This window comes from Rhyacophila brunnea, unplaced genomic scaffold, assembly GCF_057557595.1.
Source record: "Rhyacophila brunnea isolate RB1 unplaced genomic scaffold, BYU_Rbru_1.0 scaffold_135, whole genome shotgun sequence".
NCBI lineage: Eukaryota > Metazoa > Arthropoda > Insecta > Trichoptera > Rhyacophilidae > Rhyacophila > Rhyacophila brunnea.
In genome coordinates, this window is record NW_028232791.1 from 869,589 (window position 1) to 941,677 (window position 72,089).

The following is a 72,089-nucleotide window of genomic DNA, read 5'->3' on the forward strand; positions in this document are numbered from 1 at the left end:
ATTATATAATCTATATACATGAATAATTTTTTTCTGTGGTATCTTTTAATAAATTAAAATCGTTTATAAATGGCAAACTTTTTTTCCAATATTTTATTGACTATATTTGCTGATTTTATTATAAATTTATATAAAAATTATGTCACCTTCAGTATTGTTATTCTAGATATTAAAATTGTGTGTTTTTGTTTTGTTTAAAATATTATACGGACGCGATTCATTTATTGGCACAAAAAAATTTATTTGAGCTTATTATGTTATATTTTCCGCCTGTATAGATTAGTTTATAGAATTTTCTATTTTAAATAATTGACTTCTTCCATTTAATCTATAAAAATTTATGTGTTTTTGTACTATAATCGCCTGATGCCCGACTAAAATTTTATGTTTTTATAATAAGATTAAAAATATCAGAGATTAAATTTTAGATTGTTTAGACTTAAGTTTTTATAAATTTTTCGTAATATGAAGGTAATATATTTTGATAATACAAGATATTATAGGCAAACTTCTGGAAGCTCAAGGTATATGAGAAGCATAATAAATCGTGCAAAACCTTTTTAATCGACGATCGAAGAGAAAAAGAAAAATTACTTTTTTTGAAAACATTTAAAAAATACATTTACACTGATTTTTGCGCACTTAGCAAAGAAAACTTCAATCAGCTCTCCAGATTCGGAATATATACACAAGAAAGTTCTTATAATTATGTGTATAGAACTCTAGAATTTTTATTCATTATCAATAGTTTACAGGGCAGTTAATATATTTTTTCGTAATAAGAATATGTTTTTATAAACTAGAGATATATTATATAAAATTTTACCATAAAAATACAGTTTATAAATTAATATGAACACATACAAAAGTTTATCTGAAACTTATTCTGCATTTTAATACTTATTATGTGCTTTTTTGTATTTTTTTTTATATGTCTTTTGGTATTGAAGCAAAAAATCATCATTGTATGCTAGTAATTCGACGAACTGAATATTTCACAACTCTCTGAAAATGCATTTTATTAAAATTCAACTCCAATATATTTTTTCTAGTTTTTGGTAATTTTGGTGAATCCTTTATAAATATTAAAAACAAAATATTCGTATTTTATTGTTGCCATCGTATAAAAAAAATACAATGATTATATGTTAGATTAGCTCTGGGTATTCGTATTTAATTATGTCAATTATTGTATCTGTATACACTAAAAGAAAGATATTTATATTTTTCTGGTTTCTATAATTTTGCTGAACTCTTTTTACGTAATTTTAGATCTAAAAATTTTTGCACAAACTGATATTTCTGGCTATATTTAGTATTCATATATTTATCATAATTCTTCATATTTTTTATTTTTTACGATAAAAAAATTAGACACCAGAAAAATTACAATTGGCCTGTATTATATTGTGGAATGCCCTATTTTTTAATTATAAACTTTTACTATTAAATGATCACCAAAATACGTACTTGTAAACATTATATGTTTTTCTACCATTTAATATATTAATAGTCATCAAATATATTTTTTATTACTTAATAATGAATTTAGGGTCTTTCGAATTTTATACCTGGAAATTATATTCTAGAACTATATAGAAATATATAAATGGCCCTAAAACCTTTTTTTTAATTTAAAAGATTTTTTGTATCAGTCGTTTCACATATATATTTTAGAAGATTAATGAAATCCAATTTCTTTCATGCATAAATTTAATAAAAAATAATTCAACAGTGTGTCGTAATTTCTTACAAAACTGTAATTATGTCCGATATATGCACTTATAAAATAGCATAAATATATTTATTCATAGAAATTTATAACTTGTAAATGATTTAAACATCCGCATTTGACGTAGCAAAATATACTTTTTAATATTAATAAGCTATTTCTAAATTTTAATGCACATTAGGAATGTGAAGTGCGAAAAAAGGCAATATTTTGTGTTAATTTGTAAGTTATTCGTTACAAAAAAGGCTACAATAGGTATATATATAACTTTGCTACGCGATTTAAACACACAAAAAAATTTAATTTATTTATGATCTTTATATTGCATAATATAAAAAAACTTATAAATTTTTGTTTTCTAAATCATCGGCAGATAATTTCTTGTTTACATAACCATACAAGGGAATTCTTGCGCATGTAATGATATTATTTATAATTTCTTTTATATACAAATTAACTTTTAAAAATTTTATTTCTACTTTTTTACTCTATTGTACTTGTTTTCTGTAGTTTATGAGTGTATTGAAATACTAATATATTTTATAGCTTCTCATTCTTTCAGATATATAACTGTGTTCTGAATTGACTAAAATCAATTAAATATGTTATAGTCATGAAAAGATATTATTACATAATTTCCTCATCGTAAAAAAAGAACTATTTTGGGTCAGTGTATAATTTATAAACAAGGCTTTGCATTGATTATTTTAATTTTTTTTATACATATTTCCGATAGAATAAAATTCATAAACAAGGCTATCCATTTTTTATGATTTTTTTAAAAATCTTTGAAATTTGAATTGGTAATAGATAGTATAAGATACAGTTTGCTATAAGATTCTAAAAATATAGCCTAAAATACATTTTTTTTGAAAATTTAAGATGTATTTACTTGAGAAAAATATGTAAAAAATCTTTTAATCTAATTCTTGATAAATATAAATAACAGGTTCAATATTTTTAGAAATTTAAAACATTTCCAAAATTTTCACCGTGTAAAATCTCGGTTATAAAGTTATAAAGGATTTTTGTATTCTTACGATCTTATTAGCAAAAAAAAGGAAATTTATTTTTAGATCAAGTACATCGTTGTATTAATATCGTTTTTAGCTTCAAAAATGAGACATATATTACAGTAATGAACTTCATTACATCTAATTCATACTTATAAATTTTTATGTACTAATTTTCCCAGATGAGTATATGCAATTGTATTTCATATAGTAAAATATTGATCTCTTACACCTAATAAGATTAGAGTTTTATAAAAATATGATTTTTTCAGGTCTTTTTTAGTATAAAAAGCGCGTGAGATTTTCATTTTGCTAATGTTATGTTTTTGCTTATATTTTTTAATATCATCAGCAAACTTTTAAAACTTTAAGTAGACACAAAATATAGCCTAAGTTCTTTAAAAAAGATTACTCGATATCATGTTATATTTTGTGATTAAAGGATTAATAAAATATAATAATAATATAAACAAAACCATATGATATTTTTTTATGTATATAAATATAGCTTCTAGATTTTTGTATTTGATGTTTTTTAATATAAATTTGCTACATATTTTATGAATGAACAGATGCATTTCAAAATAAAATGAAAGCAGCGCCTGTTCACAAAAATTTATTCTTCTAATTTGTCATTTTTTTAATATGCCCATTTTATTTAAACTAAGATTTTCCCGATAACTAACTCTTCGAAAAAATATGTGCTCTTTCCAACATTTTTTTCTATATACATAAGTAGTTTTATATAATAAGCATATAATTTATTGTATTTTAGAATTTTTTTTTGTATCATTAATTATGAGTATTCAAGTTTCATAATTAGAAATATTATTTTTATTATCCCGTATATTAAAATTTTATTTATAAAACAAGCAATTATTTTTTTCAAAAACTAAGGTTTGGTTAAATAAAAATATTCGATAATAAAACATGGCCAAAACTAATTATTTATGCCTTTTTTATATAATTTGCCCTATAAGTATTATGATATTTGTAAATTGTTTTAAAATCTCTGTATCATGTTCTCAGATATAAAGAACTTATGAATATAAAAACGAGTTTTAATTATGTTCAAGTATTTCAAAATCTATAAAACCAAACTTTTTTAGGCTATAAGTTTAATATTTCAATATTTTTGTGGCTTTATTTTTTCAACATAAGCATTTTTCGAAAATATTGGTCTATTTTCTTCATTTCTTTTAAATACAAATCAATTTTAAGGAATTTTCATCATTTTTTTCTACGGTTTAGATAAAATTGAGAACAATAGATCTTAGAATTGAATTTTATGCAATTAAATAGTATTCAGGATAAATCGCATGATTTTTTAGGATTCTGCTGTTTTATTATAATAAAAAGCTTTGTTTCACAAAAGATTTACACGATTTATAAATAATTTCATCGCTTAATTTTTAATATGTAGTATGTGCCTACTATATTTTCGATCTTTTCTGACTAGATTTTTATATATTCTTTCATAAAATTTGATAAAATATTTTTGAATTTACAATCTCTTTATAGTCTTTTTCTGTGTATTCGTATAGCGTATACCCTTATTGATACATGGATAAAACTTAAAATTTACATTATGAGTAAAAAGTATAATATATACATTCAATCATAAATTTAAATCCTCTGTTATTTAAAAAATTTAATAATATAAATTTTCTTCGCTTCATATTTTAATTCCCAATATGATGAGTGTATATGCAGCGCTGATTATCAAATTAATACGCACGTTAAATTCTTTTTGCAAAAAAAAAATTCAAGATTAATTTTATTGCAACTCAATAATATTTTGATGGGTTTTAAGAGATGCAATAGATATTGGGTATGTGCTGTATTTGATCATTACTGAATTTGCTTATATTTTTTTGTGATCATTCCTTTTTTACAAAGAATTGAAAAATACAAAAGATTGGGTGACGAAAATCGTAAAAAATTTTACCTCGGATGGATTTCGAGTAAAAAGTTTGGGTGTTAATCTACAAATTTACTAAATTGTATAATAAACACGCAATTTCAGCATTGATTGCGTTTAATATACTAGAAACATTCATAATTCTTAAGTAATTTTTATTCTGGGTTTTTTTTAATGATAAATTTGCTTTCTTATAAGAATATTTATTTTTAATTTGCATGTCAGTCTAACGCCAGTAAAATATTATGTGTAAGAAATCTTATATATATTATATATATTTTTATCTTTAAAAATCGTGTTTTAGTTATATGAATAAATAATTGGAAATTTAGAGTTTTATATATTCTTTTCACCAGATCTTGAAACATCTAAAAAATATATCTTAACGATTTTTAAATGAAAATGCAAAAAAAAATGGATTTTACAGATGTTAAATTTTTGAAATATTCAAAATATTGTGTTGATGATACCAATAAATATGAAAAATTCATATCATGAGGCAATAGACTGGAATATAATCTAACAAAAAAAGCAAGTTTATATTTAATATGGTCTAGCACTATAATTTCATATATGTGAATGAATAAATTGGATCTTTTTCTAATACCACGGATTTATATTCAGTTTTAATTTCCCTTTTTATACTTGTTTCACAGAAAACAATTTTTTTGGTGTGATTTAAGAAATCAGATTTGAAGCAGAATTGTTGGTTAAATCTGTAATTTATTTTAAATTTAATCTTAAAAGTTTCAATTGTCATTTTCGATTGAAATATACGAGCACTATTTTTTTAAAATGTTTTATGCACAATCCATATCTTATATGTTAGTGTATTTTTACATCTAAAATACCAGTACCATAAAATTTACATAGTAAAATGCACGCCTTTTTATTAGGAGCAATCAATCGTATCCCATCAGTTGATGTCATGATATATTATATTGAAATGGATGGTTTATTTTATACTTCTTTTGTATTGATATATACAATTTATTAGATGACATCATGATCAATTTATTTAAAAATATGAATATCGTTTATGTGCAAATTACAACTTTTTTTGTGTATAAATCATGGAAAATTGCAATTCGTAGTATACTTTATTTTATTAATTGAGAAATATTTAACTTTTTATAAAACTAAATCTCAAAATATGCATTTTAAATAATATAATCATAACAAGCGAAGTTAGAAATAATCATATTTTATATATGATCTGCTAGATTAAATAAGAAATATTAAGCAATTTTAAAACTAAATTTGAGGGTTAATTTATGTAATTTTATCCTAATCGTTGTTTTTAATGTTCGTTACATGTCTACCACAATCTAAATTTATTACCGTTATGCCTTTTCTCTATGGGATTGCTAAACGTCCCTGTAAAATCCTTTTATTCGAGTTAGCATCCTAATATATGTATAGAACATGACAAATTGGTATTTCATCCTCATATTTATTTATTTTTCAATTGGTGAAAGAATTAAACATAGATTTTTTTCGACTATCAAATAGGTAAGTATTTGTAAATTTATTTTTTATAAAATTAACCATGGTTTTTGTAAACAATCCAAATGCTCTTCTGCTCATATAAACCACTATTTATATGTAAAATTTAATGTTAATGGCTTATTAAGCGGGAATAAATTACCATGCTTTATTATACATTGAATGTGATAATAAAACCAAAGAATTATTTTTGTAATAAACTTTACTATAGAACTCTTAAATATTGCGTAATGGTCTTGCGGAGGAACTCGAAGACATAAACCAAATCGAGGCATATATTCAAAATATTGGATTGAGTAAAGCCCTTGAACTGATAAGTATTTAACGGAGGGGAGGTATAAAAGAGAATGTAAGAGAAGAGAATGTAAGGGAAGAGAATGTGAGAGAAGAGAATGTAAGAGAAGAGAATGTAAGAGAAGAGAATATGGTCAAAATTATAGGTTTGATGCGCTCACGAGAAAAAAATTAAACTATACTTGAAGATAAAATTAAAAAATACAGTATCGAAATTAACCTGTAAATAAAAGTTATTACCATAAAAATATATTTGGCAGATTTTAAATTTTTATTTTTGATATGATCACGTTTAATAAGAAATATGGGCATGAATAATTTATATTCCAAAATAAAATTCTGGATAATTTTATCTGTAATAAATGTTCAAGTAAAACAATATAAAAGAAAGACAAAGTAAAAAAATAAATAGAAGTCTTCTAAAATAACTTCCATTATTTTTGCCAACATACTCTGAACTTTTTTTAACATGAACTCTTGTTTGTTTCGTATCAATCTGCACAGCATCGATTCTCTCATCGTGGGCCGTTATGTGCATCCCTATAAGATCCTGAATACTTTGAATTTCCAGTACTCTATTTCTAGTATCTTGGATGTTTGTATTGACGAATCTTCTGACTAGTTCCTGATTTTCTTGCTCCATCAATGCATAATTCATGTAATTCTTAGTCTCTTTATTATTTTCGGTATTTGTCTCGGCTGATCCAAGCTCAGGTTCTAATTCAACCTTGTGTGACATCTTCTCCCCTTTAATTAATTTTATTTTTTTATCAATATCATTTAATCGAAGATTAAGAATTGTAATTATACCTTCAAAATGCTTACCTTCATCGTTATTTGATTCTATATCAATGCATTTAAATATGTTTTGCGTTTCTTTTAATATTTTGTTGTATTTTTCTTCTATCACTAAAACATCTACATATTTCTTTTTTTCCGTGAGACTCCGATCAATCTTTGTAAGCTTTCTCATTATTGTGTCAAAAAATTTATCTTGCTGTGGTGGTTCGAATTCTTTTTTCGCTTGATCACTTTTTATTAGTGAATGAAATTCTGTTGTTCGATTCATCTTATCTTGTATAATGGGTATAGAAACTTATGATGAAATCTTCCGTATTTAAAATTAAATCAAATATATTTATTTAAATAACTTAAAAAAAATGCTTGGTCATGACTATACAAGAAGACACAATGAGATCGTAAGATGTCTTCACTTTATGCTGGCAAGAAAATTTGCAGACACTCTGTACAAGAAATAATCGAAAACGAATTCGTGGAGATCAAAGTAGATACAAGAATTAAAAAAGACATCAAGTAATCGAATTACAGACCTAATATTCTTGTATATGACAAAAATACGAGCTGCATCAATCTGATCGAAAATGGAGGGACAAGTATTGACAACATAAACATAGTTGAAAACGAAAAATTGTGAAAATATGATATCCTAACATCTGAAATGTCATTAATATACAAATGCAAGACAAAAATTATCTCATATGTTATAACATGGGACGGTGTGGTGACACGATATCATAGAAGATACCTGAAGGAACTAGATGTCGCGAACCAGGTTGAGGCATATATTCAACCTTGGGATTGAGAAAAACCCTTGAATTAATAAGTCTCGAAAGAAGGAGGGGTATTTAAGAAGACTACGGAGAGGAGAAGATAGCCGAAAGTATAAATACGCTGTGCGTACAGAGAATCAAGCAAGCTGTGCCTGAGAACAAAAACTAAAATTACGAATATAAATATGGCCCATAAATAAAAATAATAATGTCTATTTTAATAACTTATATTTGAAGAAGCTTTTTACAAACTACTTAAAAAATATGTCGAGATGTTGAAAATATCGGACGAGTAGAAGCATATATGCAAGCTCCTACACTCCGCAATATACTTGACTCATCTCATTTGAGAGAAGAAGAACAGTTCATGAAGATAGATCAGGGGAGGTTATCAAAAGATTTATCAAGGCGTTGAGCAATATTCCCAATGGGCTGACTATGCCTAAGCAGATAATATTGATAAAAATAAGCTCAGTTCATAAATAAAAAATAATATTTCAAGAAGTTTTAATTTTCAATTAACCGATTGAAACACTAATTTCTAAAATTCTCATATTATTTTTATAATATTTAGTATAAAGAAAAATAAATGCTGTCAACAATAAATATGGCATAAATATAATTTATAATTCTATAACTTCTTATATTCCATGTGTTTTTATTTGATGCTCATGATAAAAGTAATATCCTAGAATTAAAGTTTTATTAGAATATGTTTGATAAACGTCTTGTATAATATGTATAAAACATAAAAATTTAGTTTGTTACATATGAAATATAAACATATACAAAATAATATTATTGGTTTTTTACACCAGATGTAAAATATAAATAATTTAGTAAATTTTTTAGCCTATATATTTCAAAATGATTTTATCGTTATTTTTTGCCGCTTATTTCATATTTAAATAATATTATTAAAATATTGCATGTTATTCCTTCGGATGTATAGTAACATATTATCATAAAAGTTACTTGAAAGAACTCGAAGTAACTAGCCTGATTGAGGCATATATGTAAAGTTTGGGATTTTGAAAAACCCTTGTGCTAAAAGGTTTTGAATGGGGGAGGTATTTAAGAAGACTTCTGAGAGGAGGAAATAGCCAAAGGTAAAAATACGTTGTGCGCACGAGTGATCAAGCAAGTTTGCTTGAGAATAAAATCTAAAATTATGAAGATAAATTAGCCCTAAAATAAATAAATAAATATTTAAACATTGGAAGCCCCGTTTTTTTAATTGGAAACGAATTCGTGGAGATTATACGGATGCAAAAATAAAAGCAGATATTGAATGACAGGCCTGATACTTTGGTGCCTTTTATGAAGAATAACTGTATTACTCTGATCGAAATTGTCGAGACTCGTATAGACTGAATAAAGATAGTTGAGAGCAAAAAATCGAACAAGTATGATCTAGTAGCATCTGAGCTGTCATTAGTGTTCAAGTGAAAGACAAAAATTATCCCATATGTTATAAAGTGAGACGGGTGATGATACAATATCATAAAAGGCACCTAGAAAACGAGATTACGAACCAAATTGAGGCATATATACAAACCTTGGAATAGGGATAAACTCTTAAATTAATAGGTCTCGAAAGGGTTAAAAGTATTGAAGAAGACTATGAACAAGGGAATATAGCCGAAAGATAAAATACGCTGTGCGCACGAGAAATAAAACAAGTTATGCTCGAGAACAAAAACTAAAATTATAAACATTATTTCGGCCCTAGCGAATAAATCTAATTAAAATTTTGGAATAAAATTACTATGGTAATAATCTAGATAAAAAAAAGTTAAACTAACTTACCCTCTAACTTTATGCACAAATATATTTGTGCTCTATGTATGATTTTCCTCTGTTGTTTATTTCAAGTTTATTTTAATTATGTTTCAAGATAATTTTAAAGTATAAAAAATATTTGTAATTTATATCTTTAATTACTTTTATTTTGGCATAACATTAGATGCCCTAGTATTCTCTTTACCAGAAAATTTTTTCTACTATAAACAGATTGATTTTTTTGTTGATAATCTCTATTTTAATAAACATATAATAATTTTAACCAAAACTTCGTGCCTTCACGTTCTTTAAATTTGAAATTAAGCATTGTGTGGCATTTTATTAAACTTAAAATAAAACTTCGCTTCAAGTAACGATTCATTTTATTGTTATCTATTATTATATTTATGCTATTTTTGCCATCAACTCTTTTAATTTGGGTATTCAAACTAAATCCCTAGGTATTGCTCCTAGTATAATATTATGCTACATGTTCCGTGTGCGATTCTTATCTCTTTGAATTTTAAATATTTTATAATGGACATATTAAGTATTTTTTTTGGGCAGTAAACAATCGAAAATTTTAATTATGTTTGTTGTTTTTTTATAACATATATTTACAAAAAAAAACCATCAAAAATTAAGTTGTTAAATTGATTTTATAATCGAAAACCAGTAAATATTGTTTTTTGCATTAAATATATAGTTTCTTTCTGAAAAATAATGCAATAATATTGTATAATTTTAAATTTGTGAATTCTAAACTATTTTACACATTTTCAAAGTTGATAATGGTATTTTTATAAGATTAAAATTATATTTTTCATAACTTAGTAGGTGATTATTTTTTCCTTTTTATAATTATTAGGATTTCTATGCAAAGATTTTGCTAATTTTCATATAATGTAATATAATATTTTAACAATTAAAAACTATGTAGAAATATTGATCTTAGCTTATTATGATGATTGATTTAATCTCTCATTCATAAAATATAATGAATCGAAAGCATATTCTTGCTGAATTCCTACACATTTTATAAACCCTTCATGTTTATAAACGAATAAATTGTTTTTTAGACCTTTTGTTGTTTAATTATTGTATTAAAATTGAAATCAACTACCCAAATCTTTTTTTCTGAATGAATCATAAGCCAAAATCAATATTGAATCTATCAACTAACATTACATGGTATATTTTGTTTTAAATTTCGTATTGGCTTGCTTATAATTTCTCGCAATATGCATAATTTTTTAGCAATGTCTAAATTAAAACTTAAATTACTTATAACCAGTTTTAATTTATATCATAGGTAGTATAAATGTTTTCGAAACAATATTTATTAAATAAAAAAAATTGCAAAAATTTTTGAAAATTTTCTATATGTAACTTCGGTTTATTTATTCTGTTTTGAATCAGAATGTATATTTCACCTTTTTATCCTAACTTAAAATAGAAAGAAATGAAACTTCGAGGTAAGCTTCTATTCTCTAGATTTTTTTTTGTCTTTTTGTAGATAATTTACATGTAGTTTTGGCTCTAAATTGATTGGAAAACAAAAAAATATACATAAATCTCATATAAAGTAAATGCGGGCAAAATAAGTCTTTCGATTAAGAAATTATCATTGCTAATCAGATAGAAAAGCACACATAAGTACGACATAAATTTACAAATAGATCAGATGAATATTCTTGAAATAAAAATTCACAAAGTTGATTATTTATGTAGTAAGTTTTCTAAGGAGATAAAACATGAAGAAGTATTAACGGTTGAATAAGATCTTTATGTTAAAAGTTCTATAAATTAGATATGTATTATGGTTTTTTAACAAAGAATCATATAAATAAGTATAGTATGTTCATATAATAGAGTTTTCAATTTTTTTCTTCGGTTATATATATTGAATGAAACTAACTTATAAAAAAGTTAATTCATTTTTGGTCATGAATACGATATCAAATTCTATATATTTTCATGGTTTTAATTGCAAAATTTAAAAATAATGAAATGATAATATTTATACTTTTTATAATAATTGAAATCGGTTGTTGATTCAATGGGAAATCGATTTGATTGGATGTTTAATATATCGATTTATTTTTTCCAATCAACATAGGCTGTTTTTTTAGTTTTCAACGTTCAATAAATTAAATAATTCATATATTTTTCTCATATATTTATTTTCAGATTATAAATCATGAGCATTAAAAGAATTCGGCAAAGGGGTTAATCTAAAAAGAATCGCCATCTAATAGATACAAATCTAAAGAAACACGATACAAATATTATCATAATAAAATTTCATAAATTATGTGAATGACACATATTATTTATTTTTGCCCCCAAATAAAAGCGATAAAATGATAAATATATTGCATTCAAATTTTTAGTTATGATATTTCCTATGTATAGGCATTACAAATATTAGATGGTATTACAATTTAAGCTAAATTTTTCATGAAAAAAAAGAAATTGCAAAAACTCAAAATATTTTACCCATAAAAAGCATTATTTTATTTTATGTAGGAGTATTTTTTACTGCTGAATACTTGAAAAGAATGCAGAAAAGCATGCAAAATTCTTAAGATATTCTGTGATAAAAGAAAAAATATACAAAAGACGCATAAAATCAAGGCATCCAACTTTAAGCCAAAGCAGACAGCCTATAAAGGATAGTATTTGTGAAGTTAAAATTATATTTATAAAAAATAAAATATACTATTCAATAAATAATTTATATTTGGTTTATAAACATCATCATTTTGGTATTTTTTGTGCTTACAGAACCAACACTTAGCAAGAAAAAACCGTATCACTAAAATTTTGGTAGAAATCGAATTATGTGATCATCATATATATATTACAATTATTATATCAGATATGTAAAAAAATTTTAAAAAATCAAATTTTAATGATAGTAGAACAATTAATATTTTATAGAATGATTTAGTTTTTAGCATTTAAATTTATTCAAAACTACTTTACATTGTACAATAGAACATTTTTTTAAATACATCTTTCAATCTCTCATCTTTACAATCTTCCTCAATGGATTTCCTATTTTCATCTAACTTGTTCAAATTCTTTCCTCAATCCTATTGTTTTTTATTATGCATCTGCTTCTGTTGGTATTTCTAACACCTTGTATGACTTATTTATGGGTAAATTTTGGTATTTTAATTTTAGATTTTCTCATCAAACATAACTTGATTGATTTCCCATGTGCGCATCTTACATAAAATTGACTATGACCTGTTCTGTTAAACCTTCATCGACACCTCGTCTCAAGATCTATTTGTTCGAGGGTTTTATAATCCCTTAGTTGATATAAAAGTTATAATTATCAATTTTATTTATGGCTAAATTTTGGTTTTAATTTTATATTTTCTCATCAAACGTAACTTGATTGATTTCACATGTGCGTTTCTTATATAAAATTGACTATGTCCTGTTCTCTTAGACCTTCATCGACATCTCGTCTCAAGATCTATTTATTCAAGTGTTTTTCATAATTCATTAGTTGATATAAACGTTATAATAATATTAAACTGATGTCCTAAAATAAATAGGCGTAAAAAATAGCAATATTAAGGAATAGAAACTAAAAATATTTGTTTGATCACAAGTTTATATCAGATAAAGACGGTTCAATCAATTTTTCTTATTCGATTACTTTCTGCACGTATCTATATGTATGTGTTTTCTAATACTAATATTCAGGTCAATATATAATTTAGCTAAAAATTATTGAGTTCTATAATTATGGTTATTTTAGGAACGTTTTGACAATTTATTTTGATTATTAAAAAAAATATGACTTACATTATTTTTGTATTATATATCAATTCGATATAATATATAAAGGTAATTCATTAGCGAATTAAATTCAATAGCTATTAAGGAAACTTTATTTTATACGATTGTTAGACTCTTTAAGTTGATTTTTGATCTATTTATTCGTTTTTTTTCTTTTTGTATATTTAGCTAGTACTTTTCTATTCTTTACAATATATACTGACATTTTATTTTATGATTTTTTGAACTGATTTTATTTGTTTGATTGTCGACTATATCCTTTATTTTTTGGTTTCTTAATATCCTTTTACCTAATGGAATTATTTATAACTCTAAGTAAGTTTTATGCCATAAGATCCAGAAAAAACATGGCTTAAAGGTCTTGTAAAGAGGTGAGGTATCGAAGAAGATGTAAAAAAGTGGATAAATCCAATATCATAGTTATGATGAGCCCGTGATAAATCGATCAAGCCATACTTGAAGAAAGAATCTAAAATTACAATACTGAAATCAACCCATGAATAAAAATATTATAGTTTCATGTCTTTATATTGCATGTGTAACATCGGAATAAGATTATTTATCACAGCAATCGGTTCATTGGTAATAGAAAAAGATCGTCATTTTAAATAGGATATTTTGGCATTATCTGCTTTCACTTGATCGGTACTTTAATAAAGGTGTATTAGCCTATAATCGGTGTATTTATGAGTTTTAACTTTTTTTTACTCTAGTAGCGCTTTTATATTGTGCCAACAACTCGAACGGGATGATATTAATTACTTTTTGGTGATTTTAATTTATTATGTTTAGAATACAATCCAGTATTTTTAAACTCATATCAGATGTTTTAATTTATATATGTTGTAGTTTTATGTTATTTCTTTTTACTAATTTATAACCAAGCAAAATATAAAATGGTTTTGTAAAGAAGGTTGTATTTAAGCTCCTACCATCCTTATACTCTTCGCAATATTTCTCTATAGATCTTCTCTTTCTAACCCTCGATTATTTCACGTCTATTCCTCAACACTATTAAGATTCTACAACATTCTCTTCATAATATTCCTCTATACATCTTCTCTTTCTAACCCTCGATTATTTCACGTCTATTCCTCAACACTATTAAGATTCTACAACATTCTCTTCATAATATTCCTCTATACATCTTCTCTTTCTAACCCTCGATTATTTCACGTCTATTCCTCAACACTATTATGTTTATTTTACAACATTTTCTTCATAATATTCCTCTATACATCTTCTCTTTTTAACCCTCGATTATTTCACGTCTATTCCCCAACCTTATTAAGATTCTACAACATTCTCTTCATAATATTCCTCTATATATCTTCTCTTTTTAACCCTCGATTATTTCACGTCTATTCCTCAACACTATTATGTTTATTTTACGACATTATCTTCATGTTATTTCTCTATAAATCTTCTCTTTTTAACCCTCGATTATTTCACGTCTATTCCCAACCTTATTAAGATTCTAAAACATTATCTTCTTAATATTTCTCTATACATCTTCTCTTTTTAACCCATGATTATTTCACGTCTATTCCCAACCTTATTAAGATTCTAAAACATTATCTTCATAATATTTCTCTATACATCTTCTCTTTCTAACTGTATAATACATCAATTTCTCTTATTCTTTTCACAACTCACTCTATGCATCATCTTTTTCAAGACTTATTGATTCGAGTGTCTTCGCATCCTATTTTTTGTGCTGTATGTATGCCCCCGCATAATTGTATATGTCTATCTCCTTTTTATACGGCTTATTGTATTGTATGACCTCGTCTTGTAACGCTATTATGGACCATATTTATCGAAAATACTATTCATACAAGAATATATATTGAAAAATCACTACCCACAAGTCGTATATTAAGGAATTATGTTGCAAACGGAAGCATATGCTCAAACAATAGTATTGTGAAAAATACTTGAATGTACAAATATTAAACGTAGAAACGATTGAGGATACTGTAAGGATGGTGTATACAGTAAATGTGTAGTATGGAGCAATCTTAATTAGTACGCGATTAAAATGAATAATTTGCTCTCGAATAAATAAAAAATTTTGATATTACATAACATATAAAATTAAAAATTTACAAGTAGATAGATAGTTTAAAAACGATTAAATATTTTTATTAGCTTCATTCTCGTCTTTCATTTCTTACCTCGCCTTTATTCTTAAACTCATTATTATTATTTCTATGATTCGAGTCATTTTTTCTTCCATCATTTCTTCTTTCATTTTTAAAGCCGAATTCTCTTAAATTAAGGTTGAGTTCCTTTAAGTTAACATCAGTTTTCGGCATTGCCTCCAAGATTTTCTTTTCCTCTGTAATCTGGTTCTGAATATTTTTAATTTTCTCAGCAATATCATTTCTTTTTCCACCCATCTGAGATCTAAACTCAATTTTTTTCTTTTCGAGCAAATCGATAGTCTTCTCAATTTCTTCTTTAGAGCTAGGCATTCTAATTTTCAATTCCGCAAGTTTTTGTATAACACTAATATTAATAATTTTAGGGTCTTTAATTTTTTTAAGCACATCAATTATTCCGTCGTATTTATTCGGGTCAAAATCGCTTTTTTCATCTTCAAGCTTAATCAAGTCTTCATTCAATTTTTTGACTTTACTTCTTTGTTCTCTTCTTTTATTTTCAATAGAAATTGCCTCTTCGATTTCCGCCATATGTTTTTCATAAAGCTCTTCCTTTTTTTTAATTTCTTCATGCTCGATTTTCTTCTTTTCCATTAGATCGTCTTTTCTTTTTCTTAATGCTGCTATCTTATTTTCATATTCCAAAACAACCGGACTCTTGATTTTTCCTTCTTGCCTAATTTGATCAAGATGACTTTTTAACTCATCAATTTCATTTTTCCTAAGATCAAGACAATTATTCAAATTACTTATTTCTTCTTTTAAACCTCCCAATTTTCTTTCAAGCTCAATTATCCTTACTTCCTTTTCCTTGAGATCTCCAAAAGACGTGTTCTTTAATTTCATCGTAAGTAAAGCATTGCGATACTCTTTTTCTTTCTGAACAGTCAACTTCTCAGATATCATTTTTTGCTCAATCTCTTTTCGCTTCTTTTCAAACTCTTGTGGATCTGAAATGTTCAAACTCTTTTTTTGTGACCTCAAATCATCTTTTATCACTTTTAACTCATCTTGGATCATGTTCCTTTCTGTTATCTTTGACTCGCGAATTGTCTTTATCTCTTTGATCTCGCTTATTATTGTGTCCTTTTCTGATAATAACGTTGTGTGCTGTGATGCACTTCGTGTGTGGCTGTACTCATCTTGGATTCGCTGTCGGTAATCGTTAACTATTTCTTGGATCTGGTTCATCTCATCTTTTATTGCATTGATGGCTTTGATATGCTCGGATATTCCAGGTGTTCTTCTTTTTTTGGTTTCACTCATTTTCGTGGGGCTTGAAAAAATAATGAATATGCCAAGGAGTGGATAATAGAAATATCAAATTGGAAACTATGCCAATAAAATAGAAAAGAATAAAATAATTCATTAGCATTTAGAAAATTTAAATGGATATAAATTTTAGATGCATATAAATATTAGATTAATAGGGCATTAAAATTTATATGAACTTATTGCATTTGTTTAATTTACTTGGAATGTTTAAGAATACCTTTGCGGGTTAAAGAACGTATTAAGGATTAATATGGCATTTAAAATTCATTAGGAGAAGTTAAATATTTGTACGGCCAATAAATTTCATGGTGGTGTATAGATTTATTACAATGCCAAAAATCATTCTATATTTTGTTCAGCCAATAAATTTCATGGTAGTGTTTAGATTTATTTGAGGCCAAAAATTATTATTTGATTTCGTTGTCATATAAATATATCTAAGGGTTAATGGATCTCTGCTTAGAATAATTGAGTGTATTATAGATTTATTGGGAATATCTGCAATTTATTAAGAATATCTAAAATTTATTAAGGTTTTTTAAATCTTTTGGTGTATCAAAAATTTTGGGGCATCTAAATGCTATACGAATTCGCGTATATTTTATGAAAAGCATTAGATTCTATTTATTATTTATAAAGCATAATAGTAAATAAAAATCATTTATATTTTTTAAATTTTATAATATTGATGAGAAACTTTCATAATAAATTACAACAAAATAATCTTTTAAATAAAATACATCAAAATTTCGAAATTTTAAAGTAAGGCGCTGGAAGTAAACAAATACCTTTTTATGAATCCAAAAACACCTTTGTAGTACATTATTGTCATGAAAATTAACAATTCTTTTATTTTTCATAATTAAATCATGATCGTTTTTGAAAATTTCAAAATATTGTTGATGAACATGATTGACCCCAAAAAAACCATTGATTTATGTATTATATGTATTCTATTTTAGAATAGAATAAATTTATAAAAGAGTAAAATCGATATTAATTTCTAGTAAGGTCTATGATATTTTGAATGGCATTAATTAAAATTGTGATTACGGGTCTTTAATATAGAGGCTGTACTTTAAAAGCTATAAATTTGCTTTTTAATGTTTCAAATTATTAATTTTTTATTTTTTTTGGCATTTCTAAAGTAATTATGTTTTCGTAAATAAAAATGGTGCCAGTTTCACTTTATTTCTTTCCTAGTGTTTTAAATATCTTGGAACCACCATATAAATCTTCATAAATAACGTTGTAGATATTCTACTCAATTTAATGCTCGCCATAAACACTACTAAGTGAATACTTCGTATAAACTGCTATATACTAAACAATAAATGCCTTTCTAAAAATCTTTTAGCATGATTAGAGGCCATAAAATATAGATATTATATTTTTTCGTATTATATATCGTCATTTTATTCATACATAAGAGAAAATTTTATGTTTCTAAGCTTGTAAATGCATACAGTATATGTTTCTCGATCGCTTTTTTTAAAAAAGGTATCTCAATTTACAAAATTAAAAGCTTTATAGTTTTGCTATAGATGTAGCAAAAATATCTTCATAAGTTAAAAAAAACCTTTGTTTTATTTCTCTAATTTGTATCAGATCAATATGTATAATAGAGAGGGTTTTAACACTTATTGATATAGTATCAAAGCATGTTTATAAATTATGGAATATAAAACCATTGTGTTTTTTTATTAAGGTTGTTTCATGATACGGCTTGTTATATTGTATAGGTATCAGAATATGTATCAAACGTATTATCTATGCCAGAAAAAAACAATCGGATTTTTCTCTGACTAATATCATGCCGTAAAATAAATTAAATGAACGATCGAGCCAAAAAAAAGAGCTGAACTGCTAAAAACCAAAAAAAATCTTATTACTTAAAGTAATTCACGAGAAATTATTTTCTAGCATAAAAATAATTTTATTCGAAAAAAAACCAAATAAAATAATTTTAAAGTCAAAAATATTTGTATTGTACTTTTCTACTTATTATTTAGTAAATTAGGGTATATAAACACATTTATAATCGAAAATATTTTTGTAAAATTAAAAAGTAACCCCTTATTAATTTCAATATAAATAACGCAGTATGTATCAAAAGAACGCTTTTCCTTAAGAATTAGTTAAATCTTTCATATATTCTTTACCTCTTATCATTTGCATAGCATAACTAAAAAAAAATTTCGGCTTTATACTTATTTTTTTGTTCCGTATTCCTTAAAATCAAGCTATTTTTAGATGTTTCTAAATTAAAAATCATATATACTAATTACATAAAGTGCTAAACTTTCATTTTTTCGTGGATTTGAAAAATTAATTTTACATTTTCTAATTAGAATGAATAAAATTACATCAAATCTATGCTCATATGTGTAACTTTGTGATTTACTTTTTATGTTTGTAAAACCACTTTTATTGGGTTGATAAACATGCTTATTAGAAAGCATAAAGATGAAACGAAGCATATCTTGTATTTTTTTCTTCCTTAACTAGTTAAACAAACTTTAATTTTCTATATTTGGCCCTGCATTCTTCTCCTACTATGTGTTTTTATTAGCTTTAAGTTGTACAAATAACTTTTTCAGCTATTTTAGACTTTAATAAAATGATATTATTTGTTTATTTTGCTCAATGATACGGACTTTTGATTACTATAAAGATAATCTACAGTAATTTGGTTACTTTATACATTTAATAAAAAAAAAGTTAATTATATTTCATATATTTAATGATTATAAATAGTTCATATATATATTTCAAGTGTAAAATCATGTTATTTCTAATTTTTTGTTACTTTCTATACTAATTTATAAAAAATTTTGTGATGTATCTTCTATACGATTATTTGGATTAAAGTGATAATTCAGATTTTAAGAGCCATGTCTACTAAATAATAATGAGATAAAACTTATTTTATTATCTTATCGATACGGTATATTTTTTTGTGAAAAAACCATGCAACAAGTTTTTATCACATTTCGGAATTTTCTGGTATTATTTAGAAGCTTTCACATCGTAAATTTGTATATATAATATGCTAAACACTTAAAATTAGTCTGAATGAATTTTCAAAAATAAAAAATTCTAAAACTTTTAGAAAAAAAATATGTTTAAATAAAAAAACATTTTTAAATAATTGTAACGCCTTGCAAAATGGGGGATAAAGAAAAAACAGGAGAGGAGAACTACAAAGATGAACATTCAAAAACCGATCCTGTAACGATAATCTCAACAGACAACTTGCCTGATACTCACACGACTACACGCATTCATACCACGGCTCTTCTTTCTCTCGTAGCCATCTGCAAGAATACAACCGCCGAGAAAGAGCAATGGATTCAAGAGGCTTATACCTCGATCCTAAAAAGATTCGGAAGAATGCCGAGATCTGGCTGGCAAGAGTTCCTAAAGAGTCACAATGATATTCTCAACAGCGATATGAGCATGACTGAAATTAAAGCTAAATCATCAAACGTTCTAAAAGATAATGATGGGAAAAGAAGACAAGTCCGAAAGTTCAAAGAAATAGAAACGAAAAGAAGAAAACAAAGCGATCAAGAGGAAGACTATAAAACACTTAACTATTGCATTAACCTCGACAGATGCAAAAAAACATTTCTCAGAGTACTGACGGACTTAGAAAATACGGACATCACGAAACTCCCTAGAACAAGAAAAATACCATATACTAAAGTTAAAAGCGATATAATTGAAGGTCTGAATTTAGCGGCTAATGCGCATATCACTAACCACCGCCCTCAAAACATGTGCGATATAGCAAAGATCTTGCAAGCTGTTCAAAAAAGTTACGAAGAGTTAACATCAAAATCTGTCCAGGAAGGATTAAACTACGTACTAATAAAGGAGGAAAAAATAAAAAGATATGATCAAATCAACACAACCCTCAAATCATACGTAAGTAGCTCAGGTAAACTCCCAGAAAGTGAGACAAAGTTTCTAAGAAAAATCATGAGACAACATAATAAAATACTTGACAAAAAAAATGATGTCCTTGAAGTGATTACTAAAAATAACGATAAAATAAGGATAATAAATAAACAGATAGAGCAATATGGAAAAAGAAAAGAATTTACAAAAACAAACACCCAGTTCGAAGTCAACAGAAGACAATTTTATAGAGCGTTGACAGATACGGTAAAATCGGAAATTAAGGCAGATAAGGAAAATATTGTGAATTTCTGGTCAAATATGTGGACAAAAAGCACGGAAAAATTAAACTTCGATTTTTACCTGCGCAAAAACGCGCTAGAAAACACACCTCAAATGGTTTTTATCTCTGAGACAGAATTTTTCCAGATCATCAACTACCTGCCTAACTGGAAAGCTGCTGGATGCGATGGTATATACAACTTCTTCATCAAAAAAATCACAAAATTACACCCAATATTATATGAAACAGTAAAATCAATATGCCTTGAAAACAAAGAGGTAAAAAGTTGGTTCTACTCTGGGATCACATACCTCATACCCAAACAAGAAGTTTTGAATGGATCGGAATTTAGACTTATAGCATGTATGTCAAACTTATATAAATTGACAACTAAAGCTGTCACAATGATACTACAGAAAGACGTCGAATCCCGAAACCTACTATCAGAAAACCAACTTGGTACAGTCAGAAGAGTACAGGGAGCTAAAGAACAAGCCATGATAAACGTTGCAATAAACAGTCAACATAATAATGAATTACACGTAACATGGTTCGATATAAAAAAAGCATTTGACTCAATCGACCACGAGTACCTCCTGTCTTGCTTAAAAAATCTTAACATACAAGAATGGATGATTTCCTTTATATCCGTGTTAACAAAAAACTGGAAGTTATCTCTAAGATTAAACAATGAAGAAATTTTGAAGAAAAAAATTGAAAAGGGGATTATACAAGGGGATAGCTTATCTCCACTACTGTTTGTTCTTTGTATGGATCCGCTAAGCCGCCGATTAAATGAAAAGTTTCCCTCAATAGCCATTAACCATGATAAGAAGGCATTTACAACCAATCACTTCCTTTTCATTGACGATTTAAAGATTTTGTCGCAAGAAGAAAGTAACTTAAAACATATGTCCAATGAAGCAACAAAATTCTTCGGATGTATAGGAATGGAAATTAACGTTACCAAATCAGCTACTAACAATATCAATTGCAAAGATATTGCCACAGTAATAGAAGGAAAAGATGGATATAAATACCTCGGGATACTGGAAGATTCCAAATCGAGAACTAAACCCGAAACGATGGATAAAATTAGAAAAGAAATGCTTGATAGAGTAAAAAGCATATGCAAAACAAAACTAAATGGTAAAAACATAATAAAGGCGATTAATGAATATGCAATATCACTGATAAACTACTATGTGGGCTTATTAAAGCTAGAACCAGAAGATTTTAAAAGGCTAGATGATGAAATTAGGCGAATATTCATAGAAAATGGAATACACTTACAACCAGCGAATAAAGAAAGATTATATCTTAAAAGAAATGAACTAGGACGTGGATTGGAAAAAATTGAGTTTAAATCCGAAAGAATACTTTACCGAACTATATAAAACTCTAAACCAAGAAAAAGGACAATCACCCAGAAAAGCCGCGATATTGAAATTTGAAAATGAAAATGCAACCCACTTATCCGTAATAAATGAATTCCTCAGAACAAAATATGGCCTTGTTGACATAGATCTTCCTACGCTTGAATTTAAACAAAAAGAGAGTTTATTGTGTAAAATAAAAAATAAAAAACACTACATCAAAAACTCTTCGATGTTCATAAAAATACAACGCTAGAAATATTAGGATCCTCAAAGTGGCTACAATATGGAAATATCAGACCATTAGAAGAAGCTAGATTCTGCTTTATTCAGGATAGGAACATATTCTTTGGAGATAGATCAAGGTGCCCGCACTGTAACGACTCAATAAAAACTGTCGACCACTTAGCAAGCAGATGTAAAAAAATGCTTGGTCATGACTATACAAGAAGACACAATGAGATTGTAAGATGTCTTCACTTTATGCTGGCAAGAAAATACAACTTCAAAAAAACAAAAAAATTCGCAGACACTTTGTACAAGAAATAATGGAAAACGAATTCGCAGAGATCAAAGTAGATACAAGAATTAAAACAGACATCAAGTCATCGAATTACAGACTTAATATTCTTGTATATGACAAAAAGACGAACTGCATCAATCGATCGAAATTGGCGTGACAAGTATTGACAATATAAACATAGTTGAGAACGAAAAATTGAGAAAATATGACCTGCTAGCATCTGAACTATCATTAATATACAAATGCAAGACAAAAATTATCCCATATGTTATAACATGGGACGGTGTGGTGACACGATATCATAGAAGGTACCTGAAGGAACTAGATGTCACGAACCAGGTTGAGGCATATATTCAAACATTGGGATTGAGAAAAACCCTTGAATTAATAGGTCTCGAAAGAAGGAGGGGTATTGAAGAAGACTGTGGAGAGGAGAAGATAGCCGAAAGTATAAATACACTGTGTGTACAGAGTATCAAGCAAGCTGTGCCTGAGAACAAAAACTAAAATTACGACTATAAATATAGCCCATAAATAAAAATTACGCCTTGCACATATTTAAAATTTGGACATATTGTGCTTAAAGATATGTACTCGTATTCAGTAATGGATTTTAAAAAAATGCGAAATTTACATATAATTATGTTCTTGGATATTTCGTACAAAAAATATACCTTAATTACATAGCTAAGTTTTATTTATCTGAAATAAAATTTTTCATAAGTATTTTTGAATTTTAAATGGATGGGCAGAAGGTTAAATTTAAATATATATGTTTGTATGAGCATACAAACTCATAATTTATCTATAAGAAGCGATTTTAAGGCAAAAAAAAATGTATATAATATATTTGATATATGTTATAGAAATAAAAAAAATCATTTCATTCATCATTTAATTTATATTGTATATCCTATATTTTTACATTATTTTCAGTATTCACCAAAAAAAAATTATTTTAAATTCAGTTATCAGATTTACAGAAAATATCTATTATTTGGCATTACCTAAAATGTAAAAAAACTATGTTGGTCTTCTCTAAAATGTTTTTATTCGTGAGAAAACGTATCTGTGATATTATATAATAATCAAAAAAATAATAATAAGTAATTTTATTTCAAGAAATAATATTTTCGGATTTTTAAACTTGATTATTGATAAAGAAAATGGCATATTCCTCGTCTTAAAATTTAATAATTCTTAAAAAAATTAAATCGGGATATTTTATTATCTAGAAATAGGCCCTGTTGTTTATAGAAAAATTAGAAAATCTTAATACTAGAGAAATTTAAATTTTATTAAAATAAATAATTTATCAACACAAGAAATAAACAACTTGTCAAAAATAACTAAACAATAAGCAACCAAACATCAAGTGCTTTAAAAAAGTCTGATCGCATTAAAAATATTTTTTTACAAGAATATTTCTATGTTTATCTCACCATTTTTTTAAAAGCGCTGAAAACAATGTTGTTTTATTTATGATTCTAAATGTTTTTTTTCACCTTATGCATGAAAATATCGAAATATCTTATATAGGATTTTCTGGTGGTGTAAAATTCATTAGCTTCTGTGTTAATTTGACATAAATTTACAATCGAAAAATAGGCGATTCTTTATAAGTCTTTTCAAAATATATTTTATATGAAAATCTAAAATCTAAAAAATCCACCATGCGAAATTCTACGACATTTGAAAATTATTTCTTTAAAAGGGTATTTTCGGAATCTATGATTCATTTTAAATTTAGATGGTTTTCTATTGTTATAATATTCTCAATAATTCAAGAATAAACTCATCAACACTTTTCTAATTTCTTTTTGTTTTTAATTTCTAAGCGTTTAACAATAAAGATGGGATATTTTGGATTTAAAATAGCAGAATCAATATGATTCGGTGAAGCAATAAAAATATGTACACAAAGGAAAAAAAAATTTATCCATGTTTTATCATTTTCTGTTATTATAATATGATATAGATATTTATATCAATAAAACTACACTTTCTCAATAAAATTAGCGAAGTTTTATTTTTATTTTGAGGCATGAAAATTATATTCTTTCCATTCAATAACTTATATTCCCTATAAAGCATTTATAATATTCATTCAATAATATGCAGGGTTTCTAAATATCAAATTTCTGCGTATACAAGAATAGAAAATTTAATTAAAAACATTAATAATAATTTATATGCTTTAAAATGGCATATACTAGATAATTTTTATAATTCATATTAATTATAAAGGTATCGCTGTAAGGCTTGACGATCCACAAATAATAATTTCAATTTTTTTAGTTTATTCAACTATTATTGAATTGGTTCGAAATTGCATTACATTCAAAAACCTTTTTCTATGATTTCCTTTATATATACTACCATATTTTTAACTTTTTAAGAAATTACATTTTTTATATTCTTGTATATTATGGCCCATAATAAAAAATAATATCCATCTTTTCGAATAAAAATAAAAATTATTACTCTCCTTAAAACGTCCATATGATGACAGAATAAAACTTAACGGTTTAATTAATTAAAAGAATCCCAAGTCACTCTTAGCATGAAATATGCATAAATCCCGAAGACTAAAGAATACGTGTTATAAATATTCAATGTTTTATTTTAAATGTTTGGCCCACGATACTGGTTTTGTTACATTTTTATTTTTTGAAAGAATGAATATAATGTCACCTGAGAAAATTATATTATTATATTTTATAGAATTTAAGTGGAAAATTTTATTTTAAAAAACAAATTGATAAAAAGTGCATTATTTTTGTGTTTTGAATTTTTGGCACTATTTATAAAAAGATAAAACTTATAAAGTAAATCGAAAAATCTGGCGGCTTTTGTGTGTCCTTACGGAATACTATCAAAATATTTTTTTGTCTCATTCTAAGAATAGTATAATTCAATCATATGTGCATCAATTCGGCCTCAAGTTAAACCACCTTTATTTATATATTAATTTCATTTTCAGCTATTTACAGTTGTTCAAGCAGAACTTCAGATTTCTCTATGTAACAGATTAGACTAATACTTATTTACATCTCATTATTCTTAAAATCTTCTTCAAATCATTCTTTTCTTTCTAGACTTATCGGTTTAATTTATTTATCCTTCCTTTTTTTGAAGCTTCTGCTTCAGTTTTTATTTTTAACTCCTTTTTCAAGCTAAAATAGTAATTTTTGTGGATTTAAAAAAAAACTAATTTACAATGCATAAAAATAATTGTATCATACGCCATAAAATGTGATTTCGTGGTCATGAAATATCATATGTCGTATATTAAGTAATCGGAATCGAAACGTGCATACAAACAAATGATTAGAGAAAACACTTGAATTAATAAGTCTTGAAATAAGAAGATGGTAAACATGCTGAGGCTGATAAAATATCAAGTAAGTCAATTATATAGATTATACCAAATGTTTCCTTAGCATATTATAATGCCGAAAACTTAATTAACCCATAAATAAAAATCGTTTGATGATTTATTGCATTTTTTTAGTTTTAAAGATTTTTTTCTGCTATCTAATGTGCTTTAAATCATTGAATATACAAATTAAACTTATTGACATCCAACATTGCGTAATTTTTTATATAAACCACACTAAATTTTCATTATATATTACTTGTGGGCAAAATGATGGTAATAAATATAATTAATATTTTCTAGGATGTAAAATCAATAATAGAGCCATAAAATCCATGAAAATAATACATTTTATTGTATTTTAATGATACTTATAATCCGATCAACACCATTTATACTTATTAATTGAATACCTATTTCCTGCTGAATTTTCCTCTGTTACCAAACATACATTTCTATCATTCATTTTAATTTTTTCATCTTTATAAAATCATGTAATAGCATTTACCCTTTTGAAATTTTTAAATTCTTCGATATCATTACTTCTTAAAACCTATTAATATTTTGGTTTCATAGCATTTACGCTAATTTAAAAAAAATTGCAGCTTAGAATTCAATAATAGATCTTACCCATGTTTTAATTTCATTTCTATGGTTTTTCAGTATTTAAATTTTCTCAAGTAAAACCTTCTTGTTCTTCAGAGAATGGATTTGGCTATGCTTCTTGCAATCTTAGTATTTTTATTACTTCTTATTTCAGTGCTTGAAAATTCAAAATATCTTCTCATTTACAATGTTTGTACATATATAAGCCTCGTTTGCATTCTAAATCCATAAAATAAACATTGAAATGGTCTACTTAAATTATTTTAGGTGTGGAAACATAAATTTTATTCATCATAACGTAGAATAATAATGTTATAAACTCCTTAAAGTCATAAAAATAAGAGTTAGAGATGCTAATCTAAACATAAGCATATGAAAAATAATAAATTAAAAAAAAATTAAATAAAAACATTTTTATAAGCATAACTCACAGAGAAATCTTGCAAGCTATAATATATAAAAGTACAAGCGTCGCCTGTTCTTTTAAATCATCAGAATTTTTACTTTTTGCTAAAGAAACAAATGATTCGTTTATACTAGCCCATATATAAATTTATAGTTATTTGTAAACTTAAAATATATCTTGTGTATGAATTTTTACTAGGCTAATTTTGATGAAACTTGTACCTAATATTATTTAAAACAACATTCACCCCTACAATTTTTGTAAATAAATTTTTTTAATACTGTTGATTAATTTCTTTTGTAAAAATTTGTGTATTTAATAACTTATTCATTTATATTTCTGATTATATACCATCCATTTACCTGTAAAACCATAATATTATTATATGGCTTGTCTATAATCAGTTTTACAAAAAAATAGAAGATAAAACGTTTTATTGTAAATCAATGTCTTTTATACTATAATGGTTTGTCGCTCGTATTTTTCATCTGTGTTAGTATATTCCTTTATTTAATCTATTGTGGTATATTTATGAGCAGTTAAATGTTATTAAAATGTTTTTTTGCAATATTTTATTAAATATTGATCTTTATAGCAGTATCGCTATGCTTTTTATGTGTTTTACTAGTGATGGTTATAATTATTCGCTATAAATATAAACCAATTATATGACAATTGGTTTTTATTTTAACTTTATCCTTTGATTAACACAGAAAAAATCAGTTTAATACTGTTTTTTGATGTTCGATTTGCGCATTATTGATTTTTTTTATTAATTTGGTGTTTGTTAAAAAATTCTTACCTGTCTTTTAGATCATGAAAAAGATTAATTCCAGAACTTTGTAAAACTAGATTATGTTTGATAACAAAGAAAATCACAATTATTTTCTTACTGTTTACTTATAAATCCTAGTTTTACCATAAGAATAATTTATGATTAAGAATTTAGTCTTTCTTACAATTCCCGTATATAAGTTCAATAATATCAGTTTGAATTTTTACTTTTCTTTTATATAAATGTTTTTAGATAAAATACATACTTTTAATACTATTGAAAGCGTAGAATTGTATTGTTGATAAATTAGCTATTTATTATTCTCATAAAATTTCGTGCATATATATTTAGTTTATAAATGCTATCCTCGCATATGAAGAGCTATAAATTTCAATATTTATGCTATGATGAGTATAAATATAGAGTTGAACTACCAGTAATCCTAAAACAGCGTCCGAAAAAACATGATACTCTTCAAATTGAAATATTTCAAAAAGAGGCTGGGTTGATGCAATTAAATTTTTTTCTAATTGATTCTTCACATAACTGTTTATGCACTTTAAATCATTCAACAAAAAATCCCTCATTTCAATAATATTTTTATGGTCGTCCGTTGTTTTTATGTACGCAATAAGCTCAGAATTATCATAATCTTCCTTTTTACAAATTTCGGATAGCTTCTTTATATATTGAAATATCCTATAGATGAATTCAAGATATTTTTCATTCAAAGCAATAGCATCTTCTGAATCTAAATGACACATGAAAAAACATATCTGGATTTCAATGGTAGATAATAAGTCTGTGGCTTTCTTTATTTTCTTTCTTGTGATATATTCGGCATCTTCGCATACATCTACAGACATAAAATAACACGTTCTTTCCAAACTTTCTGAAATTGTATCTCTGATTTCTGGCATCAAAAATCGGTTCTTTTCAAGTATGTGATCATATTCATCTATGAATGTATTATATTGATTAACCTCTATTTCATTTATTGATTGGCATGATGAAATATTCAAATATGAAAAAAAAATCATTTTATTATTTCTTTTGTTGATTTGCTTAATTTAAATTTTATAATTCATAGCATTTATAGCGACAATTTATTCTATAAAAAGATACTTTAATTAATATTATTATGAGAAATTCTAAATTATATCTAAATATGCGCCATTTCACACCATTAACGTATCTTTATAAGTGTATTATAGTGAGCTATATGCATTTTCTATATTTTTCCTGAAAAGTTTATCTAGGCATTATTTAATATACTTGAATTCGTTTGGTTTGATGGTGATGTGTTCGTTTTAATTATATTTCTATATTCATATTTTTTTGATCGTTTTTAGAAAATTGTCTTATTAATATTAATATCCCATTCTGAAGCGCAATAAAAAAGTTTTTTCCTGTTTTTTTGCAAATTTTATGATCGTAAATCATGTTAGGAAATTATTTAAATTATTTAGAACAAAAATGAATATTTTGAGAATTGTGAAATTTTATTTTTAATATTCGGCCAAAAATTAACGCAGTAATTCAAAAAAAAATTATCTATTTATAGTTGTTTAAGTAGTAGCTCCGATTACTCTATTAGCCATATTTGATATATACATTATTTAATATATTTAAATTTTTTTTCCCGTGTATTATTTATTTTGGAACTTATTCATTCAAGTGCTTTTCTCAATACTATCGGTTATGCATATTCTTTTGATAATACTGTAAACAAACATTCATAGATAACATACTAATTCTATAATTAAATCTAACTATACTGTTTGATTTATTTATCTTCAGTGCTGTTTTATCGTCCTATGAGACTATACTATTAGAGTAAATCGAATTTTTTAATATAAAGGCTTATAAGGCTTAAATAAATATGGTTTTTAGAATATATATTGATATTTTATATCATAAATTTGTATTTTTTATGTAGTGGGGTTGTCTGTGTGCAATACTAACTTATATATTCTTTTTTCTTTCCACAGCTCTATATATTTGCGATTTTTTATATTGATGACTTTAGGGGACAAACAAATAACGTCATAATTTTTTTTGTGAAATTTTCTTAAAAATAGTAATAAAGTATTAAAAGTAGTAAAAAATATATTTTTACCAACAAATGTAGCTCATCGTTCAGAATCTACAAAAATTAAGAGAAGAAATCAAGTTAAAGGTCGAAAAAAATCTTATGATTATCAATTTCAGTGATAAAAACCTTTTAAAAAAGCACAAATAAAATAATACTTTGATGAATTAATATGTAAATAATGAAATTTGATATTTTTTATCATAAAACAATGTTCATTTCATTTATATTAAAAGATATAAACGCATAAAAAATCGCTTTTTGATGCAATATAGATTTATAAGAAAAAAACTTAATTTTTAAATGCTTTATTATCTGTAATATGTAAACAATGGCGATATTATACTCAATAAGAAACTTTTTAGGAAGATTCGATATTTTTTTCGGGGTTTTCAACTAAGTAAAACACTGTGCTGTATTTAAGTGATACATTGAAAATCTAGTTGGTCTTGAGCCTGTAATTTAAAGCTCATAAATTGTCATTTTTTTCTTAAGATAAATTGTATCACAAATCGGCAGTAGTGCTCCTGACGGGCCAAGCATAATTTTGTCTTTAATTCACTAAAAACTAACTTTATTCAAATGAAAATAGATAATTGGGCAATTTTTATGTCTGAAAATACTGAGATCATCTTAAATATTTATTTTTTCTGTAAAGATATTCTACGAATGGAATAGAAACGATTCTCGCAGAACAATTTAAAAGTGTATATTAAATTTTTTAATAATAGTATTTATTGGATAACATTCCTCAAAGAAAACTTTATTAGATGTTATTCAAAAAGTTACTCCACGTGCTTACTATAAAGTAAGTAAAAATATATTTGATAATCCGTTTATAATTTTATGCACTCATTTATATCCTTAGAAAATAAACGAACCTTAAGTTTAAACGAAGAATAAAAATTTTCACATATTAAGGTTAAGTATGATTTTAATATTTTTTGTGATTAGCGTTTATGCCAAAAATATGGATTTTGTATTTGAATTTCACGAAATTTTATGGTTTTTTTATTTTTTGTGCTTATGTGCGTTTATTAAATAAAAATATATCACTCTATGGTATCGATCATTTATTGGCTGTTATCTTGATTTTTTAATGGGTTATGCGTGTTATTCTGGGCATCGTCTTTTTAAAAGGTATAACAATCATTTTCAAATTATATACTCTTATTTGAAATTTGAATATCTAAGTGCTTTATCGGTCTGATGGTATAGTAGTTAAGCTCAATTATCAATCTTTGTATTAATCAATGCCAATTTTAAAAGAAGCGTAAAAAAAGGTACTCTTAATGCCATAATTCTAAATAAAAAGGGAATTTTATTATTATATGTAATTTTTATATCATATTCGATTTTGATTACGGGAATACATTTATTTTTAAAAGATATTTGTAATACCTAATGCATTTATTCTCACCATAAAAAAAAATATTGAATCTTAAAAATATTTAAATCATTAATTATGGTGATTAATTTTCGTATTTTTATTGTTCTTTCTTTGTTATGGCAGATAATTTTATTTTTTGCCAAGTAAATCTTTATTTTTGAATGTTGGTTGAAAAATATTGCAGAACCAACCGTTTATGAAGCAACATGCAATCTTAAAAGTCACTTTTTTCGAATTAAATATCAACTGAAAAGAGGCGTATTCGTAGTGTATCTTCTTATGCACTCGCACTAAGGAAAAAGAACATCATTTATACTTATTTGCATAAAAGCTCCCAAAAAAATTATTCTTAAAAATATTAATTATATCTTTGTGCTCCCTTTATACATTAATATTATAAATACTACTAAAAATATTTACAAAAATTAAAAATTTTTCTCATTTTAAACGCAATGTTCAAATATTTCTTATTTCCCGTAGTATTTTTTATCTAAACATTTAAGAAAATTCTGTTGCAAAAAATATTACTCCTATGTGGTGAACTGGATTTTGTCCAAAAAAATCTTTCGGTTTTATTTATATTATACGATAAATTTCGTAAACTGCCGTCCGGGAAACGACCCTATCATACCAATAATGGCCTTGATTTCTTCTACTTGCGTTGGGAATATGGTAGAATTTTCTGTGCTAATATGAAGTGCATTCGAAAGATTTCTTTTACAGTGGGTCGGCTAACAGCATTTGCTTTACCTAACTTATCGGCGGCTTCATTAACTGATTGGTAAACAATAAATGATCTGTCTGAAGAGGATTCGAACCTTCAATCATTTAAATTGAAAATAATAAGTCAAATATTTAAATAATTCAATTATAGCCAGTTTTGAATCATAAATTTTTCATTTATACAGCTTACAATTTAAATCCCGGCTTAAAAAAACGTGCAGCTTGAAAAAAATCTATATAAAGTCATTTAATTAAATTAATTATTCGTTAAATTCAAGGAAATCAAAAATATAGGGTTTGTTAGGCGCTTTAAAGATGTATGTGTTAAATGATTTAATTAAAAACGGAAAAAAAATTAATATAACACAGAGATCTGAATGTGTATCCTTGTAAAACATGCTTTTTATTATAAATAAAACACATTGACATAAATTTGGCTCTTTAAGTGGAATTTCATTGTAATATTTGTAATCAGGTTGCATAAATCTTGTTAGATAATTTTAATACCATGATATCTGTGATGATGAAGTTAATGAAATAGTATAAAAAGATGATTTTCGTGGAAATATTTTTCTATTTTTTAAATTATAGATGGTTTTGGTCATAATATTTTCTCTAGATTCAGTGTTATTCAGAATATAGTTGTAAAAAGTGAATCTTGTATGATATGTCTTCATTTTTATTTTAACAAGAGCATTAAAAAGACAAGCATTTTCAATATAAAATATTATCTTCGATGATATTTAAACTAAATACTGTTATACATATTTAGTTTTTCAACTACAATATCTATTGTTTTCTGATTTTTGATCAACAGGATCTTATAAATCTTCAGAAACTCCAATACGTGTTTGCTAGAAATATTTTCATCTATTTGTTTCAATATATCAAAAACAAACCCATGAAGCAAGTATAGATCATTTTTAATTCGTGTAATTATATATTCATTGGTATTTGTTAAGGAATTGATGAATATTTTGACAATGTTCTTATTAGTTTCGATAGCTTTTGCCTTTTCGAATATATAAAAGAATTCGTTTTTGTTTAATTTTTTTATTTCTAAAGTAAAGATAAATAAATTTACAATTTCTTGAAAACTTTTTAGGCAATTTTGATGCATATTAAAAACACATACATATTCTTTTTCGGGGAAATTAGTCATTAAAAAGAATATGTTTAAATCAATACTGTTCAAAACATTGCCAATTTGCAAAATACCGTTTACTAAGGTGTTATATGCCTTTCTAGATATATTTGTGTTGGGAATTCTACTTAATAAGCAAGATGAGCTTTCATCATCCAGTGATTGTAGTGCAATATTATGATATGTATTACATTTTAAAATGTATCTTTCAAGAAATCGCATGAATTCGTCTTTTCCTTGAATTTTTATACTTTCTTCAATGGTACAAAACATCATTTCTATATAAATTAGAAAATTCATAAAGGGTTAAAAAAGCACAATCAAAATATTTTAGATCTAAACTATTAAGAAAAATCGAAATCCTTTAAAATAATCTTTAATTCATGCATAAAACATTAATATGGTTAAAATTTAAAATAATTATATTTTAATATTATTTTAAATTTGATAAAAATATTTATAACTACGAGTAAAATTCAATTTTTTTTTAATTTCCACTCAAGAGACTTTTTTTAATTTTTTTATTTGTATATTGTCAACACGTTCAAATTTATTTAAATTTCATATAGCTAATTAGAAACAAATATTTAATTTTCGATTTATATCGTTAAGTCTCCCAGGCTATTCATTTCTATATATATAATTTTTAAAATTAATATACAACTAATTCTCGTATATATCGTTATTTTTTTCTAAATATTATAAAATTTACTGTCTATTAGACTTCTTAATGCTTTATAACGTAATATCGCCATAATTTGTTTTTCTGTGTGATTCAAAAGTTTATTCTAGAAGTGAAAAATTCTTTAAAAATTTCATGAAGTTATTTTATTTTGTTTATACTAGTTTTAAGTTTTAAAATATTCTTTTTGATTTTATATGTAAAGTTCATACTTATTACATTATCGACATTCAGCAACGGTTATATCTCTAGTTATAGAATTACGATACTTTGGTTTCCACAAAAATTTACCTAATCTGTTATTTTATAACATTAAAATTATTAGAAAAAATATTTTTTCTATATAAATTATTTTTTCCAATGTAAATTTTTAGGAGTTTTAAAGTCCCAAGTTCGTGTTAAAACTATAAAAACCATAGATAAAGAATTGTATCGTTATCAAGAAATATTGCATTTTAAACTTGTATGTTTTTCTATGATAATCTTGAATATTTATTCAGGTTTTTTATGGGAGATGTAAAGCTATCGTTAAAAAAATGCCTCGCTGCTGAAATTTGCCATAAAAAAAAACTGGTATTTTTTCATTGAAACGCAAATTTGAGAATGAAGAATTTTATACCTAAAAATGCGGCAGAAAAACGATTCCTGTGATTTTAAAAAAAATATTATCTTGAAATTGACTTTTACACAAAATAAATTATTTAGTGTCACAGAGTAAATATGATGGATTTTGTTTCTATTTTTTGGATAATAATGTCGATATAATGCCCTTTTATTATAAATTAACATCTTTTAATTTGAATGATGAATGCATACTATATTCAAATTGTTCATTTACATTATAAAAAAATACATAATTTTTTTAAACAGGTTCAATACAATTTTATGTGCTAGTTATAATCTTTTAGAAATACTTTATTAAAATATTTGTGCCCGATTAGTATATATTACTGATGAGAAAATATAAATTTTATCTACTTTTGTATACCGCATCTATTTTTGAATTTTTAATTATAAAAATAATGTCATTATATTATCCCCTTCCAATAAAGCACCATAACTGCGATTTAAAAATCAATATATTTTCGAGAAATATGATACATACAAACAATTTTTACCCCAATATAAATTTAATTATGATCAACGGATCACTAAATTCCGATGGAAAAATATATAGTATCAATAGTTTGCATTATCATACACAATAAGTAAATTTTTATTTTTAATAACAAAAACACAAATAGTTTTTATGAATAAATTTTAAAAAGCGCATTTAATAATAAATAAATATTTGAAAAACATTTACGCTTTTTATCACTGTTTAATTATATTTAGATAGGTTTTTGAAATAAAGAAAACACCGGAAAAACAAACTTATATTGCGATATTTATTTTGATATCAAATTACATGGCTATTACAGTGATGAAAAAGATTAGAATCCCATGATTATCTTAAAATCGTTGTCTATCTTTTCAGAAAAAAAACAAAAATGGAACGATTAGAAAACAATATATTTTATTGACCTGTTTTTCATTCATATAATTGCTTAAAAGTTGATTTAATTTATATTCTAATATTTAATGTGTTTGGAATATTAAGAAAAACCTTTTATACTTTGTTTAATTAGATTTTTTATTGTACACTTATTATTTATGCAAGCGAATAAGTTCTTCGTTTCAAAAAAACAAGTTTACTTGTTTATTTTCATTTGAGCATTTGTAAATATATCATAGACAACAGGATAATTTTTCCAGCATCTAGAATATTAAAACTTTGTTGGTAGTAATAATTACAATGTAAATATGCTTCTGGTAAAAAAATTTTACTAATGGTGATTTAAAGTATCTAGATTTGGTATTCAAGATAAATAAAATCTTATCTGATAAAGCTTTTATTTTTAAATTTTCTGATAAGGGAATATTAACACATTTGTTATTGCCATTGGATATATTAAAGCACCAATTCTTGTATATAAAATATTTTTGAATGCATAATTTATATGTAAATACATCTCGAAAATTATTTTACATTTTTCCCCTTTTAAAATTTATCTAATATTTTTATGATTTATCTTGGTGAAACACATTTTGACATAATCTAATAATTTAAGAGTAAAGCACTAGATCTATCCATTTTACATAGATATAGATTTCCTTTATCTGTATAATATACTCTTTGAATGTAAATCTAATGCTTAAAAAAGAGCTTTAGTTTTAGATTTTATTTTATTTTAACTTCATCTTAAAAATATAAATATCTTATAATATAATGTTTTATTATAAAAGTCGAATAAAGTTGCATTAACGAAATATAATTTTTTCTTTAGAAAATACAAGCATTTTGCTAATGGAATTTTAAGCGCATGATATCAAATTTATAAATTAAAAAATGATTTTTCTGCGTAATTTTTTATGAGAGAGTTATTTTTTTTGCAAAATTTATGGCTAATGAATGTCAAAATTAAAAAAGAATGTGCTATAAGATGTATTTGAAGTTTAATAAAATATGTATCATTTAATAACTCTATAATTTCTATGCGTTTCTATAATTAAAAAAAGCCTTATATAAAGATATGAACATAGTGCGATAATCTTGAATTTTAAATTGTGGATGTTGTTTTTTCTATTGTAAAGTAGATCTCAGAAATTAAGTATCTGGATTGTGATTAAGTGTATGAATTTCTAAAAAATATAATCAAAAAAAATGCAATTGATTTTTCATCTATTTTATCGGTGGTTCATCTGCGCAAAAAAATTCAGAAAAAAAAATTTAATTATATTTAAATAAATCTTAATTATATTAAAATAAATTTAAATTATGATACACCGACCATTATTTAAATGTGGGTATTTTAGGTGTATATAATTGTTTAAAAATTATACACGAAAATTTTATAGATATTTCGACATTATATGGAACCTTAAAAATTTTCGAAATCATATTATTCTTCTAGTTATATATATTTGTGTATTTTGTGCTTTTTATTTTAATTAGATAAAAAATATTATATTCTTAGTTTTTTTTGATAAAATTGTATAATAGTATTTTTTAGTCCTCTTTTTATCCAATACTATAATTTTTATATTTAAAGAGCATATAAATTTATTTTAAGATATTATATCTTAAAATAAAAACCTAAAAATATTAATGGTATGAATTATTTGAAATTTTTGCATATTTCCAAAATAAAATTTCCTTTTGCAAAATGATTCGAAAAAATTAACAATAAAAGAATCTATTTTCATAAAATTGTTGGTGAAATGATTTCTCGTAATTTCACTTTAAGGATTTTTCTTTTGATTAAGCTTTAATAATATGTATAAGTATATTTTATTATACAATAAATTGGTCTTTTATAATGTAATTACGTTTTTATAAAAAAATAAAAGAAAATAATTCACAAAATTACTTTTTTCAATTTAAAAAAACATAAATATGATGTTATGTATTTTTTTACATTGATTGCGTTTCTCATAATAATATCATGAAATTCTTATAGAAAGTTTTATGATTTTAGAACTTTTCTGTAATACAATTTGGTTTTAAAAAGCATGTAACTGTGTTATTCTACATATAGAGTGTGTTTTTTACTTTATTCAAAACAAATGCATCTGCATTTATATCAAATAAGATTATAAATGAATTTTAATGGCATAAAATTTTACCTATTACAATATTTGCTAGTGCAATAACTAGCTAGTATGTTTCATAAGTTCAATGTCAATAATAATTTAACTTCTTTCTGAATAGATCCTGTTCTAGCGTTATTATTATTTTTATATTAAAAAAAATACATTTATTCTAATAGATTTATTTATGGGAAAAAATTATAATTTAAGAAAACCTCATCTGAATTCTTTCCATCTTTATAAATAAAAAGAATTACTCTGTATATAAATAATCATCTTTTCCTGGAATGTTCGTTAAAATAAGCTATTATTTAAGTTCTTTTGGAAAAATTTGACCTAGAGTATATTGTTTATGATGATGAAAAATAAATTAGAAAATAATATATAAGGATCTTTGTGAAGATTATTTTTCTAAAATTAGTTTTATTGAATGCCTATAACTTTGAAATCAGAAAATAATTGGGTATAGATGCATGTTCAACTATGTATCCTTCTTTTCGCGCTCATTTCGATATATTTTCATTATTAGTAGCAAGCAAATAGATATACTCTGAATAATTCCAATAGCCATTCCAGTTCCAACAACTAAGTTACTAAGACCCCTCGCTAAATCGCTTATAATAACAGAGCATTCTTTATTTTTAGGAGGTGATAAATTCCTGCATACGCCTCCAGTTCTATCATTTGCATTGTAGTATCCGCAACAACTCAGTGCCTCTTCTATAAAATCTATTTGATATATATTCAATGCATTCCATCTTTTATCACCCCACTTTACAACATTTTGCACCCATTTTAAGATCACGAAACCGCCCATAAATTGTGTATTAATAAGAAAAAGAACCAGAGAGATGTAAACGAAAAGTGTAAGGTTATGTCTGCTCATGATACATTTAAATCCAATCAAGCTTGATGTCAATACCTGTAGCATGTACAGCATTAGAAGTGAGCCATGATGGAATCTAATATCTAAAATATCATGTGTTTTATAGAAGGCTAATGGGAGTAGTACTATAAAAGTTGTAGAATATGTGAACAACAGTGTTTGTATTAATGCGAAGGCTATACAAACTGATTTTCTAATGGTTTTGTGTCCGTGCATTGGTCTACCTTCTTTTCTATATTCTTGTATCCGTGTATCATCTTGTTAGGTGATATGTTTGAGACATGTTTTAAAACCGAGAATTTCATTTCTGAATAAATTTAATCGTTGACTACTTATAGTTGATTAATGTATAAAAAAGAAAAGTAAGATAAATTTTTCAAATAAATGGCTTTCGTTACACTGTTTTCTAATTTTATATTGATTTACTCATAAAATAAATCATAAATCTGAAAATAAAAAGAATATGAAACACATAAATAAAACAAAAAGTTGGAAGTTTCAGGTTAATTGATCTGTATCCAAAATTGTTTTTCATGATATTTTTCGTGCGATATTCTAGAACTATTAATGTAAAATTTGGTTATAACCTCATTTTACTTACCATTTTTTATGATAATTTCATGCAGAAGTAATAATTTAGATTGATTTTTCTTTATAGAAAAACAATTTTAGATAGTTTGTTCATAAAATAAATAAACAAAATCGTTAAATTTTTATTAATGTTAGTTGATAATCTCGAGAAAAATGAAATAAAACTTTACGATATATGTTAAGAAGCGTACATTTAAGCAGATTTTTTTAATAAAATCAATGCATACAATTTTTCTAATAACCCCATTACAACAAAAAAAATAATTGTAGTAGTAAAAACAAAGAATAGTTTAAAGGGTTCATATAAATTATCTACGATATATTTGCTCAGAAATTCTTTTCGATTCAAAATTTATAAAATCTCGGTCCCTATTTCCATAAAGTGTTAAATTATAATAAATCATAAAAATAACTCTTTTTGGCCCCGTAAGAATCAATTTATATATGCATCATCATTATTTTTTACTTATGGGTTAAGTTTATATCTATTAATTCCATCTATTGTGACATAGTCAGCCCATTGGGAACATTTGCACAGTATGTTGATACATCTTTTGAGACCTTCCCCTGATCTATCTTCATACACTGCTCTTCTTCTCTCAAATAATATGAGTTAAAGTGCCTTGATAAGTGTATGAATCAATAAAATATTTTTTATGGTAATTGATTATGCGATAATGAAATATATTCGTTGATATACAAATTATTTTTTTATTTAGAAACTTAATTAAATGTATATATTATATCGGTGTTCACCATGTACTCGAAAAAATTAATTTATTATCTAAAGTGGAATAGAAATTTTGTTTTCAATATCCAAGTTATATATAAAGGAACGCTCTAAAGTATAGCACTTTTATCATTTTATAAATATTTTTTTCCTAACAACAATTCGGTCTAATCTTCTGACATAAAATATCAATTTAAACATATAAATTCGAGACTTTAGTTGAACCGAATATATTTTAATTTCTCAATTTAGTTCAAAAAAATCATGTAATTATTTTAACTTTATATGTGAACACACGTACAACAGATAAATATCTATTTAATATTAAACTGTTATTTTTCAATTAAATAAAACATAGTCAGTATTTCATTCTGTGTTAAATCGGTGAATAATATACTGTAATCTTATGGAAAATAAATCAATACGTTTAGATAATACAAACAATAATTATTACTTTTTATCATGTTTTAGGAAAAAAAATAGGAACATATTTCATGAATATTTTTGTTGTATATATTCATGGTTTCAATTTATTAAGCGATTTAATCATTGCAAATAGAGGATTTTTCAAGCTTAGGCGCTCGTAAGATAAAAGATGTTATAATATTTTATTTTTAAGTTTCAATTGAATCAAAAAATTCAGGCCCTTAGCAAAAAGAAAATATACCTATAAAAATGTATAGTGATGGATCTAATAAGTCGTATACCTTAGAAATTTTTAAATTACAAAAATTTATGTTTTTCAAAAAAATTCGTTCTGACACGCAATAAATGTCATAAAAAATACTTTATGGGTAACGCTTTGCGACACTAGAAATCTTTTATATAAAAATATCAATTATTATGTTCTTATAATATTTAACACTTGCTTTCAATCACTTCAAAACTGTGTACTATATATTATTGAATTCATTCAATGGTTTCATAGCCTTAATGTTCGGGTCTTTTATTTGATTTAAACTGCATTCAAATGAGTGTCTCTTATTTTTTGAAGATGGTAATAATTCATATAAATTTTTTTTTTCATAAAATTATATTATTCAAAATAGATATGTTTAAATAAATATTTTTAGTAATTTATAAAAACAGAAAAGATTTTATTGATTAATTTAAATTAAGTGAAAAATTTCCAGCATTATATTAAAATGTAGAAAATTTTTCTATAAAAACAATTAAATCTTCATTTATTCTGTTATTTGGAATCGGATTGTAAATAATCTCGACGAAATTATATGAATCTAAAAATCGATACTAAGTTTACCAGCCAACATTGAGTTCTTTTCGCAATTTTTCCATATCAATACAGCTCATGTATTCTTTTACATATAAAAAAACTTTATCGCAATCGAAAGAGAAATTTTCTATATTTCCTAAAAAGTACAATATTTCATCGCCTTCAAGTACACTGATTTTATCTCTTAAAAATCGCATTAGTGCTACACCAATTAATGGAAGAACGCTAAAATCATAAAATAAAAAAAAATCCCAAATTCTAAGAACAAGTGATATCTCAAATCTCGTAAATAACGTTAAATACCATGAAAATCCAAATGATCCAAAGTCGATGTCGTTTTTCATAAGATGTTTATACAATTTAGGCAAAAATCGTTTGATAAGCATGTATTGGGAATGAAGAATCGGCCCAATTCCCGATAATTCTTGATCGAATACACCAAAAAGATTGGAATTTATGTAAAATATATCTAATAAAAGCTTTAAAGCTTCATCTTCTGGAAAGTACATAAGAATTATTGCAACGTATGATGACATGCCTTGGCAATAACCGATTTCAGGATGAATATTCGCGAATGAAACCAAAACATTAAAAAGTCTTGTTTGTCCTGATCCAAATTCATCATTAAAAAGAGAATGTCGACGAAAAGTTCTTTGAACATCAACATGTATCTGGTGTTCATAATTACAAAGTTTCATCGTATTCTTTTTTTCATGATTATTATTGTTTTTTTGTATATCTATCGAGCTTGTATTTCCAGATTGATTATTACCGTTATCGATTTTCGGTTCGTCTGTTTTTATGTTAGTTAAATTCTTTTTCTTGCCATATAACAAATTTAAAAGTGGCGATGTTTTGCTTTTCGCCGAATCTTGGTCTTCTTCATCTTTTCGCATTTTTAAAATGGTTTTTCTTTCCTCCAAAAATAACTTCCAGGCCTTGTATTTCATAAAAAGTGGCACACCTTTAAAAATAAGATTCATAGCTTTTTTATTCTTTATAACAAAACTAGATATTTTTTTATTTCCGCGATTTTCTATCTCCTTTATTCCTTTTAGTCTTGCATCAGAAATGATGTTATGCCATTTTGTGCCCAATTTCTCTTTTTTTTGTGTGCAACAAAATAATTCACTTGAATCAGATGGCGATTCTTCCTCTGGAACAATAAACCCATATTTATCGGTTATTTTTGGAAGTATAACATTTGTCTTTTTTCTATATTTTTTGCGGATGCATTCATTTTCATTGGATGTATCATTTCTATCATTCATAACCTCTTTACTGATTGAGTATTCGGATTTATATTCACTTTTATTATTATAATTACCCTTTTCACTCTTATTTTTGGAAATAATTGAAAATTCTGGATTTAATATGGTGTCTATGCTGTTTCCTTTTGTATTTTGATCTATTGCACAGCCATTAGTTCCTTCTTCTACTGTTATATCCGATGTATTCTTCATTTGCAAATATTTACTATTCGATATTTTACATTTTCGGAAATTACCTTCTTTGGTATCCTTAAATTCAAAATTTTGAGCCTTCATATTTATTCCAATTTCTTCATCAACTACGTCAGAATTTTTTTTGTTAGGCCAAGAAAGATCTTGAATCTCATCCTTCGAATTTAAATTAAACTTATTAACTCTAGAAGTTAGAGCCTCGTCTATAAAATTTATATTTTCTATTGTTTCATTGAGCGAAATAAGGGATCTCATCTCCATACCAGATAATTCAGCATCCGTCGCATCATTATCATTAAGTTCTATATTTAATGAATTGATTGGAAGACTCTTAGACCCACTACACACATTTTTAGATGGTGGTATTTTAATCTTGGATTTTGATTCCGTATTTTTAATATCCTCGTTCCTTTTCATGTTATCTTTCAATACCTCTCCTTTAGATTCTTAATTTTAATTTATTGTGTCTTGTTTGTTGTTGGTGTTTCAGATTGTGATTTATAGGTGATTTGAAATAAATTGGGTGAATCTAAAAATTTATATTTACATTGTTCGTTGGCGTTACCATTTTCGTCTAACTGCATTTTTTTATCTGTATTTCCATATTGAGATTTTTATTGGTGGCCATTCTTGGCCTCCTCTATTACTTCTATAAATTGTGCAAAATACTATCAAATCTTGCAACTTAATATTTGTGTGTTGTATTTAAATATGCTATAAATATATATATTCGTGTTTGTGTTATAAGGATAACGGAAGCCAACTAAAGTATAGGCAAACGCACAAACAATAGGATAGTGGAAAACACTTGAATTAATAAGTTTTTGAAAAGAGAAGATATATTGTGTAAAATTATATGAAGATTATGAGACTGAAGGACACATTAAGGAAATCTATTCAATAAATAAATCTAGAGTTTTGCTTGAACAAATTAAAATGATTAAAATCAATTAACCCATGAATAAATTATAATAAATATTATCGTTATTTAGCTCTAAAGCAAAGCTGTTTTTTTATATCATAACATAATAACGATTCACTAATATATATTTAAAAACATTTTCGATTTAAAATTCCTTTGTCTATTCGCCTATAAACATGGTCAAATATTATTCAAATTAACTATCTTTTCTCATTTTTCATAAATTCTAAAAATTACATTATAAAGTGTTGTTGTCGTCTTATAATTTGCTTTTTCCCGCTAAAATCATGCTTTCAACATTTACCCACACCGTAACCTTCAAAATAAAGTGGTTTGTATGTTTAAACAAAGATACAACTTAGAATAATTTATATTTTAGTCTCTATATATTAATTAATAAGCTCCCCGTCAAAATAAATGTCTAGATAATCATAGAGATAAGAATTTATATAAATTGTGATAAGAAAATGAAAAAAATACATAAAAAATCAAAATTTAGATCTTACCCTAGAAATAGATTTTATATTAAAAACTGTTTAACTTATAATAAATTCATAGGGAGCTTAAATAAACCAAGTTTCCGCATTATTTTTAGATAAAAAGTACCCTAAAAATATTTAAAAGCCTAATTATTTGCTAATCTATTTTAATAAAGTTCAAATTAATTAATATTTTTTTTATCAGTAGAAACCGCATTTTTTTCTATTTTTTTCTAATGCAATTCGATAAAAGTAAATTGCTTTGAATTTTATGAAATTCTATGAATATTAATTCCAAACATCTACATCCGAAAACCTAGATAAGGCAGAGAAGATATACCATTAAAACACGATACATATGCAGTAGATAAAAATTTCGTAAATTTGGTGGATTAAAAATTTGCATTTTCCCTTTACCTCGTCTTAAAATACGTTTTTATTCGTTTAGAAGTGTAAATTTATATACTGTTAACAACAAAATTAACAAATAATTTCATTAAATAAGACTTTTTTGCATTTATTTGATTTCAAAAAAATGCTCATGTTTATTCTGTTCTATTTCTGTAACTTTCCACAATTAGATATAACCCGATATTTCCTAAATTTCAAAATATTTTTAAGCTAGATATTATAGAGTACACCAGCTATCTATAATGGTTTTAATTTTAAATCCAGCTACTTTACTACAAACACAAAAATATGATTAACTGTTTCCGAAAAAAAATAGCTCGCCTAAATCAATATACCCTCTTAACACACCCTTTTATATATTTTGTAAACATATTCAAATTTTTTCGGCTTTTTTTATATTATTACATATTCGGTTTCGATAATTGAAAAAAATTCTTCTTTTTTCTTCGTTAAATTCATTATAAAACAGAAAAATCATAAAATTTAAAGTCTTTAGTTTTATTTTTCACGTTAGATTAACAAATATTTGCTTTTGAGTATATTAATATCTCTTATTATGTATTTTTCTTGAAATATTTTTATTATTTCACGCATAACTTTTCTCTTATTTGACTATCCTTCCTCTTAAAATATCGAATTATGTAGCTAGTCGTTTATCTTTTTTATCCAAATAATACTACATCAAGGAAGTTTTATTAATTTTCAGATTTTATGTCTAGAATTAAAAAATTGTTATTTTTAAGAACTCCTATTCTTTCAAGGCCTCAAATTTTCATAAAAAATCTATTCTTTGATTTATAGATCGAAAAAAAAATTTGACATTTTATAATATATTTTTGAAGCTTTTTATTAAGCTTCCTGCTTGTATTTCGCAATTTTCATCATATTCTTAAAAAATCGGCCTGCTGAAGTCTGGCACAACACAATCCCATTAACCGTTAATCTGCTATTAATGCTACAAAATTAACTTTATAATATACAAATTAAAATATTATTGTGTTTGCATGGGAATTTTTTGAGACTTGTAATATGAGACTGTTATTTTGAAGAGTAAATAGCACCTAAAATTGCAGAAAATATTCTGAATTGATATTAAGTTTACGATTTTGTTGTTGATTTTTTTTTAATATAATGATTATGGTTCGCAAAAACTATTATTTATTTGCTCTGAATTTTCCCCAATATAACTTTTCATGAGTTTTACACATGATATGAAATTTCAAAACTAATATTTATTTGCTCTGAAAAATTTACTCAATATAACTTCTCATGAATTATACTCATGATCTTAAATTTCAAAACTTTATTCTGTAAAGATTCAAATTTCAATAAATTAAAATCCATTCATTAGCAATAAAAAAATATTTCTTTTAACCTTTAATATAATTATTGCCCTGATCATTAAATTTCCGTATCTAAAATATTTCTTTAAATCTCTAGCATAATTATTGCCCTGATCATTAAATTTTCGTATCTAAAATATTTCTTTAAACCTCTAGTATAATTATTGCCTTGATCATAAAAATTTTCGCATCTAAAACATTTATCAAGGCGAATTTTATCTTTTTACAATATTCTTAGATATAAACTAATGTAAGACAAAATAGATTTAAAATTTGAATTCTCGATTAATATACATGAAAAACGATTACATCATTATAAATGCATATTATCATGAACTTTTACTACATAAATTCTTGTTTTTAATATTATTTTTTTGCTCACATAACTAGCTTATGTTTTATCTAAAAATTAAATAAATTTTAATGCTTTAAAAAATAGAAGCACTTCAAGTATAACTTTTTTTAATAAGCGTTGTATGATAATTAGCATACAAATAAATAAAATCAAGAATATCTGAATATTTACCACTTTCCTATTACATATCTCACCCCAAAAAAATTTAACGAAAAATCTAAATTATAATAATTTGATTCTCTTTCCTTAATTACTATTTGTAATTCTATTTTTCCCAGTAAAATTATTACCGAAATAAAATCTTTGACTTGGATTTTACCTAGTACAGGATATACAAAATTATATTCAAATTAAATAATGTTGTTGTTTGTAGATAGTTAACATGAAATACATTTTATGTATAGTTTTGTTGCTGTTTTAAACCCTTAAAAAATTAGATGCATGGATATAGATCATATATTTAAGCTTCTGTGAAAAAACAACTAAATTTGTTAAAATAAATCGATAACAAAATATTGTTAAATAGTCAAATACAACAGTCGAATATATTAAAAATGGATAATAAAACTACAAATGTTTGATAAATTTCACAATAATATATAAATCTGTAAATAATTTAAAAGATACAAACAAATATAAAAACTATCCACGTTTAATAAATTAATCGTTTTGTATCAAATAAAATACAAACGATATAAATTAATTAAATTTGTATGATGCATTCATTCCAATTTTAACACAAAGCCAACATTTATCATGAGACTATTGGTTTATAAAAAAATTGTTAAAATTAGAATGTAATATATATCAATCGATCAAAAAAAAATTTATAGTTTCGTGCAAGAAAAACTACGGAAATATCATCATGAATAGAAACGGAAATAATCAAATAAACTGAGTCACTTATTACTCCGGAAATGGTGAGTTTGTAGCCCATAGAAAAGGTAGAAGGAAATAAATATATGGGTATGATGTAAGACAGAAAATATACGATTATTTTTAATACTAGCGAATTAATGTATCAAGAAATGATTCTTGTGCGTTTATGATTCCTCTGAAAATTTTTAACAGATCAAATATTTTAAAATCGATTCATGTAAACTATCTCAAGGTATATCACCATGTAGTTTCCACCAAAATATATTAAAAAAATTTCTAAAATAGATATAAATGATATAAAAATTATAGAAGAAGAAATATTACACCAGCAAACATCTAACAAAACAGAGATTATTTATAAAAAGAATAAAAAGCGAACGGGATGGCCAAATATTGAAACAATTTCAGAAAAAAATACTGTTTAAACGGAACATAATATCAATCTTAAGTAAAATAATATCACTATGACTTATGTAATTTATATATTATAAACAAAAGTTCCAGAAGATTTAAGAGTAAGAAATATCATGACTAGATACAACCTAAAATAATTGAAAAATGAATAAAATGAGAAGAAGGAAGTTTAATATGCCAAAGAAAAAAATTTTTTTAGAAACTTTTCTACATATAAATTAATTCGTTGATGGGAGTTTGATTATCAAAAGGGTTAAAATTCAGAAACAAAAGCAAAAAAAAAGAATGAAATTTTTACATGGAATTCTACAATCTGTCTTTTTTGGAAAAGGTAAAAATTTAAACACTGTTGAAAAGGACGATTTAACAATATATAGCTTGGCTACCAGATTCAAAATAATGCTAGCTCATGATTATACCGAATGTCATAATTAAGTAGTAAGACATATATATTTTATGTATCTCGAGTATATCAATTCAAATGTCAAAAAAAAATTAGAAAACACACGATTCAGAAATTATAGAAGGCGAAAATCAGTACTTAAGGTTGATGCAAGATTCAAAAAGACTTCAACAATTTATCATGACGAACTTATTTATTCTTTTATTTATGGCTTATTTTATTTCCTATAATTTTATATTTTATCTTCAGGCATGACGTGATTGATTTCTGTGGACACATAATAATCATGCTTTTTGCTATATCCTCTTCTCTTATATATTCTTCGATACTTATACCTTCTTAAATACCTATTAATTCAAGGGTTTTTCTAATCTTATACTTAAACATATGCAGCATGACGAACAAAAATAAATAGTAATAATAAAACTCTACCTTGCACAAATTAAATCGGAATTGTCAAGATAAAAAAATCGATGAATATTTAAATGTATAAACAGAGAAACTATGATTTGTTACCATATAAATATTTGTGAATTTACAAGTATATATTAAAAAATAATGCCATATTCCATAAATTGAAATAGTGTGGTCACAAATAAATTAAGTTTTTATTGAAAAGTTGGGAACGTGGGAATTTTAAGCTTAATCTAAATAGGGAAGGCTTCAAAGTACCATCAAAACTTTTGCCAGATCGAAAATAAAAATAAAATGCAATAAATTAGCCCATATTTTATTCTAGTTTTTAATAGAAAAACGAAGATCTTAATATTCTTATTTTATGCTGGAAAGTTATGGGCTTATTTGAGATTTGGCCATTTAAATTGAACACACACAACGTTAGATTGGTATATAGAACATATTTGTTGAATTATTTATTCAGTCTCATCATATTTATAAATTCCCTCGGATTCTTTTCACATTTAAAGACAGTTTTCATGGAATAATACTAACCACCATAAAATTATGATCTGCTAAAAATCCAGCACCTTGAAATTATAAACCATTTAATTTACATTTTGAATTTGGTATAAACCAAAAAAATTATCGGGGCAAAGGTATTTTAATATATTTGCAAATTGCCAAATATGGCAATTAAAAAATTTTCCTATTCAAATCCTGAATGGGAATATCTTGTGCTATTTGATGTTCCAAGATTTAATTCGGGTTTTGTGAATCGGAATTGACACATTTAATAAATGTATTTTTTTGATTTAGCTAACAGTAATTTACTGTGTTTTATTGATATTTTTTGCATGTATTTGTGTATTTTAATTTGCTTATTATACATATTTATATGATATCTTGTATTTCCAGACAAGAAAAACTTATGCATTGAACATATTTAAAAATATTTTCAGGCGAAAATAAAATAATTTTTCCATTAATTTATCTAGATCTTTTATTTTTTATGTGAAAAAAGAAGCGTGTATCCATTTTATTACATCAATCATATAAATTTTTTTAATTTTACCATATAAAAATTCCTTGCTACTGCAATCGAAAAATCTCTATATTTATATTTGAAAATATTTATAAATGCATTTTTTAATATTTATTTTGGCGACAAGGTGGTATTTTTCTATAGCTTGTAATTTAAAGAAAAATTTTTACTCGATAAATAACTTAAAAAGTCGAAATAAGGTTTTCTGAATTCGTTTCGTTGCTAATGGAAAACGATATAATCCATTAAAACGAAGGCTAGCAGAATAATAATTTTAAGTTGACCATATTTAGGATACAGCATAATTGTCTATTCATTTGTATGGCAGTTTTTATATTACTGTATGATTTGCTGAAGCTTTTCATATACCATTTATATCGTTAATAGATTTAATTAAAAAAATTATCTTTTTATCTTATATTTGTACATTAAAATCATCAACAAACCGTATATCTATTTTTACTGTGTTTATAGTGTAGACATTTTTAAAGATTAAACTTTGTAAATATCGAAAAAACGTAGGTAAAACAAAATATAGAAGATAGAATCAAAAAAAATAAGTTAATGTCTAGCTACTAGATATAGGAAACAAATGTATAGTATACGTTGTTATCTTTCTTAAAAATCACAAGAAAAAAGTGATCTCGGGGATGAAAAGATTTTATCAAGATCAACTTGTAGATAGGCTGATAAATAACGAATAAGTAATAACATATTCAAATTATATAGGCGGGAAACTTGTGTAGATGTTTACTCTAACACAATTGAAATTAAAATGAAAAAATAAATATAAATAAATCGCCAGAAAAACGAAAAATTATTTTAAATTCTGAAATTATTTAGTTCTAGAAAAAATTAAACGAATTTAAAACGGTAGGAAAATTGCCCAAATAGGATATGGTGCCTATAAAGATTTAATAAAAATAAAGTTATAAGATTAACACTGAATAAATGATAAAAACAAAGAAAACGATATGATTTTAAAATTCACTAAATTCATATAATGTGCTTTATAAAATTTGTTTGGAGATATGTGATTTAGTAGAAATTTATTATATAATTCTATAAAAAATTTAATTTTTGTTAAAAACTAAATATCAGTATTATATGTTGATTAAATAACAATTAAAAATCTTTAGCTTTATTGCGCAAACTTAATGTCTTAAATCTAAAGCAAAAGAATCGCCATGATATAATATAGTTGTATACTGGTTGTAATCTTTATAGTATCTTTAATGTTTAAGCTGAATTTAAATAATTGTTTTGCTTGTGTGTATATTATCACTCCTAAATATATTTACTCTGTGAACATTGTTCAATGTTATAATCAGCCTTTATTATTATTTTAAATCTCAAACAGTCTATTTCGCCTCTTTTATTGTTTTATTTTTTTGGATAATTTCACTGTTGATCCGACATTAATGTTTCTCGTTAAAATATATAACATGAAATATGATAATTTAAACTATTCAGAACCCTCTTTTGCATTAGAAAAGCTGATTCAATAAACATATCAAACCATCGATAAAAATACAAAAGATGCTCTAAATATCTTTAGATGTTCCATAATGATTGTTTTTTTTTGCTTTTTAATTTTAGAAATATATTAAACCTGACAAAGAAAGCAAAAAATAATATATGAAGTCGCAAATTTATTTTATATATAATATATGCGCTATTACAATACTCAAAACCATTTTGATTAAGTAATATATATTTTAATTTATTATTTTGCAGAAATAAGGCACTTTAAATTTATAATAAAAAAAGCCACATCGAAAAAAATTCATAAACCCACAATAAAAAAAATTTAAAGACATTTTTTATTATTTAATCTATGAATTTTTTTCGATGTGGCTTTTTTTATAATACAGGCCATCTATTCAAAAAAAACCGTATTTTTGTTAATAGTTTTTTTATATGCATTTGCTATTATATTATATAATATGAATCATTTAAAGATCAATATACTATATTTTTAAAATTAGTTCATGTATTTTGAATCCAAATTAGCCAAAATTTCTCGGTTTGATATAAAAACTTAGAGAACCATATATTACATTATATAAAGGCTTTTGAAACTGTTCAATATTTTTTAAGTGCCTTGTAAAGCTATAAATTAAAAAAAAATATTATTTTCGATTTTCTTTTATCTTTTTTATGTTTTAGTAAGTAATCGCAGTAAGATCTAAAGGCTATTTAGTACGACAAAATCTGTTTACCAATACTTTTTCTTTTAGAATGTACTATCTTTTCGCCTAGTTATGATAAAAATGTGTTTGTTCATTTTGGAACAGTACTATTTTATGTTTTAAGTTTTAAAAGATTGACTTAATATATAATATATTGTTGCCAAAAATCATTTTAATTTTAATAAATTGGTTAACTATACAATATGATACATATAAATTACTACATTGTTTATAGCATGAAAAGTCATGCTCATAAGGAACATTATAATTGATTTCTTTGAGGAAACCAAACCCCGATTTGAAGATTATAAAGGTGTTTAAACACCTAGATTTATCATATCGCATACAAATAAAATCTTAAAGTTCTAATATTACATAGAATACTTGTTTTTTTACATCGCCGACAAATTAAACTAATAAAAGCCGCAAAAAATCAATCAAAAAAGACATGATTTATCATAACTTTATCACAGATGAATTTTAATTGTTAAAAGGATCTTGGTTTGCTTATACATATATTGGGGTTTTTATCCATTGCGATTAGAAGATTGGCATGAAAAATGGACAAGCTTTTTTAAGAAAAACATTTCAGTTTTAATTACTTTTTTTGATAAATAACTAAAATAAACCTAGTGATGCACTAAAAAAAATTCAAAATATAAATGATTATATAATATAACTATCTACAACAATCAAGAAATGATATTTTTTCTTAATTCATTGGTGCTTGTATTTATGTTTTTATATCAAATTTTGGGTTCATTATATCTTTTCCCAATTAATTTTTCTTTTTTTTGTTAATATAAGATATTTATAAAGCGTCTATTAATAAAATTTTAGTTCCTCAACACAGTTCTAATTTACATATTTGTTTTTCTCAAGTAACATTCACATCACAATACTATTTATTTATGGGATTTAATAGCACAAATTTGTTGTATTCATATGATAATTAACATGTTTTTATTTTTTTATTTATAAATCAACAAGGTTTTATTCAATATATGGAGAGATTAAATTTTGCAAGGTATTGTAGCTCGATCGCAATATTTTTTAGTTTATTTACATTAAATTTAAATGAAAGCCCTATTTTCTAGAAAATTATTTAAGAACAACCATGCGCTAAATAATTAAAAATAAGTTCAAAAATATATACAGTCACTTGATAAATTTGAGTTTGCCCATACTAATAAAAGCATTAAATTTTTACGATACCTTTTATTAAATTGAGATAATGGAATCATGTTTGTGAATTTCTGTCTTATGGATACATTTATGCTATTCCACCCTTTAAAAAAAAGTTAGAATATACACGGCCTACATATCTATTTTTTTAAAAGTTCAATATTTTAGTTTGTAATTTACGCTAGAAATTTCTGTGCATAAAAAGTTTAAATAATTTTAAATACAGTGAAATTATAATTTTAGGTTAATATGAATAAATGACAAATAGATATTTTGTTGGATTTTCCATAATGTTTGTTTTCTAAAATCATGAAATGCAAAATTTTTGTTGAAATTAAGAAAAAAGGTATATAGCAAGAAGGCGAAATTTATACTTTTGAAGCGGTCTACAAATATTATCATTATAATTAACTTGCAAAGAAGTTGATTTAAGCAGTCGTAAAACACACAAGGATAATGATACAATAAATAGGAATTTTTCAATAAAATTATTTGAAACAGTTGTAATTTTTGAATACAGATGTTAGTCAAGCTACAAAGTTAGTTAAACAACCCGATGTTGTATGTACTATGCATAGTTCTTTATTTATAGGAAATTTGATGGAGAACTTCTAGACTGAAAGCTCCATAATAAAAAATAAACATCCATTTGATACGGATCTCACAATTATTTTTTATATTCTAAAATTAAAAACAATATGTGTCTTTATTCCAACAAGTGTCTTTATTCTTGAAATCATCTTCCCGAAATGGAAATATGATTTATGTGAATTATAACACTTCTGGGCGGAGGCAATATTCTGGACCATTATATAGATAATATAAAAGATCAACCGTTATAATTTGATCACGTCAATCGGATTTCCTCTACAGGAAAACATAACATAAACCAATAATGAGTTTGATTACTTGCTCTCTGGAATCGAGTCAAGTTGTTTCGGGCGTAATATGGTTTATGTTTATTGCCGTGCTTTTGCCTACCAGTGTTTGCTGCTTTATGCATTAATTACCAGTTAAAATGATTTAATAATGTGCTTGTTTAAAGCGTATTGTAAAAGTTATATAATTTAAATTGAAGATTCTTGATAGAATATTTACTCTGTTAAACCATCTCCATCCTTTTATATAATATTTAAATTGTTAAAAAAATGGGATTTCAAAAGGTAAAAATTAGGTCAATTCTAAATTTTTTTGGCGATCATTTATCTTAATTAATAATTAAAAACATAAATAACCGATTTGGTTTTACCAGGAAAAGTAAATAAAATGAAGTAATTTAATATACGAAAAAATCAGAATAAAAAGATCTTACTTTAGATTTGTATTATTGGTCATTCTATTAAGATAAAAAATTATTGTATATTTGAAAAATATACGAATTTATGTAGCTGTATGATTAAAGAAAAAATTGGTTATGTATTTAATTTATATAATGAAAGTATGAGATTTCGTAACTGGATTTGATTATTATATTAAGTTTAGTTATCATAATTAGATGAAAAATTGATTTTCAATATCCTCTTCCAAGAAAACCTTTTTTATGTATCTTCTTATGTTAGAAACATATAAAGAAGGCCGTATATTTATTGTGTATTAATTACAGTAAGTTTTTCAATATATTCATTCCGCAGTAGTCTAAGCCATTTCAAGCTCTAATTTACAGATCTTTATTCTTCATCGTTGAGTTTTTGCGGCAACATTTTAGAATATATGTCTAAAAACATTGTTCTATCGTATATGATTGTTAACTGGTTTTTTTGTGGGATAAAACCGAGTTCGTTTTGTCAACTGCCATCACAAGGAAGTAATTTCGAGCTAATGCCTAAAAAATCATGTCTTATAACCCGAATTTATTTTATATATGTCAATATAAGCGAAATTTTTAGTATAACTAATTTATTGAGTGTTGTATTTATCATTTTCTTATAAAAAACTCAATTTATTTTTTGTAATTTATCGAAAAACAAATTATATTTTATTCTACTTATGATAGAGATAAACATAATTAAAAGCTCATTATACTTAGAAAGACACTTGAGCTCATAATATTTTAAGGTAAAATGCCTCTTTATGTGGATAGATCGGGAAATATTACAAAAGATGCATTTAGTGGTTTTGCAATATCTTTAATAAACTAACTACCTTCATTATAAAAAATAATAAAATCGAAGGGTAAAATACAACCAACGAATAATTATATTACTTTGGCTTTTTTTAGATTTTTCTGAGTTTCTTTTTAGTATATTTATTTAGTTTTAATATATGTTTAAAACGAGCTCATCTCATATCTTCACGTGTAAAAATAATAAGCGGAGATATCAATGATTTTTTTCGACTTAATATATAAATCTAATAGGAATACTCATTTAGCATAACTTTCATTTAACCTATTCTTTAATTATCAATCATTAGTAGATAAAATTTATTGCAAGACCTGTATATTTTCGTGAATTTTATTTATATTTTTTTGGTTTATTAAAATAATTTATTTTTTCAAAGTTTTGGTACTTTATGTAATTTATTTATTCAATTTTTTTGTATTTTATTTAATTTACTCATTCAAATTTTTAAATAATTTATTTAATTTTTTTTTCGAACTATATAATTACATTATCTGAATTTCCCGCTTGTTTTCGGGTTTACTGGGTTTAATGGCTTATATATTTACTAGAGCAAAAAACTTAAAAAAACAGAAAAAATATTTTGATTAGAATAAGTACACTGTCTTGAAATTAGCATCACTTTCATCACATTAACCTGTATATTTTAATAGTTTTCTAGGTCAATTCCAATATTAAATAATTAACGCCCCTTAATCAAAAATTTTGTACTTTTTCGTCTCTAAATTATCCATTTCTCAGTTATTTCCAAGTTTATATTTAATATTAGCCTAAAAGTTCTTTATAAGATGACTATTACTATAGTTAATAACGGCAACAAAATTTTTTTTTATATACATTAAAGCATTTAACACCCTCTATTCATCATAGGTTATAGTTAAAATAATTATTTCACTATAATGTTCCTGTGTATGCCATGGTTTTTTTTAAATGTTTAATGCCATAGATACAGTTTACATTAAAGTTACCATTAAAATTTTGTTGAGCTGTGATTGCGGGAAACTAAGATAATAGGTGTTTTAGGATTGAATCATGGTCCAATTTATGTAGATAAATTATTTTTTTCATGGTTTGTATACGCCTCAAAAAAATTATACAATATAATTAAAAAAAATCGATATTTTATGCTTAGAAGTAGAATTTAAGCTTCCACATTACTACATTTATTTATCACATTAAACTCTATAATATTTTCATAAATCCCCATTCCTTAAACGGATGCTTATTTTTTTATGGTTGCAAAGAATTAAACATGGGTTAAAAATTATTCAAAAAATCTTATATAAATTCTTATGGTATTAATCGATGCGTAAAAACTTTAAAACATGTTTAAAGCCTGCAATCGATAGGTGAAATAACAAATAGGTTCTTATATAATTTAATAAAGATTCCATGTGGAATTAATTAAATCAAATGGGTAAAAATAAAAATAAATTTTCGACAATCTTGGCGTATTTAGTTACCTCCGAATATAATTTTATTTAGGTTTTAATTATTTTACTTTTATATATTCTCAAACAGATTGTATGATACAATCCTTAGAGCTAACTTAATCAATACTTTTTAGTATCGTTTCCCTGGCTATATTCTCATCGATACCTCATCTTCTCTCAAGATTTATCAGTTCAAGAGTCTTTCTAATCCTTATTTTTTAATATAGATTTTTATAAATAATACAATAACTATAACAAATTCTACTGAATTTATATTCAGGGTTTCATGTATATTTATTTCTTATTGATTGCGTGCATTTTTCGCCGAGGGCAAAATATAAACCAAGATGAAAAAATCATCTATTTTAATTTAAGAGTAATTAATGCGCGAAAAATCAATGGTAAAAATTAAATTTTACTTGATGGAAGATAAAATAAAATCAAAACAAATTCTTCATACTAAGTCATATAAATATTATGATCAATAATTTTCATGTATATGTGGTATTTTAATGCTTTTTTTCTTTCGATTACGATTAAATAATGTAATTGAAGTTTTAAATGCATAACACTATGTATATAGAAATAAAAAAATGAAATATTGGAACTAAACCAGAATTTTAAGTCTCTAAAAAATGCTTTTTATAATTTAAATTTCTATTTAAATTAAGGTCTGGTAAAATTTTATTTATTTACTTTTTCATTAATATATTATATTTATTTACCTCGAAATTTGAGCCTCTATTAATTGCAGACACATTTCCATATTGTATGGTTGATATTCAATTAATTTAATAAAATAACCAAATTAAACATCGCATTTTCTATTCTTTTATGCACTGAAGTATAGAATCAATACTATACTCGAAATCTATCAAGTTATAATTCTTAGTCGTATATCATTAATCTTTAACATTTAGGGTTTTTATTATTAAAAAAAATATTTATAAAAATATAATATTAAAATCGTTTATACGCAATAATGAATTTCAAATGGTTAAAAATTGGCATTAAAGGGTGGGCTTTGAAAAAAATAAGGGTTGTGTAATTATAAAAAATATAATACGGATGATATTTCCGGCATCACTGAATAAGCATAGCTAGAGAAGCAAATATTTTATTTAAATAAAAAATTTAGAATATAATAAAATTGCTGAAAATCATATTTTTAGACCATAATTCAAATTTTGGATATTTTATCTGCTAATAATATCCAGAGGGTTCTCAAAACAGTTTATTGTAGTTTAAAAAATGATGCAAAATAATTTATATTATTCCATAAGAAATGATTTCTTTTTCTATTTTATAACTTTTTAAGCAGACTTATGATCTAGTCAGAAGAAATTGTTAAAATTTTTGCCTCATGATAATATATTATATTAAATTTATTGTATTACAACAATTCTAAATCAATTTTCAATTTTTATAATTTATTTTTAGAGCGCATTTTTTGTAACCCTTCTGCACCGATTGATAAATTTTAATTTATATCAGAACAAAATATAATTATATATTTTTTATATTGAATTGTAGCATTTTAAAATTATATAGACTTAATAAATTATTTATAAGAAAATAATAATCTTATATATTTCAGTAGTTGTCATGTGCAGTTTTATCGGAAATCAGTTCTATAAAAATATATTAAATCATAGCATTTTTAATTTTTTGTGTTCATAAAAGTCAATTTAAAAAGCATGGTGTTCTTTTATAGCCAAAACAACTTTAACGAGATTATTGACTTGTAACTCACTAATAATTTATATTATACTTTAATTTTTGTTATTTACTATAATTAATTTGTCTTTATAATTTTTTATTGGAAGTTATTTATGTATAAAAATACCGAATATTGCTTTCAACGCAGTATTTCAAGTTAAAGTTATAAATTTTGCCTGAAATATGTCAAAAAATAACAATCTAAGTGAATAAGGCTTGTGTACAAGCATTATAATAAACAAAGTCGTTTAATATATTTTCTATCAAATAAAACATTATAAAAGGCGTTCTAAATGCAGATTTAAATACTAAATCTTTATTAAAAAATATTTCAAAAAAATCTGGAAAAAAATAATTGTATGAAATTTAAAACGCAAAAATGAATTCATTATGCTTTCATATTTTTGTTTAAAAGAATAAAAAACCAGGTGGTCCATTTTACCAAAGCTAGCCCATCTATAAAATTAGGGACTTCGGTAAAGTGGGATTCGAAACAAAGTTCTAGCGTCACTAAAGTGAAATAAAACATATTTATTGCTGTTTAAATAGGGTAAAATAAGATATTGATTACATCAAATATGTATTTTTATATTATAGAATAGAATAGATTGGGGAGTAAAAAGTCCCAATTAACTTGTAATTTTTAGTTATATAGCACGGAATTGTCATGAGAAGATATATGAAAGCATAAATTATTTGTAAAATCATATCACATAGTACATAAACTAATCTTGATACATCATTTAACCCTATTTGAAATATAGAATGGATCGATCAAGGTAAACAAGTCTCTCGAATATTATTATTATTGAAAGTATATGGTATTTACATTACATCCAATATTTAATAGTTATATATATATAGGTAATTTAAGTTTTGGTCTATTGAGCATTAAATTATAAGGACAAAGAAATCGTTTCTGATATAAAATTGTGTGATAATTTAAAATTTCAAGCTGAATATGAAATTTTTCTTTTTTATAATAAAATAAAATATACTAAAAATAAATTATATACGTTAAAATATTTTAGTAAAGAATGACTGTGTACTGATTGTGCTATTTAAAACATATGTAGTGGAATATTTTATACTTTTAATTAAAATATTAGATTAGACAAATTCTAAAAGTAATTATCATCAAAAATACTTTTTGGCCTATATTAAAGTCATCTTTCCATTTCTGTTTTATATTTTTAACCGTTTTTAATTCATTAAAAGTTACGTATCAACTTATATACATAATTAAACATGGCAAAACTAATTTTTTTCTGATAATAATGCCGGATTTCCTAAATTATTATTTACAGAAACCTATTTTTAGACGTTTAAACCGATAATTTACTTGTTTACGCCACTAATCACATGATTCAACACGAAATCACGAAAAACATATTATTCGATTTGATATCTATAATATTTCATAGGCTCGGAATAGAAAAAATATTATGATAACTAAAGAAGAGAAGTTAAAAATAAAAAGTGGGATAAATAATTTTAAATTGCGATTAAACACTGTTTTTAGGATTTTAAAATCATATTGGTTATTTCACATGTTCAAAAAAAATAAAAAAGGATTTGATCTAATTAAAATATCATCTAAATCATTATTGTCGCTTTCGAGTGTTCGCAAAAATAAGCTAAAATTTATAAAAAATCATTTTATGCATAATAACATCAAAATTTACAAAAAAAAGAACAATATTAAATTACATAACTAGTTTTTTGAAATTTTTTTATTATTATATTTTATATATTTGATTCTAAATATTTTTACAAATCATTTTATTCTACCTTATGTGAGCGTAATAAACTTTTTAAATGTGTATTTAATAAATATTATAGTTAATCTTATGAAAATCCTATAATCGAACTTACATTGAGACGTTCATCCAAAAAAATTTTCGTGATAACGATGAAATAAGTCGAGAAAATGTGTTTGATTTTCTTTCATATAGATATAATTTTTTTAATAGTAGCTTATTGTTATAATATTGCATATAGATGATGGAATTAAATTAGAAGACTCTAGAAGTAAAAAGTTACGGGATTTATACATATATAATATGAAACTAATGTTATATTTTTGTTTTTTTGATTTTGGAATTCTATCGAATTTATTCTTGAAATAAAAATTCATATTGGATATATACTAATATCATATGAAAACAATTGTAAATATATTCTTTTATAGGATTTTAGCCAAAATTTCGCAGTTTTGGGTAGGTAATCATTTTAAGACAAATATCAATTACATTCATAATATCTTTAAATATTTTTGTAAAGCACAAATTACAGACTTAGTGAATTACGCAAGAAATAATAAAAGGATTTTTCGAGTGCATTTTCTAAACGGTACAAAATAAAGCAATTTATAATACCTAAAAAACATTTTCTGCATTAAAATTAAAAAGAAGTAATTTGATAACATTATCACGACATCTACAAAGTTAAATAATAACCTTTTTTTATCAAATTAAATGAATAAACAGACATTTATATAGTTATAAATAAAAAAAGGGTGTATTTAAAAATTAGAGAATTATAAAATTAGTCTTTATACGAAGATGAAAATTTAGGTTAAAATTTATTTTATTCTAACATATTTTTAACGACACCAAATTAAAAAAAATTGTTTCTAAAACGCTATAAATAGCTATTTGAAAATCCAATATAAAAAACATTTAAAGAGCTTATAAACCATTAAATATAGAAAAAGTATCAAGGAAATAGTATTTTGAGCCTTCAGTATTTCAAGAAGTTTATGAGTAAAAGTAGAAATTAAAAAACAAATATACACAATTAATTATGCATTAGAACATTAGTTTTAAAGAAACTTGTTGAAACTAAAATGATACTTTTAAGGATTAATTTATACTTTTCAGGGATGAATTATATTTATTGAAAGTAATTGTGTCTTAAATGCAATGGATTTTAAATGCAGTAAGTTTTGTTCAAAATGATCGTATAAAGCCTTCTGCGTTGTAAAACTATTTATAATCAATATTTTATTATTCTTCGATAATATTATCAATCAATGTATTTTAAATATTAAACGGGGCGCTAACAAATTATTTAGGCTGTAAGTATTAATTTTATTGTTTTTAATTTCTATAAAAATATACATATATCGTAATCTGTTGTAATCGACTAATTTGAATGATTATAGCCAATTCATATTTGTTTAAATAAGTTTAAATCTTCTTTATTACCATTTACCTTCTTTCAAATATAAAATATATCCATAAATTATAACGGTGACAGAAAGCTTATATGGGTACAGCGTCTATAAATTTATATTTTTTGTATAATCCCTTAATAATTTGAAATATTTTAGTTTTTTAGGAGTATTCATAATTTTTTAATGCTGTTAATGAACAAAAAAAGAATAATACGAACAAATTTTTAGATTTCATTTAATATACAAATACTTTCAAAAACTTTTTGTTTGCTTTTATATGTATTATAATTGTATTAATTTAAAAATCCCGATTTAATTTCTGCGCATTAATATCATCACTCTTTAAATACAGAAACCTATTATTTATTGATTTTTTCATACAATTGGATCTGTATCACCACCTATAAATTCCATTTTCTTGAATTATAATGAAAATTTTATGATTTCTGGGTCATAGAAAGAAAAATCATTACTTATGGTTCTTTAGGAACGATATTATCATCAGCAATACATAAAATGGTGTTTATTACAAGTTAGAATTTTTTTAATATTTGAAAATCATAAAATCTCTGACTGTGTAAACATATAAATTTCTATAAAAGTAGGATAAAAATGCTAGTGAGTGGTTAAAATTCAAGTAAATTCTTTTAACAGTAATGACGGGGAACAAAAAAATTGCCTAGAAGCATTTTATAAGCGGGATAATACCGAAAATAAATATAGAAAGCGTTTTTACAATAACATAATTTTTGTCGCATTTAGAATCATTGGTTAATAGATATATATAATTTGCAAGTAGTTAGCTTTAAAAGAGATTGATATTTTTTATTCTCTAACCAATGAAAAAAATGCTGTTGTATTTTTAATATGATATTTGAAGGCATATTATAGCCGATAAACTTGATTTTAATCACCCTAGTTGCGCTATCTAGATCTATACATTTGCATATGACACTTTTCATATAATTTTATGATCTGAGATGGGTTATATAGTGATTTTTATATCTTTAAATTTTCATCAAATCAATTTAAAAAGAAATTTTCAGTTAAATGATCGAGTAATATTCTTCTAGCTTCATACCCACAAAAAAAGAAGACATAAAATGCACCTTATGATAATCGTAAATTAAAAAAAAACCAACTAACTGGATATTAAGTAATATAAATAGCCTTAATATTATACTATTCATCATAAGTACTTCCTTGGGAACTTATTGCATAAATCTCTAACAGATTATATGCACTATAAAGTTTATTCCAGTTAAAATATAAAACCAATGTTTATTTTTAGATATATATTTCAGGAAAAATTTCGAAATTCAAAGAATTTTATTCTCATTGCATCTCGGTTTAAACATTTTTTATCTAAAATGCACAACAATTTATGCGGAATCTTTTTCATGAATGTTATAATTTCTTATTTAAGAAAAGTCTCAAATGTTGGATTTTTTGATATATGGATATATAATACACAATTTCTTGGACATAAAAATCGAATCTTTTCAAGGACAGTATTTGTATTTTATTTAACAGGGTTTTTTTTGAGTCCAAAGTCAACTCATTTGTTATATGTGTAGGTTTGATAACTTTTTTTTGTCCAAGATACACTATGTCTTATATTATTTAAAAGTCATCGGATATTTTTTATAAAAAAGTTTGTTTTTGTTTTCCAGCAGGTGGCTTTTTTTTATATATCAGAGATAAAACTTGAAAATCAGGACAACAAAGAAATAATATGGTGTTAAAAACATAAAAAGAATAATATTGTAATCCACAAAGGTCTTTACGAATCATGATTTAAAATTTTGACGACCTAAATACAGTTACATTTAATATAAACACGACATTTTTTACAAATAAAGATCAATAAAAGAGACGCAAGAGCAATATAATCATAATATATTGTTTTGAATAATTATGGCTGCATATACTTCAAAATTCTCAATTATACCATATATTAGAATTAAAATGGCCACAAATAACTGGTAGACATATGAATTCCATAATTATGTGTATAGAAAAAATTCTTACAATTAATTAAAAAATAAAAAAGCATATCTAAGATTCCAAACTAGAATTTCGGCCTCAAAATTTCTAATAATTCGCATATAAATTTGTTTCCTCTCTTATGTATTAAATTTCGTCAGATTTTTTAATTATAGTAAAGTTAAATATTTATATTGAATCGTAATTTTTAAAGAGGCATTACAAACATGGATGGGAACTATAATTGATATAACTGTCTTGCTTTCAAAAATGGAAAGAATGTTACAAAAATAAGTTATTATTAAATTATCTGCTAATTATACAAAAATTAACAATAAAATTGGTCAATATGAGAATTTAGAAATGAATGTGTGCAAATATCCATTCTAATATAGAACGTAGTTTTTCTATAATTTTTAACTCTTTTATAATAAAATATAGATTTTGGAATTAATTAATTTCATTTTTATGATCCTGAATCCAATCACACTAAAGAATGAACTTAAATTGAAAAGTGTCAAATTTAACACATCATTGATTAATACCACTGATAAATAGCTGATTATTAAAATAATATTTGGGGCATGTTTAATTTCGCTATCGGGTACAAAAATATGTTTAATATTGCGAACACGTAATATGATTAATATATTGCAATGAAGAATTCTTCACATATTTTTCATTTAATATTCTTGACGCAATAATTAAAGATAATCAAAAAAAATTCTAGATGTTCTATGTATGTCACATTGTCAATAAATTATTCATGAAATTAAGAATTTTTTTAACTATTAAAAACGTGTGGGATATTTATTTTTTAATAATTACATATGTTTTCTTTTGATGCTTTTACATATTTATTATATAGGTCAATTAAAATCTACTTAACGAAAATTTTATTACAAAGGAAATTAAATATTCTTATATTAAGAATAGGATAGGTCAGATACTTACCTATTCTCTTGGAAAAAGGCTATAATTAGTCATTACAAATTTTTAAAATTCAAAGTAATGGCTTGAAATGTGTTTTTCTTCAAATAACAACAATAGTATGGTCTGATAATAAAGATTATAGTTAGTTATCTTAGGTTAACATAAAGTCTAAAATATTTGTTGAAATAGAGGCAATCAGAAGCCTGTATCAACATGTTACTCACCAATAACAAATATATCATCAGTTAAAATTTTTAGATATTTTTTTACAGAAGAGAAATCACATAAAATTATTATACACATATCATATTTATAGTGTTATTATATAAACGACAGAATATCATTCAAGTTCACGAGGTTAAACCTTAGACCAATATTTTTTTCAATCAAAACCCAACTTATAATGATGTATTTAATGTTAAATTGTAAATATAACCTGTATAACTTTTTTTCATTTATATTAAGAAGGTTTATGATTCTCGAGTTACGAAAAAGAAAATGAAAAAAAAACTTAGAGACTGTATATATATTAAGCAATTACATTTCAAGCCCAGAAACATTGCAATATTCAAAATAGATAAATAAATATGTTTTCAGGTTGCTAATATATTGCTATCTTTCTATAAATTTAAATACAATGTTAATTTAAAAAAACACATCATAGTGACGTTTTATTGTCAACAAACATTGCTGCATGACGAATATTTTTTAATTACAATGGAAGAGGTTAGCACGTATTATATTGCTTGAGAGATAAAAATGGATTTATTGAAAAGCAATTTTTTTTATAAATTTTTATTGTGTGAAATATATTTATCATTATAACCAAGTGCTAGAAATGTACGAAAGTGAGGAAGAGATTCTGACCATTTGATTTATATGTTTTAGTAAAAAATGCACAAATATTTTAATAATAATTATTAAAAAAAGTTCTTTCAAAGATATTGAATTTCTTGTTCAATAATTATAATTCGATAATTGTCCAGATCTGAAAAAAAAATATTGTATCAAACTTAATTTATTGTTATAATTGCAGGGATTGAGCGATTAATAGTTGCTTATAGGATTATTAAACAATTATTCATTATTGTATTTAATAGACAATTATTTACGGTACTATACGATGCAATCAAGCCAATTTAATTAAAATTGGTTTACTTTTGTATAAATATTACCATGATCTAATTTTTCATCATTTAAAGACGTTTTTTATTCTATAGCAAAATAGTTGTTTTTTGAAATTCTTTTATCTAATTGGATAATCAGGAAAAATTTTTCTCTAGCGATCCGAATTCAACTAGTAAATATATACAGAAGCCTAGTATGCATCAATATCTATACAAATATACATCCTCTTTCCAATGTAATTTTATTTGGTGTTTATTCACTGCTCCTCTTTTTAATATGCAATATTCAATTCTTTTATTTTAATCGAGGATACTACAGTGTAATATTCAACATCAACTGTCTGCTTTTTTGACATTAAATTAATTGACAATATTTTTTTTGTTTAAACGAGAATGCGAAATAAATTTTTATTTAGAATTATTCAAGTAGATGTTTCGTAGTAAAACAAAGAAAACATTGAAGCATTAAAAATTGATTTGAGTAATTAAAAATTTAATTACAAAAAGTGGTAAAAACAAGGATTATGGATTTATAAATACCCCGTTCGATTTTCATACGGACATCTAATATAAATTAACCTGTATTTTAGAATTAAAGCGTCTGAAACTAAAATTAAATGCGTATTTCATGAATAACCAATTCTATTGGTTTTCAATTGATATGAAAATTGTGAAAATTTACGTCATAGAAAAATTCGATCTTTAATCATGAATATTTCGAAGAATTTTAAAAAATTTATTACATCACGCAATCACACCCCTTAAAATTTAAAATGCCAATATGGAAATATTTAGCTGATTTTATTCATTGAAAAAAATTCACAATGCATCACTATCGGAAAATATTTCCATTTTTCTCTTATATGGAAATATTTTTAATGTTTATATCAGAATTATCCAATTAACATCATTTTATAAAAATTTTCGCAAATATTTCAGAATATAGTGGAAATTTATTATAGCAATTAAAAATTATCTTAGTATACAAACCCAATATTAACTTCTTAACCGAATTAATCTATTTACTTGTAAAAGACGGGAGCTATTGTTTCGTAAAAATTAAATACTCTTCTATTTGACAATATTTCATGAGAATCTAGAATAAATTTCTTTAAATCTTTAATTTTATTTCTACAATATTATTATAAATGGTATAGTTCTGCCATCTTATTAAGAATCACAGACTAGTCACAAATTTCATTTTTTGGACATATTATATTTTAATTGTAAAATTCTTGTTTGCGAAAAAAACTGATTTGTTTGAATCTAAGAATATCGTTTAATTAAACAAAAGAGAACATCTCGTAATTTGTTTGTTATATGATCCATTGTTCTAGAATCTTTTATAAAATTCATTTGGAATAACTAAAAACAGCCAACCAGATGAGCCATTAAAATGTAATATTTTAGGTGGCTTTCTTGTTAATATTTGATTTACAACTCATATTATGTTAAAAATATAAAATATACTCACATATATAAATCCATTTCCTTACATTTAAAAACTGACTTTCTTGTTTAATCTTATTTAAAATACAAATTGGCTATCTATTTAAAATGCGGGAAATACTCGTGGTCATATAATTTATTTTAACAATAAAAAGAAACTAGAAGCGGTCAAAAGTTGCAGTTCTCATTTATATTATTTATATATAATTTTATTATCAAATTTTAAAATCATAACTAGCGAATAATTATACAATTAAGATCGGAATCCTATGCTATGCGTTAGATTTACCGAAATTATTAAGTTATAATAGAACAAACATAAATAAAATGGACAAGTTTAAAATATAAATCGCAAAAAATACAACGATGTATCGATCATTTGCATTATGTACAAAATCACCTGCTGCACAATTATAAATGTAAAGCCATATGTTACACTACTTGATGTGGTTTTTTCGTCGAAATATACATTGTGAATCGTACATACAAATATGTAAAAATTTCTCCGACTATTTTTATCTCAAATACATTTTTATCACTTGATAAAGATATTAAGAAGGAAATTTTGAATAATTTTTTCATTATTATCAAAAGTTGGTCTACGATGGATTCAATAAAAAAAACCACGCAGAATCAGATATCAGGATCAGATGTGTCAGATATCAATTTAGGAAATATTAAAAGAATGTTTATAATGAAAAGAATATTTATAGAATATTAATAAATATAAAAGGAAAAAAATAAAATATAAATAAATAAATAAAGATGAGAACAACAGGAAAAAGTATGATGAGCGAAGTTGATTATGAGATCATGAATGAATATCGTATGGCGGAATCCGAACGAAGAAGACAGTTACTTATGAAAGCCGGCAGAAAAAATCAATGTAGTGGGGAATATAGGAGAATATATTTGAGGAGTGATGGATTCCCTAATGAACGTAACAGTAGAGCTAAGGAAGAGGAAAGTGAAAATCATGAGACTTGCAGTCTAGATGGTGATACTGGCAGACACTTGAGAGTTAATCAGAGTATAAACCACGGAAATGGTTATTACCGACCTCTTTCAAGCATTAGTGATGGAAGAAATCACATCGAAAAGAGGGAAATACAAGGTTCAAATGGCGGTAAGCATGTTGATAAAATGGATTTACGAAGAAAAATTATTTCTTCTGATCTAGCAGGTATACGAGCACCATGGATAAGAGATGAAAAAAGCAGTGAAAGTTCTGGGTCTCATAGCTTCAATGAATATGAGAATGGTGGTTTCTGCGGGTCTAATAGCAGAATAACCAAAGGTCCGTGGTCTAAAGAGGAGGATCAAAAGCTTCTCAGAATAATCAAACGGAATCTGCCAAAGAATTGGTCAAAGATTGCGGAGTTAATGGGAACTAGGATAGGAAAGCAGTGCAGAGAAAGATGGCACAACCATCTACACCCCGGGATCAGAAAAAACCCATTTACACCAGAAGAAGATGCGTTGATTCATTCCTTACATGAAAAGTTAGGAAATAGGTGGAGTGAGATCGCTAAATGTTTACCGGGCCGTACTGACAATGCCATTAAAAACCATTGGAATAGTAGTCTGGTCAAAAAATCAAAACGATCGATGTCTATGAATGATGTAACGTACACCAACATGGAAATGAATGAAGTTGTTTGCGTTGGAAAGTCTGGGAATTGCTGTTGTATTTGGTGTGTAAGGAATAACTACCCAAAGCATGGAAAAGTAAAACAAGAAAATTTAATTAGTACCAGTGAAACACCTCAATATGTCAAACTAAATATTAATGAATCGGTAAATTCTAGAACTCAAAATAATTTGATGCATCATAGACCATACCAGGCAAAGAATTTCAACAAAACCAGCCAAAACATATATAAAACTACAAGAAGCCGAAGTGTTGACCACTATGAACATGAAAATACAAGAAGGGAGTTTGCAAAATTAAGCGAAGCAGAACGTATCGCCAGTCAAGGATTGTTAAAACTATTTAATTCGTTGTAAATAAAAATTTGGAAATAAAATTATAATGGCTTTGAAGGTATTTATTAAATAATTTTAAAAAATTTTATTGACATTTCGGATTAAAACGCAATATTTAACCCAATTTATAATATGATTAATACTGATAAGCATGTATTTAATCAAAAAAAGAAACAAAATCAATAATGAAATAAGATCACAAATATTTTTAAAAATTTTTTATGTTTAATAAGTAAATATATGTTTGATTATAAAGAGGGTATCTAAGTGCTAAATATTTAAATAAACATTACGAGAAAAATATGGAAAATTTTAATTTTATTCCGACACTCGGCTATGTTTAAAAGGCAAGCTATTAGTAAAAAAATATATGTTTCTATTTCAAATGCAATTTTTATTCCATAAGATAAAAGATCGATTTATTGATTGGTTTTTTGAGCGACTATATATTGAGCACTTAACAAATTAGATAAATATGCTAAAGGGCTTATTAAGCTCATGATAATAACCACAAAACAGGATTCAATTTTATGGTTGAAAATCAACAAAAGATCATCATTTATTTCGTAACATTTTTATTTAGCGCTATTAGAAGCGAAAAGAATTATAAGACATTAAAAGATGCTAACAAATTTCTTCAGGCAAGAAATTTATCTTCTGAAATAAATCAGTTGTGAATTAAACTGACGATATATAATATAAATTTGATGCATCTATAGCAATAAAACCATTCTGTCTCATCTAAGTTTTAATAGTAAATAATTTTTTTTTTGAATAAATCTATCTTATTATGTTCTAATTATAATTGACCAATTTGATATCAGAGTCGTGTATTAATAAATGAATAGAACTTTATTGTAAAAAGAAATATTTAATATATTATGGAATTTGTATCTTTCTTTCTGAAAAGAATATACTGATTAAGTATAATGTGAAACAGTGTATATTTTAATCTTATTTAAAATTTACTCTGAATGTCCGCTGTTTTAGGATATACCTTTTGAATACTTTATTGTAAACTTCTTTTTGGTGTTCTTAAAGAAACTTATGACTACACCATGAAACGTATTTGTGGATTATTATGTCTCCATATAATCCTTAACTACATGTATAATTGTATTAAATTATAACAATCAACCAGATCTATGTGATTATAAACACACTGAGGAGGTAATTTAATAAAGTTTTTATATAAATTATATCGATATTGTTATATTTACCTATTTTCTCTAATGAAAATACAGCAGCTTAAAGTGGTCTAAATCTAAATTTTTGCTCTTAAATATATATTTTCTCAAAATTAATCAATACATCAAATAAGTTCAATTACTTGATGCTTGAGATAATTATTTATTTCTTAAACATAAATTAAAATTAAGTGTTTATAAATTCAAAATAAATATGTTTGTAAATATTTTCAGCAATTAGTATCTACCATTTACAGCCATAGTTATATAATCTGACTTTCTTGAAGCAAAAGAGCCAAATTACATGGTCAGATTTTTCGGATAACACATATTTTGATCATGAAATGTGAATTCGCACATTTTTTATTGCGTCATTGATAAATAAGATCACAATTAATTGAAAAAATAGTGATCAAAATTTATTGATTAAAAATAAAAACCAATGATGAATATAAACTCGTTATCCAGCCATAATGTCTGCATTTATGTAGCAAACTACCCTTTTTAGTATTTAAATATATCCTATTTAGTTTTGGCCCTGGAAACGCATATTTTTGCACTTGTTTTCAATTGACAAATCATTTAAAAGATTGTAGATTTAAGTTAAAAAATGCTTAAATATATTATTATTAATTTTTGTAGATAATTTAGATCAGAACTGAAGATGTCAACATTTTAAATTGTTTTTAATTTTAAAAATCACGCATAGAATCATATGATATTTTGATTATTAATGAGCGAAATGGTGATCTGTATGTTAAAATAAAGTATTTATTTATTTAAATTACTTTCGAACCTTGTTCTTTTATATTTAACAAGTTCAATAGTTTTAATTTTTTATGTGAAGAATCAAGTCCCTTTTTGTAACAATTATTGTTTTGTCAAAATTTTTAAATCATCTAATTTCTAAGATTGTAAAATTTGGCGTAAAATAATTTATTCCATCTATATATTACTATATTTCAATAATGTTTATAGATTTAAAGCCTCACTGTGTGCTTTGAAATCAAAAGTCCATAGAAGAATGCAAATTGCATTTCTTGAAGTCATGTGTTCAATATAGATAATCAAAAAATATCATTCAAATGAAAAACACACAAAAAATAGATTAATAATATAAACAAGTATATAATTAAAGTGAAAACGTAAAAAATTACAATATTTTCGACATGCTTATACGGTATTTCAGGTCAAATTAAGTAAAAAGTACAAATAAAACGCCTAATCTATTGAACTATAATATGAAAATAAACTATTCTAGATTAGTAATTTTCTTATTTGTATTCATGTTCGACATATATCTAAACTGGAATGTATAAAATAAATTTTAGTATAGGCAGTCTATCCTTTCTTTAAAAACCACAAAATAATAGAAAATTCATTTTCTAACATATAATCAAGTAAAACCTTACGAATTATATTTAAGGTAATAATATAATTTTCCTTCTAATGTGTCTACATAAGACATGCGAGAAATTCTTTGCAGAAAAAATTCGTTCTATCTATCGTGTAAAATCATTTACAGAATACGATCGCGATAAAAGATCATTTCTAAAAGTGTATATGACACACTAGCATGATTCCTCACAAATAAATTTTATTTGAATTCTATAATATTTTTATTCTTTTAAAAAGCTAAATAAAAATTCTGTATATATAAAAGATTTTTTAATGCTATAGCGTCAAATATTTTATATTCTTTAGGATGATATATGCAATAGAATATCATACTTTAGTTTGTATTGTATTGAATGATATAAACAAGAAAATGTGAAATGATTTTGTAATATGCTTTCAATGTATGAAAAGAAAAATTAGCACAGAAACAAAGAATACAAACTACATATTTTTTTTTTAATTTTCCCAAAAGCATGGTTAAAAAAATATAATAGACGTTTTATATATTATACAAAAATTAAGTCAGTAGAAAGAATAGCGTAGGTGGAATTCGTCAATAATGCCTGTACTACCTTATGACTTTTTCTCTAAATTTTATTTCTAAATTGTATTTTGACCTAAATTCTTAAAATACCTCGTTAAAATGTATCTTTGA